General features: G+C 35.6%; 3 protein-coding genes, 1 long non-coding RNA gene and 2 pseudogenes across 5 annotated transcripts; 3 read left to right on the top strand and 3 right to left on the bottom strand.

Moving 5' to 3' along the window:
• Nucleotides 1-3562: 3562 nt before the first annotated feature.
• LOC113719413 (cytochrome P450 81C13-like) lies at nucleotides 3563-6135 on the top strand (annotated as a pseudogene).
• Nucleotides 6136-8039: 1904 nt separating this feature from the next.
• LOC140021770 (uncharacterized) lies at nucleotides 8040-10548 on the top strand. The gene is made up of 3 exons (XR_011825750.1): nucleotides 8040-8230; nucleotides 9590-9648; nucleotides 10377-10548. It is a non-coding gene; the product is annotated as an uncharacterized lncRNA (long non-coding RNA).
• A 10015-nt stretch (nucleotides 10549-20563) lies between these two features.
• Nucleotides 20564-25790, bottom strand: LOC113717907 (uncharacterized). Its single transcript, XM_027242751.2, has 2 exons — nucleotides 22300-25790; nucleotides 20564-21608 (listed from the first exon to the last, which is right to left on the bottom strand). The coding sequence occupies exons 1-2, from the start codon at nucleotides 22982-22984 to the stop codon at nucleotides 21175-21177; spliced, it is 1119 nt and encodes a 372-aa protein (XP_027098552.2). The 5' UTR covers nucleotides 22985-25790; the 3' UTR covers nucleotides 20564-21174.
• Nucleotides 25791-25927: 137 nt separating this feature from the next.
• Nucleotides 25928-28616, bottom strand: LOC113717697 (V-type proton ATPase 16 kDa proteolipid subunit-like; annotated as a pseudogene).
• A 2744-nt stretch (nucleotides 28617-31360) lies between these two features.
• On the top strand, nucleotides 31361-37604 carry LOC113719046 (putative late blight resistance protein homolog R1A-4). The gene is made up of 3 exons (XM_027244034.2): nucleotides 31361-31651; nucleotides 31899-36330; nucleotides 37168-37604. Exon 2 carries the CDS (start codon nucleotides 31908-31910, stop codon nucleotides 36282-36284), a length of 4377 nt encoding a protein of 1458 aa, XP_027099835.2. The 5' UTR covers nucleotides 31361-31651; nucleotides 31899-31907; the 3' UTR covers nucleotides 36285-36330; nucleotides 37168-37604.
• Nucleotides 37605-40505: 2901 nt separating this feature from the next.
• On the bottom strand, nucleotides 40506-47600 carry LOC113719632 (uncharacterized). Of its 2 annotated transcripts, none has more exons than XM_027244880.2 (7): nucleotides 46836-47600; nucleotides 45655-45757; nucleotides 45455-45520; nucleotides 44291-44464; nucleotides 44098-44194; nucleotides 41073-41209; nucleotides 40506-40987 (listed from the first exon to the last, which is right to left on the bottom strand). In XM_027244880.2, the coding sequence occupies exons 1-6, from the start codon at nucleotides 47425-47427 to the stop codon at nucleotides 41084-41086; spliced, it is 1158 nt and encodes a 385-aa protein (XP_027100681.1). In that variant the 5' UTR covers nucleotides 47428-47600; the 3' UTR covers nucleotides 40506-40987; nucleotides 41073-41083. The 2 variants fall into 2 exon arrangements, with proteins under 2 accessions (XP_027100681.1, XP_027100682.1); XM_027244881.2 differs by having other exon boundaries at nucleotides 41068-41209.
• Nucleotides 47601-58480: the final 10880 nt, after the last annotated feature.

Raw genomic sequence — 58480 nt, forward strand, 5'->3', positions numbered from 1 at the left:
TTAATTAAAAAGTACGAACATTTTCAAAGTATTTTTGAAATGTATGAAGTAAGAAATTTTTTTGAATAATAAATACAACATGTACCATGCGAGCATTATACAACGTGTACCATTCGAGTATTTACTATCATATGCTTCATTTTGTTTTTTTTTTTTTTGGGTTGCGTTCCTTTTTTTCTGGGCTCCAAATTGGCCTCTAAAGCCCCACAAAGTACAAACCCCAAAATGGACACCCTGCTGAACACGATATTTGACCCAAGACTATTTATCAAATTAAACTGTGGAGTCGGCATGCACTTCATCTGTAATAGGAAATGCCTTATTCATGTCTCCTGGATTATTATCATTAAGTATTAATGGGTCTGTATCTAGCTTGTAGCCGAAAAGAAATGTCTAAATTTTGGGTAGACTCAGTTTTTAAAATTCAATGATTCAGGTTGTATCACACTCTTCACTAAATAATATGGTATAATCTGAATCATTGGATCTTTAAAAACGGATCGATCCAAGTGTGAACTGAAAGAAAATAGTGCCTAGTAAAGACAGCTTGATGCATTAATTATCAAACAATACCATACCATCCTAATAGTATTATGGAATAGCATACCTTATTAAACACAATTGTAAAAACTTTTGAATTTATAAAACATAAAGTACAATCTAGTCAACAATCACTTTGCTACTGTATTTGGCTTTCTTAAATTCATATGGGTATGTAGTGCATCCGTCTGGTCCAATAGTAGTTCAATCTCTGTCGGTTCTCCAATGGATTCAATTTGACATCCTCACTAGAATAAGCTAGAATCGGAGTAGGGTAGACAGGCGATGATTGATAACAAAAAAAAGTACAATATAGTCAACAATTACATTTTTCAAGCAGATTTTTGTAATTGTGAGAAAGATACCGAAAATGGTAGCCATAAGCCAATGTACGGTAAAACAAACCAAAATCATGACTAACCAAAAGCTGCATAAAATTAGAATTTTTAGTGATACCAATAATAACTAAACTGCTTTACAAAAATTTTCATGAAGAGCAAGTAATTAAAAATTTTAGCAACTAAAAACTTGGAGGTAATTTGGTCAATTTACAAAACCATGTGCATTGCACATGCTAAATTTAGTCCGAAACTGGGCTCTCTGATGTAATTGTACCTGACTAGAAAAATTATAATAGCATAGAGGTGAATTGATTCAATTAAATATTCAGGAGGACAATGTGAGGAAGACGCGAATTTCAAAGCCAGTTTATTGTAATTAATCCCATTTATAATGCATGAAATTGTAGTGCGTAACGAAATACTTTTCTCCAAAATTTGCTAGTTACAACTTACAACTAGGGATGTAAGCGAGTCGAGTCATAATCGAGTAGCCGAGTCTCGAGCTACTCGATTGTCATTCGAGTCGAGTTTCGAGCCAATATTTTGAGGCTCGAGACTTGTCGAGCTACTCGTCGAGCCAGGGGTATTTAAATTATATATTTATAATTTAAATAATATATATGTATTATAATTATAAAATGACCATTATGGGTATAAGTTTTACGGAATTTATAATAAACTCTTCTTTATAATAAAATTTCATAATGGCAAAAAAGTAATAACATAATTGTAAAAAGACCTAAAAAGAAAAAAATGTCTAAAAAAGGGAAGATTGGTCGAGTCGAGTCAAAAAACTTGATTAGGCTCGACTTGATAAGGCTTGACTAAAGGTCGAGTCTTATCGAGTCGAGTCTCGAGTTTAAAGTGAGTTCCTCAAGTCAAGTTTCGAGTATCAATTTTTTGTACTCGGTCGAACTCGAGCCTAGATATATATGAGTTGAGTCGAACTCGAGTATAGCAATACTCGAACTTGACTTGGCTCGATTACATCCCTACTTACAACAGGTAGAAAGTGCAAAAAATTTTTGAAACTTTTATTTCCCCTTAAAAATCAACATACACAATTAAACAAACTACTAAATTCTCGCCAAGGAGGTCATGGTCTTGTGGCTAAAATTCAGACTCTGAGAATTAGATGCCGTAGTTCGAATCCTACCCCCTCCCCTGTTGGAAAAGAAAAAGAAAACTACTAAGGGGATGCTTGGTTGGAGGGTATAGGAATCAAGAATTGGATTGAACCCCAAAATTGTTGCTTGGCTAATGGGTATAGGTTTTGAAATCTTGGAATGATTCATGAAAAATCAGCCACTCTCAATACCCAAGTAGATTGGAGGGTTTTGATGAATCCCACATTTGATTCCAAAATCTTAAAAAAAATTTATTTTTGGGATTTTTTAAAAATATATACTGGCTCTGTTTCTATATATTAATATTTATTTATTTATATATATAATATTTTTTATTTTTATTTTATTTTATAATATGTATATTAACACATATTTATATTTATATTAATATATATTAATATACATATTATAAAAAAATTGAAATATATATTTATATATTTATATAAATGTATTTATAAATATATATATTTAAATATTTATTTATAAATATTTATATTTATATATATATATTTATTTCAATTGATATAATATATCTAATATGCATATTAATATTAATATACATAATTGAAATATACATATTAATATTAATATAATTTATATATAATAAAATATAAATATTAATTGAAATAAATATATTTATATAAATATATATAAACAAATATATTTATATATTTATATAAATATAAATATAAATAAATTTATAAATATATAAATATATTTTAAACAAAAATATTTATATATAAATATATATTATTTATTTCAATTGATATAATATATATAATATACATAATTGAAATATACATATTAATATTACTATAATTTATATATATAATATACATAATTGAAATATACATATTAATATACATATTATAAAACAAAATTGAAATAAATATATTTATAAATTTATATAAATAAATATATTTATAAATATATTTTAAATAGAAATTTAATATTTGTATATGAATATATATATATGGTGGATGGGTATGTGGGATAAGCATTCGAACGAGGAAGAAGAAAGATATGAAAAGAAAAAAGAAATTAAAGGTAAAAAATTGATTATTAAATTTGATACCCATTCCTTACAAATATTTACCAAGCACCTCCATTTGTAATCATACCTTTGTCCAAAACTCATACTAAGTTTTTTTGTATGATTCCAATTACAATTCCAATTCCTAAGCTTGAACCAAGCGCCCCCTAAGTTCTCCTCATTTTCCATACTAATCCATGTATCCAAACAATTGAAAGTTCTCTTGGCATGTAAGTGAAAAGCAACAAGTAATTTTGACTCTTCTTTGCTCCAAGCTTTAATTTTTTAAAGCTCCACTTTCTTCGCACCAAGCTTTTAATTTTTTAAAGCTTCCCTTTCTGCTAATGATCGATGCCGGCAATTATTCCAATGTGTAATTCTTGCCAATTGTGTTTCTCAATTAGTGAGCTTATATACATCAAAGACCAAGTTCCTCTCACTATTAAAGCCATCTTGTTTCATGAACAACTACGTATTATCCAATAACTTTGGCCTTGTCAGCTCTGAAGTTAACTAAAATGTCTCTTGTGATTTTCAGCTTTTTGGCCATGGAGAATCTCTACTGCTGCCTCGTCACCATCTTATCGTGTTCTTTGCTTCTCATCTCCAAAAACTTGCTATTCAACCATGTCAAGAACAAGAAGTTACCGCCAAGTCCACTTGCTCTGTCAATAATTGGCCATCTTTACCTTATCAAGAACTCACTCTTCCAAGACTTAACTCATTATCAGCTAAATATGGTCCAATATTCTTTCTCGAATTCGGTTGGCGTTCCTTTGTTGTTGTGTCATCTCCAGCTGCCATTGAAGAGTGCTTCACCAAGAATGATATTACGCTTGCAAACCGTCCTCGGACCATGGCTGGAGATAGATTTACCTATAACTACACAGGCCTTGGGGTGGCCCCTTATGGCGACTTGTGAAGGGTTCTTCGTCGCCTCTTTGTCGTTGAATCTCTCTCTTTCAACAGCCTCCAGAGGACTTCAGTTATCAGGGAAGAGGAATGTCAGATGATTCTCAGGTCAATCTACAGAGTTTCAAAGAATGAAAGCCAAGTAAGAGTTGATTTGAGCCATTGGATTTCTGTTTTACACTCAATGTTATCATGAGGATGCTTGTTGGAAGATGCTCCATCAGAGAGGAGGATGCTGGAGAGGAGTTGGGCATGCAAATAATTGAAGAATTCAGAGAAATGTTTGGTTCAAGCATTTCAATGAATTTGTGTGACTTCTCCCCTGTGTTAAGGTGGCTTGGCTACAAAGGGTTAGAAAAGGAAATGATCTCTTTGCAGAAGAAGAGAGATAATTTCGGTCTGGGTTTCATAGATGAATTTCGATGTTCAAATACTCTGCTGGACAGGGAGAAGAAGGCACTGATTGCAAATCTGCTTTCTCGTAAGGAAAAAGAAACTGATTTTTTATCAGATGACGCCATAAAGAGTTTTGCATTTGTAAGTGCAATATGCCTCATGTTTTCCTTACTTCATGAGCTTTTTCCGATTTCAGTACGTAGCTAAGGCAGTGAAATTTGGAATGGCAGAATATACTTTATTTTTCCCTTTTCCTCTATTTATGCATTTACACTTGTGATGAACTTATTATTCTGCAGACCTTGTTTCACTTTCTCAATTGCTCTCTTCAGCAACATAAAGTTAATATGGTTATTAGTTAAACACATCAGGCTACACTCTACAGTGAGGCATCAGTGAGAGCTCTACATGAACCTTTAGCCATTGATTCTTTGCCTGTGGGATTTAAATGCCAAAACTTGGACTCTGATACTAAGATAAGATTAGCAATCAAGGTCACAATCTGATACTTTGTCCTTAGTTTTGTTAATTGTGATGCTAGCAGGTAAGATTTGAGTATGAGGTTTTAATTAGCAAATTCCTGAAAACAACCCCCCTTAATTTCACCAAAACAATCTTCTCATATGATAAGAGCTTCGGCCTTGATGCATTTGAGCTCATTGGTTGTCATCACCCTTTCCCTTGCTTGTACTCATTAAAGCATTTTCAGAAGGATGATCTTGTTGGCGTTGGAGAAAGTATTTAAAAGCTACCTTTCTGGGATTCTTTCCTACCCTAATCTAAGCATTTTACTTTGTCTAACATATGCAATCCTTGATCCAGATAATGTTTACAGCAGGAAGAGAAACGTCCACGCTGACCATCGAATGGGCTATGCTGCTTTTGCTAAATAACCCTAAGGCACTGCAGAAACTCAGGACTGAGATTGACATCAACCTAGGACATGGAAGACTGTTGAGAGAATCCGATATCCCAAAGCTTCCTTATCTTCGTTGTGTTGTCAATGAGACAATGAGACTGTACGGTTCGAAGACTCGGCCGAGTCGTCACCGTCTCGGCCTAGTCCGAGACAAGACCGCGACGAAACGATACCGAGATACGTGACTCGTCGAGACGTCACTGTGAAGGGTTGAAACGGCCGAATCTCACCGAGTTACTCCGAGTCATCCCGAGTCAATTCGAATTTTTATTATTTTTACAAATTTTTTAATTATTTTTGTTTATCATATTTTTTTACAATTTTTAGAATATTAAATATTTCAAAAATTCGCATCTCGCCGAGACCGCAACCGATATGCCGAGACCGATGTGAAACGGTCCAGGCCGCGACCGCGACTTTGAACCATGACTGTACCCCGCAGCACCACTTCTGCTACCTCATTATGCATCTGAAGATTGCAAGGTAGGGATGTATGACATTCCGAAAGGTACAATTGTTTTAGCTAATGCCTGGGCCGTGCATCGGGATCCAAAACTCTGGGAGGAGCCTGAGAAATTCATGCCAGAAAGATTCGAAGCGAAGAAATTGATGGACAAAGAAGAGTTCAATTCCAGGTTCTTGCCATTTGGGATGGGCAGGAGAGCTTGTCCAGGAGCCAATCTAGGCATTCGGACTGTTTCATTGGCAATCGGTACAATCATCCAATGTTTTGATTGGGATAAAGTCGAAAAGGATGGTGACTTGGACATTAACTTTAGTGATAGAATCACCCTGCAGAAGGCTAAACATTTGGAGGCCGTATGCGTTCCACGCCAAGAATCAATTCTGCTTCTCTCTCAACTTTGAAAGCCAACAACTAGAAGCTGTGAGTTTTGGTGGTACAAAGCTATCAAGTTGTTATCACCGAGTGGCCTGCAAGACAATTCTTAATTATTGTACGAGTAGTTAAAACCTTTATTTGTGTTTACAATAAATCTCTATCTGTGCTTAAAATTAGTATTAGTTATGTGTTTACATTTACAATCTCCTCCTTTGTCATCCACTTCAGGCTAATGTTGCTGTCGCTTTGGCCATTGTTATTTGCCTATATCAGATAGATAAAGTGTGAAACTTATATAGCTACATCACTTGCCTTAGCTTCTCAAGCATGGCCTTGGATTCGGTGGTCCTCTGCTGCACATTAATCATGATTACTAGTTCCATACTCATCATCCGGCAATGTTCTGAGCAGAATAAAGATAAAATGCCACCTCGCCAGCCCACCGGCTGTACCAATCTTAGGCCATCCCCGCCCCTTGAAACCTCCATTTCACCGTGCCCTCCAAAATCTATGTAACGACCAAATTCGACCTTGTGAATAAGGAGTGAACTGGCCATTTGTCAGGTTTTCGCATTAGGTCTAAAACTAGAACCTTTAAACTTACACTTTGAAAATATTAAATTTTCCACTAAAATCGAAATTAGGAGTACATGCCAAAAAACAAATATACGATTGCTAGCGGATATAATTCAAAATCTCACTATAAGTACAATATGTTAATATTCCTTGTCGGTTAACTATAATTTCTAATAACACCTTTGAAGCCCTCACAGACCAAATTGTTTTAATCGAGCTCGGTCATCCTATATATCTGAAATTATTTTTCGATCAACAAAAATAAAATATGCGAGCTAATGAGCCCAGTGAGAATCGTGTATCCATATTAGTAGAAATAGTATTTTTAATTAATAAATAAGTCTTTTCTATCATACAAAATATGTACAAATACTAGAAGTCTTTTCTATTATACAAAATATGTACAAATAAGTCTTTTCTGTTATACAAAATATGTACAAATATTTAGAAGAAGCTTCAGAAAAATTTTCAAACTTAAACGAATAAGAAAGTTCGATAATATCCAAGTTTAACTAGATAAACAAAGGCAAAAAAAAAAAAAACTGTTACTATTGTTGACAAAGTATTATCTGTAACATCCCGAATATTAGGAGGTTGTTTGTGAAGAAAATATTAAAGTGTATTTCTTTGGGTTGATTTAAAACCTTATTTTGGTTTAAAAGACTAGAAACCCTAATATTGTAGCCAAAAACCCTAGTTTACTTGTGACTAACCAGTTTTCCTAAATGTCTCATATTTTAATTGAAACCCTAATTTTAATTACTGGAATTGGAAAATTCCTCACGTTTTCTTAAAAATTTCTTTTTATTTGAAGATTATCATTTATTAAAGCCCTACTATCCAATTATTCCATGATAAGTGTAAATAAACCTAGAAAATAAGGTTTTACGCTTCGGTTTCAAGTTTGGAGCAAAATTAGGGTTTTCGCGATTTTTCGCCGGATGAATTTTCGGTACAGAGTAAGGATTAAATTTGGAGATTAAAAGTGACTTTTGAGTGAGAAATAATATGTGATTAGTAGCAATGGTATAAAGTTAGTGAATGGGAAGTAAAAACCCTAGTACGTGAGTTTTAAGAAAAACGGCGCCAACCGGCGGGTCCCGCGCACTACCGTTTGAACGCACCACTTGACCACCACTTTCTTACTGTATAAGCTCATTACTAATTGAGCAAAATATCTTCCCCCTCATGATGATAGCTTGACCGAATGTGTGGCTCAAAGGCAAGGCAAGAGAAAGAAAATTTTGTGGTCAAGATTAGTCCAAGTGTTGGCCAAGATTTGTGGACACCATTAGTCCTAATTCTCTTACTCTCTTATAAGACAAGTTAAGCCCCATTTTTCCTTCATTTCTGCTGCTAAGAGCCGAGAGAGGGAGAGAGGAAGAATAAGAGAGAAACCTCTTCATTTCTTCTTGGATTCATCTATAAAGCAAGAATCAAACCAAACCAAACCGATTAATCTTCTCCTTGAGTGATTAGCTAGTGTTTGGTGGTGAAATTTTGGAAAGAGAAGGCTTGGGCTACCCTTGGAGAACTCAAATCAAGGTAAGAGGATGATATCTCTCTAACTTTCTCTTTCAATCATGGTTAAAGTAAGCTTAGTAGCTTGATTGGTGGTGGATTCATGGATGCTAGCATGTGTAGAAGTTTTTCCCCAATTTAATTGATGAACTAGGGCTGTGGAATTTCTGCCCAACTTGATGTGTGATACTTGTATGTTACCATTGAGGTTTTATAAGGTGTTTTGGGAGTGATTGGAGTGAGAAATTAGGGAAAATTTCACTAGAAACTACAAATTCCAGATTTCTGGAAAATTCTTGATCACTTCTGTCCGAATTTGTATCTATGTGTTAGAGGCCGATTTGGCCTTGGGTCAAAGAAGGAAAGTTGTAGGAAATGATGTTTTATAGGTGCCTATAAAATTTCAGCTCAATCGGAGCAACGTAGAACGTGAAAAGTCCAAAATACCCCTACTGTTTTAAGAATTTCCCAGCAGTCCGTTTCTTCAGTTCAGTCCAGTTTATCACGATTTTTGATCAGGATCCATTCTGATTTAGCTCTGGGCCAAAACATAAAAGTTGTAGTGTTCTGAAGTAGCTTTAAAATACCTCAAAGAAAACCTGATTCGGACTTGTGTACACTGAGTTAGGTCCGCTACAGCATAATGCGTTTAAACAGCCGATGAATTGGTTTCTGGTTTAGTAGTCTGAGATTTTGACTAAGTTACATTAGGAAATGGACTAAGTGACCTTCATGAATGTTGTAGCTTTGTGTCTTAGCTTCGAAACGGCATAGGTTTCGCCTTAATCCGATAAGCGTAGCCTCGGACAAGTTATTTCCGCTTGTATACGTCAAATCTGTCTTGTGCCACATTGAATTTCTGCACTTGTACTTGATGCGGTTCTTGTTGTTATGATATTGTGAGCCTATGGAACGGCTCTTGACATAAATTGCTGATATGTATGTTGTTGGGCTGTTGTTGAAGAAAAATAATGAAGCCTAAATGGCTGGAAAATTAGGTAAACACAAAGGGCATGCTGCCCAAATTTACGCTCGAGGACTATATAAATACACTTGCGACTTGGGTCGAGTTGATATGAATAGTACTTGAACCATCTAGGGTACTTGAGTCTTCTTGTTCGAGGTATATAAGTAAGGACTTGGCCAAACTTGTACCCTTGAGAAATGAAATAATGATTGCTCAAAGTACGTTTTCCCTTGTACTTTCGACTCGCATGACCATTTCAAGTATAAATGTTACAAAGTTTTATCATTTAAAAAGTGAGCGAGTATCTCACGAGTATTCTCCAAGTGAATTTCAATTTCTTGATTCTTATTGAACGAAACGTCTAAGTTTCGAACTCTAGTCATGTTTCAAAGTTTTCAAATTGAGTTTTATCGCAGATTTGGACTCCGAACTCGGAGTATAACCTGAAAGTGACCAGTAGCACTATATCTTTTGGGTGAGTGCTTTCAAATACCGAATTGAACTTGATACTTGAACTTGATACGTGACCAATCTGATTACATGTTATATACGTGAATTGTAAGGGCAAGAGTGTACTTTATCGCACTTGCCCTTACGTGATATACTTGTTTATTGTTGCAATTGACTTGATATACTTGTTTATGATGCGCGCACTTCCTGGAATTCCAGAAACCCTGTGGCGAGTTACTCTAGTCGAGCCGGCAAGGGCTTGGTCGATTGGGTAACGAACCCTGGGTCTCTTGTATTGTCGAGTGGAGTGATATCTCCTCGACTAATCGGTATACTCGAGTATTACCACCCGTGTTCTTGAGGATTTTGGGCCCAGCTGGGGGTTGAACGGTGGACGGAGAGTCGTTTAAGTGGTGTTCTACTGGATTGGTTACTTACTTGAAAGTTGACGGAGTGTCAACTACTACGGGATCAAGCTTCTAGTAATGTAATGGGAATTTGGCTCCTGAGAGTCATCCGTATCCTTATACTTTGGAGTAGTTATTGTTTATTGGATTATTGTTTCTTTTGAAAAATTTTCTACATTCGCTCATTTTAAGATTTCTACTTGACGTGTTACTGTTCACATTTATGAACACTTTATGCTCGTTACTTTGCTATATCGAAAACTCGTACTTATAAATAATGGTCAATTTGCTATTTGGAACCTCACTGGGCTTTTAGCTCATTCCACTCCATTTGTTTTCCTTTCAGGGGTACGAGCGAGGTGTGAGATATGTAAAGTCTAGCATAGACTAGCTGTTTGATTTTGACTTGTACTCACGCTATTCCTCGGATGGAACATGTTGTATTTGGATTGTATTCGTTTTGATCTAGTTTGGTGTATTGAGACTTCGTACTTCGATTTCTATTAATGTAAATTATAAGCTTGAATTGGGAATGTTATTTATGGTTCATGAATGTGTGTACGTGACTCGATTGAGATAGTGAGTGAGTCCTGGCGAGAGCTGGGCAGGCGGTCCGCCGAACCCTTTGGTACGCCTTAGGGGGAGGTGGGGTCGTCACATTATCCTTATCTCCCTTGACAAATTTTTGTGCATGACTTGTTCAACGTCAACACACCAATTGCCTCGAGCCCAAAATATAACAAAATAATTTGTATTATTAAATACCTAATATGAGCAAAAATAACCACATAACATTTCCATAAAGGTATGTATGTCAAAGAAGACATAGATCCTTGACAAGAGTCCAACCTCTCCAAATTTACTTTGCGTTCACAGCCTCCCCAACATTACTTTGGATTCACATCACGAAGAGCATAAATTCCAATTGCTAAACTTGAAGCACATACAAGCATTTTATACAAAATTACTAATTATCAGATTGCAAAACTCATGTTTGCTAGGCTAAAGGAGCTTGTCCAAACAAAATCAGACATCCGCAAATCATAATGGAAGTGTGCCAAGTTTCAAGTTTGTAAATATCCCTCAACGTGCCACATGGATGTGCAATAATGTTTATGCTAAACTGAAGACAATTGTGTAATTTTTACCACGTCTCCAGATTCCCCTAATTTGCATGAAGACCTGGCATAATTTTTAATGATCTAGGTAAATATAGCTTGAACAATCAAATTGGAATAATTAAGATATTTGTATAGTTTATTCAATATAATGGCCAAGTCAAACACTGAACTCCTTTTATTTAATATTTCAAAGCTTGAGTCAAAATCGATGTCATGTGGATGAATTTCACTACATAATACATGACTGGAATTGCAAATTTAAAAAGTAGTTTATTTAAATGAAAGGGCTTTGGTTCCTATGTCATGTTTAAAACTTTTAGAATTTTCACACGTCCGCTTTTCAGTAGTCTAAAATAAACGTGATTCAAAATTGTACAAGTTCCAAAAGATACTCAAATCAGGTTTCAGGGAAAAAACTGAGGGTTAAGAAAGTTGTAAAATTGCATGTAATTTTTGTTATCATTTATCAATACATATTCATCATGCTAAACTGACTATGGCCTAGACACATCCTAAACTTGTAGGGTAACTCTGGATCCTATCAAAAGTCATAGAAATATCTCTATAGCCTTCCCCACAACAACAATTCAGTTTGTAAGGTACTGTTGGTATACCTAAAAGGTAATTCGCAATTAAAACTACTTACCGTGGCATTCTAATACGAAACCAAATTGGCTAGGTAAAGTATTTGCTAGCACCCAATATTCAGCGGTACTAATGCTCAGTTAAATGGGTATACATCAAGCTATATAGGTCAAAAAATCATAAAATTTGCACCATTAGAAACTAGACTCGAAGGCTAAAAATCTTTAAAAGACATCATTAGGTGATTCGGGCCACAAACTGGTCCAATTCGAGTCACAATTCAATGCAATTTCCAGTTCTTAACTGTGTAGGTTATTGTTTCCAGCCAACTTTGCAAATTTTCTGGTACTTACAGACAATGAACAGAGTTGGAAATTTATACCATTGAAAATATTTTCAAATCTAGTTTCAAACACAATTGACGATACTTAATTTTGACTTTCCTACAACAAGTTATGACCAATTTCCTAAAACTGTGCAGAGGTGACTCTTAGCTACGAAATTGTTTAAAACTCAAGGTGTTCTTGGTTATTGACATTAAAATTCTTCCAATTCCTTGTGTATATCCATGTTAGATGCTTGGTTAAAAGTCAGTAGTAATATGTACAAGAAATCACTCCGATTTATGGCTGTCCACTCTCATTTCCCAACTTATAGATCAAACGCATATTTTTCAAATGCAATTGATGGTACTCAATTTTGACTTTCCTACGACAAATTATCGCCAATTCCTAAAACTGTGCAGAGGTGACGGTTAGCTGCAGAATTACTTAAAACTCAAGGTATTCTTGGTTATCAACATTAAAATTGTTCCAATTCCTTGTGTATATCCATATTAGATGCTTGGTTACAAGCCAATAGCAATATGTGCAAGAAATCACTCCGATTATGGATATCCACTCTCATTTTCCAACTAATAGTTATCAAACTCATCATTTTTTGGTTCATAAAGATCACCAAATCCTATTAAGTTCTCTATTTCCTAATTCTTCAAACAAGAATAAAAGAATCAGAAAGGAGTTTGGCGGCAGGATGAGATAGACATAGGCAAATTTTGTTTTTTCTCCCTCATATTCTTGTTACAAATATAAGTTATACCCATATTTGAAAACAATTTCTAATTCAGCCACAAATTTTAGGCTTTTAAAGTTTGGGTATTTAGCAGTGAAAGAAACTGGAAACTACAGCCGGATCCGTTTGGCTAGTGACATTCCGGTGATATGTTTGGTAAAAGTTTTAAGGGCATCCCGGTGTAGTTTCATGAATAGAGCCCTGAAACTAGAGATCTTTTAATTTTATATCCTCCATTGCAAGTATCAGAAAAGTAAAGACTTTTCCCTATTAAATGGAGCCATGAAGTTAATCATTCGTCATTCTGTGATTACTGCTATTTTTTGAATGTTACGGGTGGTTATTAGTGTATTCATCTCTTCCATAGTAGGGAAGGAGATATAAGACATGTAAGGTTCCAGGGTGCCACCTATGAATGCACTTATGCCTTTTCTTCAAGGTGACTAGAGATAGTGATTCGTATCTAATGGTATAAATTCGTTTTTAGTTGGTCCTAAGGCCCTATTTTGTTGCCTATAAATGTTGTTAGTTCACGTCTTTGAACATGTTCAATTTGGTTTTTGGATAGCAACTTGAAAATTCTGTTGCTTACACTATAATATAGCATTCGATTTTTTTCGCTTGGGTGAGCTCCTAATATTGAGCATTTGCCTGGGTCAGATTGGATCAGAAACTTTTGAAGCTTGACAGTCTAAATGTTGCTCAATGGGATGCCTCTGGTGACAGAAGTACTAGCATGTACCACTGAGGATTGGCTGGGTTTGGATTAGAATATTAGATCATGAACACTGAGAATAATGAATGGGTATTTTGTTGTGATTCTATATGTATTCACACAGCAGGACGCTTTATTATTACCAACTTATTGGATCCTCCACCTTCTTTCACCACTCAAACATGGTTATTTCACTTGCGAATCTTGAAGCTAGGCTTTTTCAGTTTAGTTCTGCTCTCTTATATGTACACTACTCTGGTAACAAAGGAATTCTACCAGATACAATATAGGCTTATTGGTACTACTTTTTCTGTCAGTGTTATTACGAAGTGGTTTTTGATTCTGGTTGCAAGGGCACCAGTTCTCCTAATTGTGATGGAAAATCTACTTGAAAGACATGAAAATAATTCCTGTAGTTCATTAAACTAGCATGCCCATATTTGCTTGAGTTGGCTCTCTTGAAAATTGAAGTGGATCTCTTTTCAAGGAGAAGAAAATCAAATTCTCAGCAGATGTTGGAGAAAAGGAATCCGGATAAAATCTTGCATCAAGGAATGCTGAGTTCTGTAGAGTGGTGGCTGCAGGTGTCTGTAAAGTCAAAAGGTTTTTTTTTTCACTTTCTTTATGGAAATGGAATTCCACCAGATTATGAACCACATGCAAAAGAATTTTTTCAGTTTCCCTTTATTAAGAGCATGACATGATTTACCGTAACGTTAAGCATCTTGGTTCTGAGAATGGATGCTTCTCTTCTTCAGTAATTATTTCGATGAGTAAGCATACAGCCGACTGAATGAAGGACTTAATTTATGGAATCGGAGGCAGGTAGTCCCTTTGAATCCTGCTATTGCATACAATCTGTACCTATGTTGGGCTGCTGGATCATGTTCTCGAGGCCAAACTAGTCATTTGCTGAGCTTATAAATTTTTCTATTTTCCAGTGCCAATTGTTTCTCTTCTCCTTTTACCATCTGATGATATAGAAGGACTTTTTAGTGTGATAAACATAGTTATTAAACCCGCCCAGAGAGAAACCCAGTGAAATAAATGGGTTAACGAGTTACTGATTCAATCAGTGGATGAGTGGTCTAACCGATGGGTCACTAAATATACTTAAATATTATGTCTTATAATTTTTTATATGATTGAAATTATAATAAACTATGCCTTAGTAAATGTTCAATTAGTCTAATTTATTATAGAATCATTAATTCTTATAAGAATAAACAAAACTTAAATTTATTTTATGGAAATTTCATTATTTTTAACAAACTTTTGGTTTTAACTTATGGAAATAAACTAGATATTGTTATTTCATTAAAATTTGCCTCATGGAATTTGGGAAATAAATAAAATTTTATTAAAAGATTCTAAATAAATTTTGTTTTGAAGAAATAAAATAAGAATAAAAGTCTAATATATAATATAAGAAGGACCAAACAACTCACAATTGGACTGTTGGTCTAGTGGTGATTGCACTACATTCTTATACTTGAGGTCCCAAGTTCAAACCATCAATGCAATATCTTCTAAAAATTTTTCGCATAGCAACCCGAGTTTCTCACAAAATCGCCGGTTCATCGGGTTAATTGATTGAATGTCGATTCGTCAAAAAGTCAACGGTTTTATCGTCCAAACGATCTAATTAACAACCCGATTCTATAGGGTAAATTACATTTTGTTAATGTCAAAATTACCCTTGTTTAACAATTAAAATGGTTGAAGTGATCAAAATATATAAACATAATATACATGGCACTCTAACCTTACATGATTCTATATATTACCATATAACCCCGTGATAGTTGAGTATTTTATCATATTACCTTCTTATGGTTATATATATATATATATAATTCCTTATGGTTAATAAATAATTTTCAACTTTTTATAAGGGTATTTTTGATATTTTAATTGAATCTGTTATGGATTACAAATTTCGTCATTTTGACACTTTAATCCAAATCATGAGGAGGTATATATAGTTTTTGAAATTATAGGGGAGTTATGTATAAAAAATACAAAACCACAGGGGATTAAAGTGTAATTTGCCCTTCCTATACTTTTCCTTAGTGATAATCGGATGCCTGCATAACTTTGGTCCTCAGAGAAGCTTATGGGAAGAGATCTTTTTTTTTTTTTTGGTCAAAGTGATCTTTTTCTTTGCTCAACTTGTTAGTGCTTTTTATCAGCTTCAAAAGTTCTGCCTCTTTTACATCTCCTCAGGGTTCTTAAGATATGTTTCCTACTTTTGGCTGAGATTACAAAGAAAATGTCATTAGACAAATATGTGGCAAATGTGAGAACCCGTAATTTTCTTAATTGCTAGGTTTTATTTTCTTTTAATTGCACGCTTTTCCACATTTTATTTGTTCGAAAAATTGTGAAAATAATTTTTATGAGTAAAGATGGTTTTGAAATCATTTTTTCTAGTATAAGTCAGTTTATAAGATTTTAAGAGTGTATACCGGATGTGGGACCCGCTAGTGCGGAAAGTTCGGTAAAATTCGGCCAATTAGGTTAAGTTGTGTATACCGGGTTTAATTTATCAGGTGTGAAGAGATAATTAGAAGTTACGTAGATGGATTATCATTGGAGAGACAAAAGGATAGAGTTGCATTAAATAAGGGTGACAAGTGTCACCTTTGTGGTTTATTCTTGAATTTGACCATCTTACTTACCTTTACCAATTAACCAAAATTGACCAACAATTCATCATTTTCTTCATCCTTATGGCCGAACATCTTCAAGAGAAAAGAAAGGAAAAAGCTCTCAAATTTCTTGCTCCAATCTTGCTCAATCTCCTAATTCAATCGATTAAACTTGGATTTCCTCCATAAAAACCTTTAGTTTAGCGGTAGTAAGGTTGGTTGTGGAGTGATTTGGAAGACCTAGGTGCTAAGTTGGTTCTTTTCTTGAGTTTGCAAGGTAAGTGACTAAGACACCTTTCCTTTGATCTTAATGATGTTCAATTGGTAGCTTGTGTGAGTAAAGAGCTAGTTTTAAGTGATATTTCATGACTCTTGGTTGAGATTGGGGAATTTTTCTATTTATTCATGATTTTCTGTTTTATATGTTTTATATTGGTTGGCCATGGATGATGGTTGGAAATAGTCTAGAATGAGGCTATAGTGCGTAAATTGTAGCTAATTGCGAAAAATTTCCACTTTGTGCGGAAAATGCCAGATTAGGGTTTCAAGTATTTCCATTCTGCCTGGTACTGTTTCTCCTAGTTAGAGGTCGAATTAGCCTTGGGTTAAAACATAAAAGTTGTAGAGAATGATGTTTTATAACTGCTTGTAAAATTTCATCCCAATCCGACCTCTGTAGCCTGTGACAAGATAGAAATACCCCTGCTGCCCTGTTTCTGTCCGAAACTGATAATCAGCTTCTGTAATTGGTTAGTTTGACCAGGAATACTATTGATTTGATTGTTGGTGTCTTCTGAATAATTATAGCCTTGTATCTTAGCTTTCAAATGGCTTTGGAATTACCTGAATCGGAGTTGTGTGTGCTAAGATATGCTTGAATGAATCGGGACTGCTAGTTGAATTTCACAGTGAGTTTCGAACTGGAAAATCTGGGGTTGTTTTGGTAAATTTGACCTAGTTAGGATGAGAACTGGACTAAGTAGTCTTCATCAAAGTTATAGCCCTCTGTCTTAGCTTCGAAACGGTATTTACACTTCAATCCAATAAGTGTAGTTTCGGTTAGGTCCGATATGCTAAGTAGCGGTGAATCTGCCTTTTTAGTTTCCTAGCTTAAAGCTCATTTCCGGTCATTTTCCTAGCTAAATCTTGTACTTGAATGACTTTGAGCCTATTAAACGGCTGTTGTGATGAATTTATATTGCGTATGACTTTGGAATTGATTGAGGAAAATAATGAAGTCATAAGTGGCTGAAAAAATAAGTAAATACAGAGGGCATGCTGCCCAAAATTTTAGGGCTACGCGATTCCTTCAATTAAGTTGATCTTAGTACAAATGAAGGGTTTTGGGGGTTGTTTGTAACCCTAGAACCAACTGTTATCTTTTTACTCAAAAGTCATATTTTATTCTTTTGTACTAGTACTTAACCTGGAAAGGCGTACGACATATAGTCGAGTCTCACTTGTGCATTCCGTTTACTTGATTTTGGATGTGAAACCTTCAATTGTTTTACTTTGATGATTTTAGGGTTTCTTGGCGATTAAAGCCAATTTGAAGTGAAAACTTTTCAAGTATCTGTACTTGAACCGCTGAGTGTACCACTCCCCTCATTTGCTGTTTAACTTGGTTTCTGCCCCTGCAAGCTGCGATTTAAATGACTGCACTATCTGTTTATTCTGTTTGAGACGAGAGTGTACTTTATCACACTCGTTCTCGTCTGTCCATATGCCTATTTACTATGTATAATCTGTTAACTGTATCTGAGTCTGTTTGGACGTTGTTTGGAGGCTGGTATCCAAAGACCTTTTTGTGACCTCTAAGCTCAACACCTGTGGCTAGTTACTCAAGTCGGGCCGGCAAGGGTCTGGTCGATTAGATAACGAACCACGGTAGTCTGTTTTGGAAATCTTTGGATATTGAGACTCTTGATTCCAGTATACTCGAGTATTACCATTACTGTTCCTGAATAGAGTTCGGGCCCGGTAGGGGTATGTTTGGTGGACGGAAATTGGTGTAAAGTGGGGTCTGCGGATATGTTGGTTTTATTTACGTTGACGAAGAGTCAACGGGTTCGGACCAGTTGCTCTCCATTTCTGTCACAAGGGATGAAACGGAGACAAATGATTATGAGAATGGGCGATTACCCCCTCCTTCACCCTCAACTTTGAGAAACTTCTATTTTTGATATAGCACTTTTGAAAATTTTTAAGTTACTTCTTTATTTGCACCCCCTAAAATATTTCAAACTCTCATTCTTATCAACTTTGCCCCTCAATATTTTTAAAATTTCCTTTTTTTTATCTATATTGACCCCTTTAAAATTTTTATTGTCTCATTCTTATTTGCATTGGCTTCCCTTAGTAAATTAAAAAAATCTTAATTGTTACACTTCACAATAGTGTTGGATCTAATTAAAGCTAATTAATGATGAAAATCCAAGAACAAACTCTTTTGACGTTCCTAAATTACCATTACATTGTAGCACAACTTAGATGTCAAAATATAATTGACACAATGAAAAAATAATATTTAACATAAGTGCCTTTTGATGTGATATCAAAAATTTGTACCCTTTGACCCAGAGCATTGGCTCCACCACTGTTTACTTGTATCACCGAGATTTAACTTTGTAGTTCAATAATGCAGTAAATTTTTCACAATATAAAATCGTTGATGAATATTGTCTACATTATGCAGCAGCACAGGAAAATGTAAATTCTTGTGAACAAGCCGTAGAAGTTATTCTTAAGCACTCGAAACTTACAAGAGTTGAAGCATCATGAAACCTGATTTGCTCTTTCTTTCTTTTCTTTTCTTTTTTTTGCCTTTTTTATTCTGTATACTGCCTTATTTGGTTGTTCATTTTCTTCCTAAATTGTGGGGATTGAAGATCTATTATTAAATTTGCGAATTTTTCTTACGATAGAGGTTTATTTTTAAAGCAAATTTCATTAACAAATTGCTAGAAATTGATCCAACACGATTTGATTTATATCACTATCCTAATGGCAGAATTCAAAGAAATTTTGGACTTGACAGATTAATTAACAATACCCATTCTAGTCTAAGATGTGATTAGCATAAAAACTCTGCAGTATGAAATTTGTCCTACTACGATAGCTTTTGTTCTGATACTATGGTTTGAGAGTATTCTCGTCTTCCTTTATTAGAGAAATTCCTGTTTTACATTACCTCCTTGTACCATGTAGAATAAATAATACATCACTTCTTATTTATATTCTTTTTCTCTAATCAAAAAACACAATTTCATTACGATAAATCTGAACTAATGCATCACTCTTACTTTTTTTCCCAAACGATAGAAAAATTTCATTACTTGAACGAAAGTATTACAAATTTGGAGCAAAGGCTCCTACATCATCTTTGGCTAGACTGATTAGCCAACTTGGAAATGAGTCCATCCAAGCTATCTCAGAAATTAAAGTTAAGGCAAACTTTGCCAAATAGTGGGACCCATTATTCCCTCCCCTCTTAACAAAAGAGAAGAGACAAGAGCTAAAGTCCTTGCTAAGTACAAGAATGTCAAATAGGACCGCACCTGCTAAATGGTCATTTAGGTTTCCCTCTCTGATTTGATCAATGATTCTCTTAGTCGGATTGGATTATAATATTCCTCCATCCATTCATCTTGGCAAACATAAGCGCTTTCCGGATTGCTCTTACCTCCTCAACAGCTGGAACACCCTTTCTGCCTTCACAACCAGCCCAAGCTCCTCTTAACTTCCCCTCCTTGCATCTAGTCACGACTCCCCAACTTATTTTTGCATCATTCTGTTTGATAGCTGCATTAGTATTAAGCACATGAAGTTTTCTGGAGGTGGCTCCCATTTCACATTTCCTCTTTCCACACCCCTGTACCTTTCTTCATCCTCTCCCTTCTCTGTGCTTACATTCTGGAATTCTAACCATACTTGTATTGCCTTATTAACTGCCATGCCTAGACATCTCCCATCCCTGTTAAATTGAATCTGGTTCCTGGATTTCCAGATCTGTCATAGCACATTTATGGTCAGTTCAATGTGTTCCCTCCGTTCCTTTCTAACCTTTGCTTCCATCAAGCTACTCCACCAATGCCAAAAGCTATATCTATATTCCTTCAACTCATCCCAGCTAATTGGGGCAGCCTTTCAAATTAGCTATACATGCTTACAGAAAAAGAACATGTGTTCAAGAGTTTCTGTCCCTTCTCCACAGCAACAGCACCTATCATTTCCTTGTCCAATCCTTCTCCTAATTGTTTCATTTACTGGCAAGATTCTTTGAAGACATTTCCATACAAAATGTTTCAGCTTATGCTTTATGTTCAGGCTCCATAAGAATCTCCACACCCCTGAATTAGCTTCATTCCTGCTACTACTCCCTTGTTGCTGATTTTCCTTTCTTCTTTTTCTCTGCTACTCTTTAGCCACCACATAGCCAGTTTTCACAGTATACTCCCCTGATTTAGAGAACATCCATATTAGTCTATCCTTATCACCACACTCACTTATTGGAATATTAGTTATTCTTTGACAGACTTCCTCATCAAAAAACTCTCTCAATAAATCCTTATCCCGATTCCCTTCAAAAAATCAACTCATGGACTCTTTGTACATGGCAATGTTGAGGTTTTCTCGATCTTATCTTACCAACTTCCTGATCTAGTAGCCACTTATCTTCCCATAGATCAATCTGCTTGTTGTCCCCCACTCTCTTCCTCACCCCTTCTTCCAATAGCTCTCTTGCACTGAGAATGCTTTTCCAAACCCAAGAATCCCCAACATTAATCTTCATTTTCCAAATGGAAGATCCTCTAAAATACCTCCCCCTAACAATCTGCTAACTAATAGATTTGGCCTTGTCAAGATCCTCCATAGTTCCTTAGCAAGCATCGCAGTATTGAATTGCTGGAGATCTCTAAAACCGAACCCTCCCTTCCCTTTAACCTCAGATAACTTCCTCCACTCCATCCAATGAATTTTCCTACTTTCCTCACTATGACTCTACCAAAACTTTGCCATTTCTCTACAAATATCCACACATAAGCCTTTTGGCAGTTTGCAGCAACTCATAGCATAAGCAGGTAGAACTAAAATCACAGATTTTAAAAGGACCACCTTACCAACATTACTCAGTAGTCTCTCCTTCGATCCACACATTCTGTTGATGACCCTCTCCCTAATGTAGTTGAAGACTTGTTTTTTTGGTCTTTCTATAACCAATGGAAGCCCAAGATATTTGCTTTGCCTAGCTTCCTTCATGCCTCCCAGGATATCCAATATTTCTGCCTTCACTTCATCCCTTGTATTCTTACTAAAAAATACATAAGACTTCTCAGCATTTATGACTTGTCCTAAGGCTTTTCCATACACCTCCAACAGCTTCATCACTTTGTCAGCTTCTTCTTTGTTAGCTCTACAGAAAATCAACGCATCATCTGCAAAAAAAGGTGAGACAATGTTGGACTATGCTGAGCAATCTTAAGACCAGAGATTTTCTAATTATACATAGCTCTCTTAAGTAAACTGAATAATCCCTCAAAGACTACTAAAAATATTTATGGAGATAAAGGATCTCCTTGTCTAATTCCCCTTGTAGGTGTAACTAGCCCTTTTTTTTCCCCATTCAAATTGAAGAAGTAAACAACAGAAGACATACGCTTTAGAATCCAATCTCTCTATTTTTGACTTTCCATAATTTTTTGCACAAAAAGCCACTCAACTCTATCATAAGTTTTAGACATATCCAGTTTCAAAGCCATAAAAGCATTAGATCCCCATCTCCTGTTATTTAAACAATGAATGAATTCATGAGTAATAACAACATTATCAATGATTTGTCTTCCTGGAACAAAAGCAGATTGGTTTTGGCTTGGCTGATGCAAAGCTTGAGTAGAGGCTTTAGTCTGTTGACCAGGATTTTAGATATGATCCTATAGACTACATTACATAAACTAATTGATCTAAACTGAGACACTAATACTGGGGAGTCTACTTTAGGGATAAGAGTAATGATAGTTTCATTGATAGCCCTCAATAACTGGCCAGAATGAAAGAAACTAGATATGGCATTTATCAAGTCATCTTTTATCACATTCCAGAATTGTTGGAAGAAAACGAGAGTCATACCATCAGGTCCCGGGGCTTTGTTTGGGTGCAGTGAAAAAACAACTTTTCTGACTTCTATTTCTGAAACAGGTCTAACCAGCATTGCATTCATTTGGTTTGTGATCACTAGGGGAATACCACCCAGTATTGAGTCAACCTGTTGAGGGTTACTAGAAGTTAAAAGCTCCTGAAAATAACCATTAATTTCATTCTCAATTTCTTGCTCTGACTCACACCAAGTTCCATCACCCTTCTGAAGACTTGAGATATTATTCCTTCTTCTTCTCTCTGCAACACTTGCATGGAAGTATTTTGTATTCTTATCACCTTCCTTCAACCACTTAATTCTTGTTTTTTGCCCCCAAAACACCTCCTCTCTCTTATAAGCCTCCTCCAGTTTCTTTTTAAGGTCTCTCATCTTTCCATTCTTATTGGCATACCTATCACCCTGAACCTCTGCAAGTTTTTGCTTCAGCTCCATAATCTCTTTTTTTGCATTAGTGTCTCTTTGCCTATTCCAGTTCAAGAGAGCAACTCTACAGCTCTTTATCTTTTGGTGTAGCTTAAGAAATCTTGAACCATTCTGTTGTTTTCTCCATTCCCTGCTAATGAGTTCACCTACTTCTTTATATTTTACCCAATTCCCGTCAAAGTAAAATCTCCTTTTCCACTTCATGCCCTTTGAATCAGTATCCAACAACAACATAGTATGGTCAGAGGCATCATTCTGGATATGCAGGCATTTAGCCTTCTCATTTTCTCTCTTTCACTGTGTACTACATAAGATTCTATCCAATCTTTCCTTAGTTTCCTTCCCCTCCTCCCAATTATTTGACCATGTCCATGGAATTCCTTCAAACCCAATGTCAACAAGTTGATTATTGTTAACAAAGTCCTTGAATATTTGAAAACTTCTTTCTGGCCTTTTACTGCCTCCCTACTTCTCATCCTTAGACAATATATCATTCATGTCCCCTGCCAATGCCCAATTCTAACTCCACAAGCTTTTTCTCTCTTCTATAATCTTCCACTATTTTTCCCTAATCTGATCCTCACTACTGACATATACACATATCAGCCACCATCTAGCTCTAGCACCATTTCTTTCCAGCAACATTTCAATATTAAAGTCAGTATATAGCACTTTACAAACTTGCAGTTCATTCCTCCACATTACTGCCAGTCCACTAGCTTTTCCCACTAGATCAATCATAAACAGCCTATCATACCTTAACTTTAGTCTCACTTTATTCATAACATCCTTTTCTGTTTTTTTGTTTCAGACAAGAAAATCAACTTAGGGGAGTGGAGTTTGACACTCTCCTCTAACTGGAGAACTGTCAAGGGGCTCCCTACACCTCGACAGTGCCACACCAGAGCTCTCATTGAGACTTGGGAGCCCATTAAGGTAGGACTCCACCACCTTAGATGTTTGTTACAGGCCTGCTTCACTTTCTCCTGTCTTGTTCTTTTTCTGGATTTCCCCGTCCCCATTCATTCTCTTTATCAGCATTCTCATTCAATTTCCTTTTTCCCCTGTCATTGTTAATTTCCATAACCTCATTCTTTTTGCTCAGAGTTACTCTTTTACTCACCTCACGAATTAGTCTCTTCCATCCTCTATTCCCCGTATACTTACTAGCTCTCATCCCTGTACTAGTAGTTTGGTCTTGTTTTTTATTTGCAGGACCTATAACCTTCCCCTCCCTCTCCCTTACCTTGTTTTCTATAGCTGATCCATCAATCCACATAGAATCAAAGTGTTCCTTATCGTTCAAATCCTCTCTCTGGCTGCCTTTCTGTATTTCCCCTTCTGCTATTAAGTTTAAGTCTTTATTAACATTGCTCCTTCCCTTCAGGTCATCCCCCTTCTTTTTACATCCAGACTTCATAGAGCTCTCCTTCTTAGAACCTTCCATCAAACACCTTGATTCATGTCCTTAGTTTCCTCCTTCACAGTCTTCTTTACTGCTGTGTCAACACTAACCTCAACAAGCTTCCAGGGTAATAAGAGTTGTTCCTGCTCCCTCTCTCCCCACTCCTTATTCAGTTGTGAACCTTCACCACCATTACATTCCAGATTACTTGAGTTATTCTGCCTTCTAGTTGGGCTCCTAGCATTACTAGCCCTTAACCAAGCTCCATAATGAGCTTCCTTGTTAATATTAACTCCCTTCACCCTACAGTTTCTCTCACTATGTCCCATAATCCCACAATAAAAGCAAAAATCAGGACATTCCTCATATCTAAATTTAATCCGTCTAGTACTACCACCTAGCTTCACTGTAGTTCCCCTCATCATTGGTTTAGATAACTCCATCTCCACCAGAATTTTTAGATGTTTCCCTTCCTCCCCCCCCTCCTAATTTGGAATTATAACTTCCTTTACAGAATTGAAACCCCCCCCAATCTTCCTGCCAATTTCCTTGGTAATCCGGTGGATAGGTAAACTCCATAGCTGAACCCAAATCCAAGTCCTATTAAAAGTTTCATCATTCTGTTCTAACCCCTTCTTCCACGGTAATACTACCAACGGCAAATTATCATATATCCATGGTCTCCCCCATAGTACCTGCTCCATATTATGAGTATTATTGAATATAAACTGAAACATATTAACCCCAATCTCAACTACTTTTCACTTCCTTGCAAAAGGCCACATATTATTCGTAAAACTTTTAATACCTGATATGTTTGCAGACTTCTCCCCCACCACTTTTCGAATAATACTCATCTGACATTCTGCTACTCCCTAAAACAAATCTATTCCATCCAATTCAACACCATCGACCTCCTCTTCAGTTAGAGCAAATTTTCTCAAAACTTCTTCTAATTCCTCAGTCATCCTAAACCAATACCAAGGGTATTCCCCAGCCAAACACAGACACAATGAAGATCAATACCAGTAACCTGTCCAAAAATAGAACCAGAAATGTGAAAGCATAAGAAACACCAATAAAATCCAAAGGAAAATAGGAAGAAACGACCGACACGGCCGAGTAACTAGATTACTGAAATGAAAATGGAATTAGAAACAAATAATTGGATCTGAAATGGAAAATCGGACCTGTAAATGGAAATTGAACCTGGAATGAAAACTCTAACAGAAAAACAAGCTCAAAAGAAGGATGATCGAAGCTTAGCTTAGAAATCTTCGATATTGCCATCTTCACACTACTACAAAAGTGTCCTTTTATGACATTCAAAAGCGTCATTATAGATCTATGTCATGACGTTTAGGCTATAATGACGCTTTACTGATAGCGTCATCCATTCTCGCATCACGATAGGTTTATGACAGTTTTAAGTGTCCCAATTTATCATTATTATGACATTATTAAATGTCATTATTTATGCCTATTATGACACTTTATAATGACAAGAAATGCTTGAGTACAATAACATATCACAACACTTTTTAAATATAAGTAGATAGAAATATTATGACACTTTTGAAGAGTAACTAGATCAGGCCTTTATGACATTTTCTACTTGTTAGTATAGCATCCAAATTAAAGTGTTCCAACTTCATGTTGCATATTATCTAACGTCAGAAATCACATTTCATCCTGCTGCACAAGCATCTCAGATCCTAAATTTTGAAGGATTGTAACGTAGCTAGTACAATAATATAAAAGAAGCAATACAATCATCCAAACTTGAGCAAAAGTACATCATCCAAAAAATCCACACCAAAAGTGTCTACAAATTACATACTAATTTAGATGATTTTAAATTAGTCGTGTACATATGAAGGACACCTTTAACAGCAACTCAACTACAAAGCAAGGAAGATGTCTTCAAAAAACTGCCACTTGACCCAAATGTTGCTTTAGTTTTCTTCAATACTCACCTACAAGTGTCGTAAACCAAACAAGACAAATTACAATTCACGCAGGCAAATGAGATGATGAATAAGAAACACAAGCAAATATAAGAGAAAAAGAATCCACTCCGTGACTAGCATAACTCCGATCCCTACACGTGGACAAGCAAAAATATTCCAGCTTATAAGTTAAACTGGAATAAAAATTCTCAATCAGCTCTGGATTGGCCTGCTCGGGAAGAAAGGATAATCCCAACAAAAAAGCTTTGGCTGTTGTGCATTTTCTCTGCAGTAGTAACATAAAAATTCTGAAGCACACTTGATAGTGGACATAAAATAAGTAACGTTAGATACAGAAAATCACTAATGGTGCATAACAGCATGATAACTGCTGAGCCCAGGAGATTCATCATAAATCATAAATGAACAAAAATCAAACTAAAAGCTTTTCTATTCTAAGTTTAAAGACTATGCTAAGAGTGGGAAACCATTTTACTAATTACAACCCAAAGGTGACTGACAGGTTGTAATAAGCAGAGCAAGAAGTTTATCAGTTGAAACAAGCAATAGAAGGACACAATCACTAAAGAGTAGTCCTTCAAAGTAACCTCACAACACTTACTTTTCTTTTTTGCATGTTTACCCGCCATAAGTATTTTATGATAAGGACTATTTTAAGTTATGTAAAGCATCAGAGATTCAAGTCTCTCTTTCTTTCTTTCTTCTTGTTCTTCTTTTTTATTTTTTAACACAACTACATTGAAAAGTAGGTTCATGAAACAAATATTAAAATACAAAGAAACTGGAAAGTATTAGGTACTTTAATATAAGGAACAACATATCTGGGCACTGACATTGACATTGAGCTTGCCAATTGGGTAGCAGAATCTGGGCATTGAGGAAGTCAGGCCTACCCAAGACCCTTGGATCCTCTAACTTAATACATGCCCTTTACAATGGCATTTGAGACAGTTTCTCGTAATTATAGTTTCATAATTTTACTTACTACCTTTATCTTTGCAACAAAATCAAGTTTCTTCACATCAGCTTACGATCTCTACATGTTTGTCTACTAATGGTACAGAGCTACTATGTTTAGAAAGTCAACATAACCACTAGTTTGTCAGCTACCGAAGTTCATTAACAATCATCTATCTAATGCAGGTTGAAATGCAAAAAGGCAACTACCATACTTCACTTCATGATCTTTAGGTTTCTAGTGAAATTCAATAGGCAACAATAAATAGCAAGCCGATTTATTACAAAACCAGAAATTCCACAAGATAAGGAGCACGAATAGTAATACAATATGGAAATGCGAATTAACCCTGAAGTAAAGTTACAATAAAACATGGAGACCAAAAAAACCTTATAACACATTCACATAGTTTTCTAGGAAGACAAGCCCCTAATTAGAGTCAAACAATCTCAGATGCAGTAGGCTTATCCCATACTAACATGTACCTTATAACATCTGTTAGAAGTACCATGTATTCTCATGAGCTCTACTATTCTACAAGGGACTCTATCCTGAAATCCCAGCAAAATGAGCAGAAGCAAGCTCCAAAAAGTGAAACCGATATATGTTTCAAACAAAAAAGGCCTAAACTAAATGTAAGTTAGTTAGTCAGACACAGATATCCAACCAATAGAAGCACAATTTACAAACATCAGCAAAAAAATAGCTGCAAGAACCAACACAAATAGACAATACATCTCTTTAATCAGGACAAAAACAAGTTAAACTACCTGACACCAGCATCACCGACAATTCTGATGGCCATTCCCGCGGAAAAGCCAGCGAGACCGCAAGCCAAGCCAGAAGAAAGATGTGCATAGCCATCAAAGAGGTAATAAGCTTTGGTCTTAGGATTAATTCCAGTACTGATGATGACAGCAATAATCAAACCGTAGATACCCAGCACACCAGCCATAACAACCGGGACAATCGACTTCATCCCAAGCTCTGGCCGCATCACCCCCATTGATTCCACTCCTACCCACTCTTCGCTGTCCCATAACCAGCTCCCATGCCTAAATTCCCATAATAAATAGGAAAAATGAAAAACATAAATCGACATGAAATTTGATAAAAAAAAAATGTAAACGTAGTTATCTATTTTAGGGTTAGGGATCGTACAGGAGAAGACAAGGACGGCAGCCGCGCCGAGGAAGCCAAAAAAAGGAACAATTTCATCGCCGCTAAAAGTTGATGACATTTTTCTTCAGATTAAGATCGCTTTTAGGTTACAAACTAGAAAATTGATCGGAAATTCGATCGAAAGAGCTTTCCGGAATTGGGGGCTCTCTCTCTCTATTGCAGCGATCCGATTGGTAATTTTGGGTGTTTTGACACTGCTGCGCTGTTCCGCTCCAGATCACACGTTTCAATTGGAATGATTGGTTTTATCCAGAGAGGAAAAATTGGGGAATGAAAGAGTAGAGCTTGAGATCAGGTAGGTTCTGGAGAAGGGCTTACAAATTTTTTGAAAAAAAGACGCCTTAGTGGAGAGTTTCAGCATTTTCTGTTTTTTTTTTCAATCTGTTTCCAATTACGACGTCGTTATGGTGTTTTTTTTTTCTTTTTAATGACCATTCCTATTGCATGTCATATTAAGATTGTATTATGACATTTTTCTAAAAGTGTCATAATAGATGTGTCATTAAAGACTATTTTTGTAGTAGTGTCAATCATCCTACCATGGAATGAATGTAAACAATGGAAAGAAGGACACCAAATGGAGAGGATAAACAAACATCATGATAAAGCGTTATTACTCCATTGAATTCACCATTGATGAAGAAGGCAATAAGGATCTAAGAAGGTATATTGTTTTGTTATTTGTTTTTTTTTTTTTTTTAAGAAAAGTGCGTGAAATTTGAAATTTGAAAAAGCAAGTTCAAGACACCCACCAAAGGTGATTTTGGCTCCCTACTTAAAGAGAGAAAGTAACCCACCTACAAGAGGGGCTTGTGAATCGATGTGGACGTTGGTTGGACCAATGCATCACTCTTTCAATAGGTTGTGTTCTTTGTAGAGCTTAAATTGGAATCCAAGGATTCAAAAAAGAAATTCAAGGATTTGAAATTTTATCAATTTCTACGAGACAAAATTTACCCATACATTATCAAGTGATAAAGAAGAAATTGAAAAGGCATTGAAAGATGATCGGAGTTCTAATGGAACATTTTCCATAGTTGACGGATTTTAGAATCCAAAGGAATTTCAGATTTTACGAATTAATTACCCAAATTGTAAGTTACAAAGTCTTGATTACATATAACAACATAAAACCTCTATGTTACCTTTTAATGACAATGAATAAATCGAACGTAGAACAAGCAGAAAAATTTGAAACTGCAAATCAATAAAATTACAAGCAATGGATTAATAAAGAAAAGTTCTCAAATTTTATAGAGGCAAAGCAACTCACCTTTGGCTACACATCTTTCATTTCTGCTCTCAAATAGAGAATTTTCAAGATGCTAGTATAACAAGGAAAACGAAGGACGAAAAGGGATAGTGTTGCCATATTGCTTTGGTACAGATTAATTTATCTTTGATTAGGTGCACTCGAAATTCATCTTTAATTTTCTTTAAACTGCCATTTGAACGTCTGTTTTGTCAGTAAAAGGATTAAGGAGAAATATTTAACCAACTATGATTTCAGCACAAATTTCTCGTCAAAAGAAATTCACAACTGGACAATAAGTAATGTTTGTCTAAAAAAAATTCAAATCTAATAAGCGATTTTAGTCAGAACGGGACAATAAGAAATTTGAATGCAAATGATGTGTAGATAAGTGCCTACATTTCTCATCAAAAGGTCTTTATAAGGCATATTTAGTATGCGCATCTGCCCTGAAATTACACTCTCTTGGCTTAGGGTTCCAAGGACTTGAAAAGGATGTGGGAAATTGTCCCCTTGTACATTAAAAAGGTTAAACATGTGGCAAGTAAAAATTTGTAATGTTGTTAATTTGTCTTGCATTGTCACCCCCTGCAATTCTTGAAAATTCCATTACCTCTTATATTGTTGCCCAACAAAATTTTTTTAAAAAAAATTATCCATTTGCTTTTATCCTATTGAAAATTTAAAACACCACCACTGAAATAGAGATAATATGAATACGTTTCAATTAAACTTCAATGGCTCTGCAAGTAGTCCGACTGGTTCCGCAACCTTGTAGTTACCAGTAGATCCCATGATCGACACCCGTGTGCTACCTCGTTGTGTATCATTGGGGCAATGTTTTACACATTCTTAGGGGATTAATCTAATCAAAAGGTTAGAAAACCCCTAAATAAAATAATATATATATATATATATATATATATATATGTAAACTTCAATGACATTATTTTGTTTGCATTCTTTATTGAAATGCATTTGTGAAAGTAATTGCAAGCACTGCCTCCGCTACGGCTTGAAAATATTATGCTTAGCAATGATATCTGTGAGATACACGGGCCACGGCTAGTAAATATTATGCTTAGTAATGATATCTGTGGAATAGATGGGTTTGTGCTTTTGATCAAATTGCTAATGAGTGATTAACGGATTTGAATCTTTTGTTACCCATTTATGCGTTACATCCCCATTGCGCTGTTTGATTAGTGTAAATCTTGTAATATTTTGTGTATCATTTCACTGAGTTGGTGTAAACGAATAATATGGTGTATAAGTTACACCAAATATTAATTTGTACCCATAAGGAAGATGCATTAAATAGTGCAAGAGTCACACCAACTTGAGAAGCACAACACCTACTTGTATAATAGAAGATTGGTTGCGATTGTTAACCCTTCCACTTGGTTTAAACATTTATTTTGCACAAAATTGTCAGTTCCCTGTCACATTTGCCTCTTTTGCGAATACTCCTCGCGTATGTTGAAACTTAGACTGTAAAGGTAATTTAGCCCCTCAGAGAAATAAAGTATTTCTGCCCTCTTCATTTTTTTTTTTTACAAAAAAATTGAGGTAATACGACTACTATTTACACCAAGTAGAATGCAAATTAACTTAAAGTTGTCACGCCTATTAAATTTATAATCAATCACACACATCAGAACAAATTATACCTTAATGGATTAGGTAGGAATGGATAGGAGTATTATTCATTTATTAATTTGTACAACTATTATTGAATTTCATCGTGCATAAATGCAATATACTGTTGAGCTCGCATTGGGGGAGGGGCAGGGGCTGCACCAATTACACCTTTTACAAGTTTTTAGCTCCGGATGCTTATAATACAGAAGAAGAAATTTAGCTAACTCCAAAAAAGACAGACGGCAAATATGACCGAAAGAAGATAGAACACAAAGATTAGGACCGAAGGAGGGGCCTGCAACGGCCTCAACCACCCAAAATTAAAGCGAAATGATAATTGGTTGACAAAAACTGTACAAGAGAAATTTCGTCACAATGATCAATTTCTTTATTTAGCCCCTTGGAGATTGCTGATTAGAGTGAACTGGGAAGAAAGAGGAATAAGCTTTAAATCTTGCTAAAATCAAGATCCATTGCCAGTTTTCTGGGAAAAGTATGTACCAATCTACTGATGTATCTAATTTTCATCAACTATAAAGTTCAATGTTGAAACTATCCATTTCTTGCGTATTGGACCAATTTTAGCTTTTGCATTAGGTGGTAATATGACTGAATATTTGCTCAAGTATGATAGCTTTTTTTTTTTTTTTTGGTTGAAGTATTATAGATTCTTTCTTTTTATTTTTCCAAATCCCTTCACCCAAACTAGATTTAATTTATTTGTCTGGTTATTCTTGCAGGATCTGCTGATGGAATTTCTAACTAAGCTTGTTAAGAAAGCTGATCGCAGTCCAACTAATGCTGTGAATTTTCTCCTGATGGAACTGGGTGACTGGTGGAACTTGTCAGAAAGTCAAGATGAAGATGAAAAAGATGCACACAAACAAATTCAGATTCTCAAAGTAGAATTAAGATTGTTGAGAACGTTTCTGATATACGTTGGAATTTGGAATGATCTTCATAAAGATGTTGGTCTGTTGCTGCAGTCTCTAGTCCAGGATCTTGAAGCTGCATTCATGGAGGCAAGTACAGATTTTAGATCTCCGCCTGCGTATGAAATTCAAAGAAGTGTCGAGTACTTGTATCCTGTAATTTCTAAGTGGCAACAAAAGTTCAAGCTTTTCAGGCCACTGATTAAAGCAGCTTACGATTATGTTTCATCCAAGCAGGAGCTCTGTTCATTTCAATGCCAGTCTCCTTTGGTTTCTTACTCTCCTCTGAGTAATTATGTTCCCTGGAATGAATTCTCTGGCTCTCTACTGGATAATCTGGTAGATCTGTCTAGAGAGGACACATTTCATGTGCATATCAAGCCGCACATCCAAGTCATGGCCAAGATGATAGGAAACCTAAGGGGCTTTATGGCGGTAGAGAATCGGAATGCTAACCAACAAGAGTATAGACACCTCTTGGCTCATTTTGGAGCAATACTTGTCCAAACAGCATATATTTCTTATGTGTGCTGGATTGATGGCTTGGATGAAAACATGAAAAATGAGATCATTCCTAAGCTTGTTGACCTACTGAAAAAGCTAAAGCCTAATGCTTCACAAGTTACAAGGATATGCTTCAAGTTACTGGAGGATCACAAATACAATTGTGAAGAGTTTGTCCGATTTCTCATTCCTCAGAAGAATCAGCTTCTGACCCTTCAAAAAGGGCTCAAATACCTAATAATGTTGGTCATCCAGCCACCATCTTTTTACACAGACAATGATGTAAAGCTGCTTTCAATGGATATTATAGAAATGGTTAGCGAGCTTGGATCTTTCAGCTACTTATTTCATGCTAAGGAAACAGTAGCAGATCTCGCTAAGGATGCTTATCCTCTACTTTTTAGGTTGCTCGAAAAGATGGAGCGTCTCAATGCAGAGCTGTTCCTCACCGAGTTGCTACAGCCCGGAATAGTGGAGAAGTCTTTCGTGAAGAACCGAATTAATTCTTTCCATGATGGATTAAGTTTTTTACAGATTTTTCTAGGAGATGATGGCAGGGAAATTCCTCAGCCCATATGGAAAAATATTGGATCTCTAGCTAGGAATGCTGGTAATGTATATCTCGCATTTCTGCGCAAGTCAGTAACCAAAGACAAGGTCACCTTTGAGCTTCTCAAGTCGCTTGAGAGGATTAAACTTTTCAAGATGGAGATACTTTTGCACGAGCTTCTAAACAGTCGTCCAAATATGACGGTCGATGTGCAGAATCAAATACAAACCCTTTACAAGGGGCTGACAGTCCTCAGAACTTTTCTTATGGGTCCACTGGAGGAGGATGGTAAATTGATCTTGGCACATGTTGAATTAGTGGTCAAGCACGTAATATCAGTTATTTACTCAGTTGCTGCCAAGAAAGTCACAGAAGACATGGCAACGAATCTTGTTCTTTTGCTTCCAGAGTTGGTAGAAAAGATTGAGCCTGTCAATGCAGGGATAAAAGAGATTTATCTGCGAGCACGAAGCTCATTTAAATCTTGTTTCCCCAAGCCTGAGGGAGTTGGCTTTATGGATTTTCTTATAGGAAATTTGATGGAGCTGCTGAACTCCAAAGCTAAATCGATTGGTTCTCTGAAATATCCAATTCATATTGTTCATAGAGAGATGGGATTCTTGAGGTCGATACTCTGCAACATTGGAGAAAAGTGGACTCAGCACTTGGATATAAAATGTCTTGTTTCACACATTATACAAGTGGCATATGAGGTGGAATACCTTGTTGATTCGTTGGTGGTTAGAGGAGGTGTTTTATGGTATCATGCGCTATGGGTTACTGATCTCATAGAAGATATCAGGCTTCTTAAGATTAAGGCTTCAGAGATCTCTATGAAGACTTGCGGTATCAATATCTCTAATGGTCCCGAGGCATTGAGAAAGGTGACATCGCCAGCAAAAATTCCCAAAATTGATGAAGAGGTCATTGATCTTGCTGATCAGAACAAAATTATGATTGATAGGCTTACAAGAGGATCACGACAGCAAGATGTTGTCTCGATTGTTGGTATGCCTGGGCTAGGTAAGACGACTCTGGCCAGGAAGGTATACAATGATCCTTCAGTTATCTTTCACTTCCATATTCGTGCATGGTGTTCTGTGTCTCAAGTATACTGCAAAAGAGATTTATTGCTCGAAATGCTGGGTGGCATTATGGATATTACTGATAGTATCCTTGAAATGAGTGATGATGATCTAGACTTAGAGTTATATCAATGTCTCAAGAGAAAAAGGTATCTCATAGTTATGGATGACATCTGGAGCACTGAACCATGGCATGATTTAGAAAGAACGTTCCCAAATGATGAAAATGGAAGCAGAATATTAGTCACAAGTCGTCTCCCTGATGTGGCTTTGGAAATTAAAGCAGATAGAATTCCTCATCGTCTTCGTCTACTCTCCCATGATGAAAGCTGGGAATTGTTGCAGAAGAAGTTATTCAAGACCAGAGATTGTCAAGTTGAACTGGTGACAGTTGGAAACCAAATTGCCAAAAGTTGTCAAGGACTACCTCTTGCAATTGTTGCAGTATCTGGTATCCTTGAAAGAACTGAAATGACTCTAGATTCATGGAAAAAAGTATCAGAAAGTTTATGCTCACGCATTGCCAGTGATCCGCAAACAAGGTGCATGGAGATCCTAGAGCTAAGCTACAAGCATTTGCCTGACTATTTGAAGCCGTGCTTTCTCTATCTTGGAGCATTTCTTGAGAACAAAGAAATTCCAGTCCGAAAGTTGACATGGTTATGGGTTGCTGAAGGATTTGTACGAAGTACGGCGTCAAAACGTGTGGAAGATCTTGCAGAGGAATACTTGAAGGACCTCATTGGCAGAAGCCTAGTAATAGCTTCGAAAAGCAGATCCAATGGTGGAGTTAAAACATGTTGTGTTCATGACCTGCTGCGTACTTTATGCTTGCTGAGATGTCACGAAGAAAATTTTCTTCATTCAGTAACTGGACATAATTTCTTTTTTGATGCTTCTTATGATGATTCAGATTATGGTGTTGATCCAGATTATCATCCTACAAATTGCACAACATATGCAAAACGGAGGTTATCCATTTGTTCTAAGAGAAATCATTTCATCATGTCAAGGCCTGGTGGACCACACGTCCGCTCTCTACTATACTCTGCCAGCAGTGATTTGTATCCAAGATGTCCCTACAACATCTCCTTCATTTTCGAGAACTTCAAACTTCTCAGAGTGCTGGATTTGGAATGCATCAATATGGGTAATTCTTTCTTCAGTGGAATAGAGTTATTGGCTCATTTGAGGTACTTGGCCCTTTGTGGTGATATAGACTATATTCCAGCTTCAATTGCCAACCTCTGGAATCTGGAAACCTTGATTGTGAAAGGACTAAAAGGTAAAGTCCTACTGCCACATACTATTTGGAGCATGGAAAAGTTGAGACATTTGCATGTATATAGTAATGCTGTCTTCAACATGCAAGACAATGAAACAGAAAAGGCCACGCAGTTAGGAAATCTGGACAGTCTTTCCACCCCATCTCTCTCTTTTGGTAAACATACAGAGAATATCATGCGAAGGTTTCTCAAACTTCGGAGACTTAGATGTCTGTTTTCAGAATCAAGGGTTGATGTTGGGAACTCAAATCAATTTCCAGTACTGAACTGTCTCACAGAACTAGAGTCGCTCAAAATTCTCTGTTCTGGTAGAATTGCTCATCCTTTTAAGTTTGACTTCCCATTGAAACTGAAGAAGTTGACTCTATCAAAATTTCGCCTGCCATGGGACTGCATTTTGGAAGTTGGTAGATTACCGAACCTGGAGGTTCTCAAATTGCTTTCTAGGGCCTTTGAGGGGAAAGTGTGGGACATGAAAGAAGGGCAGTTCCCTAAACTCAATTTCCTAAAGCTCGACACTCTGAACCTGGCCCAGTGGAATGCCACCAGTGATGACTTTCCCAATCTTCAACACTTAGTTTTGCGAAATTGCAGGCAGCTTGAGGAAGTCCCCTCTGGTTTAGGAGATGTCCCTACACTGGAGATCATTGAGGTGCAATTGTGCAGACAATCTGCTGAAGAGTCTGTCAGAAGAATAGAGGAGGAACAACACATGATGGGAAATGATGATTTGAAGGTTCTAATCAATCGTTCAGAATGGGATTTCTGATCATCACCAGAATTTTTGGTGGAGCTTTGCAGCATTATGTTCAGAGGTGAGTTAATTTAAGTTAAATTATACAGTATTTGTTTACCAGGAGACAAAGTGTATTCTTTCAGCTACTAATTTATTGGCACCTCACTTGCTAGAGACTTTTGTAACGATTCTCAAAGCTTGTTGATTCTAGACTGGTTCTGATTACGTCAAAATGCACTATTTTGGTAGATATATATTTGCTTTCTTTTCATCTTGTCCTCATGAAAGTGCACTTCTAGGAATGTCCAATTGGTTTAGCTACACCAAGATAATCAAAGGGAGCGAGTCTTTGGAATTGTTGATCTTGCTAGCTTTTCTTTTCTTTTCTTTCTTTTTTTTAATTGTCCTTGCTGGTCAGTCCAACAAAATGAAGTATCACCAGAAGCCTTCTATTAAAACCAAATAGGTAGATTGAAACAGAAAAGTTTTAGCAAAGAATGAATCCTTGAAAGCAAGGGTGGCATTAGAAGTAATAATGATATGTAAGAATAGTCATTCATGAGGGGAGTTGGCATGGAGGTATGATGAGGTCATGGTTGTTCCTTCCACTGCTGCATATGTAGCTAGCAATTTTAGTTGCAGAAAACATGGTGCTATTAACCTATTTATGCTCTATGTTCTTGATGGAAATTGCTTTGGTACTATTCTAATCCAGGAAACTGGAAAAGCAGATGCTCCAATAATGAGCCCTAAATTAGTTAAACTTCAGAAAAACATAGATGCTATAAACATCAGAGGTGGTCTACTTTCTTGGGGAATCCAGTATGCTGAAAACTCTTTGTTTTACCGAATTTGTATGCTTTAGGCCACAACTTGGTCTTTCACTAGCCGGACTAACATGCCAATATAATTTCAGATGCCTCTCCGGAAAGAAGAAAGTGGGCGTCTGTTAGAGGTGAAGGAAATGGAATCCTAGAGTTTGAAGGATGGAAGACAATCTTGTATAAGAGAGTTCTGATTTATCACCATGGTTTCTTCAAATGTCTGTAAAATATTGTTTGGCAAATTTGTTACTCATGGGAGGCAAACCAGACATCCTGTGTTTTATTTGCTTCCAACAGATTCTAAATCCCATATTTGGAGAGTTGATGAGTACGACTGGAATTTTGTATAGTGCTGAGGATGGATACAATCAAGTGCGCATTCTTGTCCTGGTGAAGTATTTACTTTGTGGAGCTGATCCCATACGTAAAGCTCCTAATATCTACATCCAGATTATTGCTTTTCTTGTGAACCAGCAGAAGATTCTTAAACACCTATAAAAGTGGAAAGCATGATTGAGTGACTTCAAAATTTCCTTGTACTTCTTCCATCCTGTTAGAAATGTTATATTGTTCATCTTGAAATGTCTCAAAATATTTTTCATGTTGAGAAAATTAAAGCACTTATTAGTTTCTCCCCCCTATATAGTCACTTCTTTTAATCATATGCACGTCACCATTTAAATTCAAATTTTGAATTTGAATAAGATTGGAAAGGAAAGCACAAATATCACAATCAAACTATTATTTTTAAAAAATTAAATTTCCAAACATGACAAAATAAGTGATAAAAAATTAAATTTCCAAACATGACAAAATAAGTGAGACAGGGGGAGTATCATTTATATATTTACATAGTTTTTGGGTCAGCCTTTTCTTTTCTCTTTGGTTTTATTTTGGAATGACCATTTGCAACATCATAATTTTCCTACTGGGATAGATCTTCATTTTGTTCATACGGTTTTAAAAGTATACTAGTCTTGTATTATTACAGAAATTCCTCTTCAAGGTACGTCCCTGTACTATGAAATCAACTAATGCATCGCTCTTGCAACGGGTTGTGCTCTTTGTAGAATCTGAAAATACCTGTAAATGACAAGAATTGGGACTTTACAATCTCAGTATTTAAACATTTTTTTTTTTGGGTAAGTTGAAAGTTTTGAATCCAAAATTTTCTACTTACAATCATGATTCAAAGACTTGGCCAAGTCATCACCAAAACGGAGCTTCCGATCCGATACCGAAACGAGATGACTCCGAAATAATGAATCGCCTAAAACTCGACCAACTCACCAAGAACTTGATCAAGATGCCTCCGAAACGGATAGAAACAGTCAATTCGCCTTGAGTCATCACGAGTTAACTCGATTTTTATTGTTTTTGCTAATTTTTTATTATCTTTGTTTATCATTTTTTTACAATTTTTAAAATATTAAATATTTCAAAAATTTGCACCTCGTCGAGGCTGCGACCGATATGCCGAAACCAATATGGAACAGTCTGACTCACGACCACAACCGCAAGTGACCGTGGCTTTGAACCATGCTTACAATCCTTCCCATCTTACCATCCAACCTAACACTTCCCCACAATCTCATTATTTGAACTTGATTTCCTTTTTTGAGGTAAAATTATAAATTTAAAGCAATGTAGAGAAATTGTAAAAATTTTGGAAGGAGATGATTTTAGAACCCAACAGAGTTTTAAAATTTACACATTAAATACAGTATCCTACTTTACAGATTCATGATTACAGAACACTGGTAATAGAGTAGAAAACTCTTTCATACCTATTAACACGACATCATAAAACAAAAAGAACATTTTAAGACTGAAAAAACAATAAAGTTGCAAATCACAATAGAAAAGAACAAGTCTCCATTCCGAAAAGGTAATGCAACTTACCTTTCCCTGCAGTTCAACCAAACTTTATTTTACCAAACAATTTTCATGCCGCTAGTATGAAGGGAGATAATGTCCCTACACTGCTTTGTACAGGTTAGTTTATCTTTAACTAGGAGCACTCTGAATTCATTTCTATTTTCTCGGCTGCCATTTGGACTCCGTATTTTGTGGGAAAAAAAAAGAAGTGAGAGAGAGAGAGAGAGAAAGAGAAATATTGTGATAGACCATGATTTCATATCAAATTTTAAAAAAATCTATTTTTAAGAATAGCATTGCTATACTACGCGAAACATCAACGCCAGATTCCAAAGCAATTAATACGGACCATAGGATTAACTTTATCTGTGAAAGAGAGGGCAAATGAGAAGCGATAATAAAGTGAAGCATCTTGCTCTTTATTTTTACCACTTAATTCGTCTAGTCGTAATTGTATTTTATAGCTTTTTGCTTTTAAGAATATTCCTCTGTAATATATGCTGATTATCAAGTTTTGTCCAGGAGACCACAAACATCCATAAAACCAAAACCTCTATCACCTTCCCCAGTTTCACTTGATTCTTGAACGAATTGACCGAGTTGAGAAAATATCAGCTAAAACCAAGTTTAATTTTCAAACTCAACTGGCTTCGCATAAAAGAGAGCACTTAACAATTTAAATGAACCAAGTGCTTTATCCATATTCTAGTTTTATTACAGATTAAAGTGCTTTGTAAGGATACAGATTGCAAGTAAATCTAGGAATGGCAATGGGGCGGGGGTGGAGTGGAGGAACCGCCTCGTTGCCCAAACATTCCCCCCACTCCCGTCCCACCCCTGTCACCCGCTCCCCACACTCCACCCCGCTTCCCCGCAGGCTAATAGAAATTTGCCTATACATGAAGTCTAATTTTACAACACTAATTTTACATGAAGTCTATACATTAGCATGCAAAACAGCAATACACAATTCCCTAAAGGAACTGAATTTCAGCAAAACAGCAATACACATGATCGCATAGCTCTGGCATTTTATGTTTGATTAAACTGGTTGCAATATAAAATTCATATACGTGCAAATGCCAAAAACACAGCATCTACACAGCTTCAACTTTTATAGACGATACAGAGGGAAGGAAGTGACAAGAAGAAAAAGCAAGAGACAATTGGACATTTAACAGAAAAAGAATTATAAGAAGGGGAAATGGTGCAATTCCTGAGAAAAAAACAATTCATAAATCTATTAGCATAACTAATCAGTAATTTGTATTAGTATAAATGTATAATTATTAGTATAACTAATAATATAATTATTATAACTACCAATATTATATATATAATTATAATATTTATTTATTTATTTTTAGGTGGATGATGGGGTAGGGGTATACTCCCCCGTCCCCTACCCATTTTTCAACCAGGGGAGAAAATAAACCCCCGCCCCGCCCCATCAACCAGCCACGGGTACCTGCCCCAACTGCCGTCCCTGCATAAATCACACCCTATAGCAATGGGGAGTAACAACAGCACTATTAAATGCAACAAGCACACACACACAAAGAAAAAAATGCCATTTATGAAATCACATTTTACAAATGCTAGGATGTCTTGTGAAGTAAATCAACATCATATTATCTTTACTTCAGCATTATATCTGTAATACAATATATTCTCAACTTCCTAAAGCATCAAATAAATTAAAACAATGGGTGCAGATTGACAAGGTAAAATAATTGTGGACAACTAAACAACAAATCCTTAGCCTGGTAAATTGTCCCTAGCCAATAACTCAACTAAAACTACCAAAAATCCATAAACCGAAATAATGCAAGAAAATTTGAGCTTGTGATCCTTGAGGTTCTCAAATATCAAGAAGGCATTCTGATGCAAATAAGAAAACGCACCAAAGCATGTAATTTTGGACATCATTCACATGACGTTTGCCAATGTCTCCACCATTGGTGATTATAATTCTATAGTAGGAGCTTTGATCAAGAGAAGTTCTAGATGTTTCATCTGTACCAAACTGAAAACCTGTCACCAAATATCGAAGGTCATAGGAAGAAACAGAATTGCTCCAATTGCTTATTCAACCACAGATAAGAGATATTCACCTTACCTAGTTATCAATCAACGGAACTCGTCGTGATATTCAAAGTCTTCATCTTCATCATCACTGAATATGGCGCTATAGAATACATATGGGCTGTCAATCATTTCTGTCAATGTCAGCCGTCCATCTTTATCTGAATCAGCCTGCAAAGGAGTTAATAAAACATGAGCATTCTGTTCCACACCAATTACCAGAAGTGCAGATAATCAGCTGTGTTCCCGGCATTTCTTTCCTATTATCATCAGCATCCATCGTTGTTTACTACAAGGTTATCAGGTTTAGTTGGATCTGATTATTATGCATTTTCATAAACTTCCTCTGGTAAATATCAAGACTATCAAAATCTACCCTCCAGAAATAAGAGACGAGGAAAAAAACAGGTTAAACAGAAAAAGGAGATAGAGAATAAAAAGCTGAGGATGACTACATGCAAAAGCTCAGTCCTGCAACAGAAGTTCGATGAAAAGGAAGTGAATCCATTCTCCTCACACATCGTATGCAAATCACAGGCATTAAAGTAATTTTATGAAAGTTCCAAAGCACCAGTAAGTTCTTTCATGACAACATTGGGTTTATTTGGATAGTGAATTATTTATAAAAATTTATTTACTTGCACCATCAACACATTTTTCAACCACCTTTTTATCTCACATATATCACATCGAAAAAGTACTACAGTATTTATTTATTTTTTTTTTAAAACATCCTAAATAGTCTACTAACCAAACACACTCATTATTTCATCCAATATTTCACTTTAGGAACCCAAACAACAGAGAAATGGCTTTGGATGCAAATGGTAAGAGTCAGTAATCATTTAGAAAGAACTAGAAAAACAGAAACAACAGCAATTATAAGGTTGAAGTAACCATTATTCTCCTCTGCCGTATACATCAATGAACAATCAGAATTTGTACCATTTAACCCCCATGATAAGCAAGCCCCACAAGGTATTAACTGTGTTACTACCAGGAGTGGAAGTTTAATTTCCACCTAACCATTCAATTAGGAAAAGGATGAGCAATTTTGACCATAACTGTCATCTACAAATTTATCAATATCCATATTATCGTGGAACACCTAGTAGATGAAAAAGTCATCTTAACATCAATAGATGTCATACGCTGCACACAAGAAAAGCTAGAAGCGGATCATCCAGAACTCTCCACCAAACACTCCCTCCCACATACAGTAAAGGAACAAAGTGGCAATGTTATAAAAGCATCTTTTGCAACCATAGTTTTCTCCAGGTGACCTTCTGGGACTCACCCAGTTTTGAGCATAGAAGATACAACAGTTGAACACAAAAGAACTCAAAGGGGAAGTAACACATACTAGGAATTACCAAGGCAAAACACGACATACAGGATGAAGACTCAACATGCAACCACAGCCAAATAACTTTTGATCATTCTTGAGCAAACTGATATACTTTCTCTATCAATAGTTATCATACCTTCTAATGAAGTAATAAGGTCTCTTTCAAGAATAAAACATGAAAAATAAAGCAGAAAAACAGAAAACGAGATAACTGAGTTAAATTATAGTAATGAAGCATACTAACTGGAGAGATAAAAAGAGAGGGATAAAGAATTCATCACCACTGTTTCTTAATAAGAACGGTCTTACATTATCACAATGCCTCTTCAAAAAATTATAAGAGATGATAAAATCGATAAATACAACCCATTACAACAGAGAAAAAAACATTTTGAATTATTCATCCACTTCTACTCAATAATCAAAGAATTTTTTCAAACAAATTGATGATGTGATTATTGTTGAATCTTGTTGGAAAGCATGCCCACAAAAGAGTGAACATGAGTTGTCAAAGTGACAACAGTTCCCGACTGAGATTTAGACCTTAACTTTGACAAGCTTTTAGGGTTGATTGCTGGTGTAACTCCAGACAATTAGAAGATGGCAAATGAAGAAAAACCTAGAATGACTACTACAACCTGCAAGACCTTGCACCTTAAGGCAGGGTTAATGGGAATCCTTTTCGTTCCTTTATACATCTTCCAATCAGCTCATACTCAAAATAAAAAAAAAAGTACTGCTTTTTTTTTTCAACTCATTATATAATCTATTTTTGGCTCGATGGGATAGCCAAGCCATTCCCCCTTCTTTTTGATTTATGATACCAGTCCGGGAAAAACAATAAAGAAACAAATCTATTCAATGAGCAAAAAAGGAGAGAGGGGGATTCAACTTGATAGTTTGTTCAAAACTATACTGGTTTTCAAGATCGGGGCTATCAACCACTCAGCTCCAAGATACAAGTTTTGTTTTATTCCTCCAAATAGAACATGACAATAGGGTAGATTCCCACTATCTGTAGAAAGACCTCCGGTGGGAATCTATCACGTGCCTCTCAATCAAAACAACTACATAATAGAACAACTCCAAACCAACTAAATAATCCCTTGTCAAATGAAGTAATAAATCGCTAAAGTCATAGTGGTTATAAAAAATTATGACCATAAAATCACATCATAAACCTACATAATAAAAAGCCCAAAAAAAACACATCAAACTCACGTTACTACTGAGTACCATTTATAACAAATACTACTAGGTGAATTATTTCAACTCTGAAACAAGCTTCATGTTATCAAACATCCCCTTGACTCTTCGTTGGCAGCTTATTCAACTCGTACTACAAGGGAACGCGGAAGGAAACGAAAGAAACAAAGAAAAAAGAAAACAAATATCTGAATCACACTTCATAACAAGCCAGGGAGAACAAACTTTTAATACCATGCATTTGACCATACTAATAGACTTCAATACACTGAAATGCCAAAAAGCTAAAATCAACAGTACTAGCTGAAGGAAAAACAACACATTAAGAAAATTAGAAAATTTTTCTAAGAAGACAACTTAACCAATCTGTGTAACAAAATTTTTCAGATAAAATCACACTGTTTGGCTACAGTTATGCTTTTAGCTCCATCTTTATCCTTTAGCAATTTCAAATCCAACTTATATAGACCAAGAAAGAAGAAACACCATCAAAACTAATTAGTACCTGTTGTATGACGTAGTCTGCCTGTTGTTTAGCATAATAATGTTCAGACGGATGAAGCTTTCCAATAATTGGTAGCAGTTCCACATCTGACAAGAACCTACAGGGCAGAGTTTTGGGTTATAGGCAACTAATCACAGCATATAACAAATGATAGATTATACAGTATATTTTTAAAGGACATCTAGTTAATTACCTGTCGCCATCCTTGTCAAGCTGGGAAAACAACTTCTTGGCTGGGGCTTCTCTTGAATCATCAGACTGGTGCTCAGAATTGTGATCCTCTTCATCATAGTTCCTTACCAGGTCAAAAAGCCCATGGAAAAACTCTTTGAAGCTGACCCTACCATCTTTATCAGAATCTCTTTCTCTGAAATATTTAATGATGGAGAGACACGGTCCACGAAATCAGAGTAGGTTTGGGATGGTAAGAAAAATAGGCAATAGTACAAAAGAGAAAAACCAAACCTTAGAAGCGAAATGTGCAAATGATCAAGTGATTAGGAATTGATGAGGTTATGGAGAACATGGTAACTTAACAAAACCATCAATCCAAAGTTGGAAACTTTCTAGTAGTTGTCTCGTTTCTTAATCCTTAAGAAGTGTCAAAAATGAAAATCTCGTGCAAATGAAGATGAGCCACTTGTAGAAAATTCAAAATATGTATGGAATTCTCATTAGTGTAAGACTACTTCCATAAAGCATCAAGTTCATAACAAATTAAAGCAAAGTCTTACCAGTCAATGGCTTTCTTGTTTCTTGATTACAAACAAAAATCGCAACATTGAAAATTTCAGTTTAACCAGTGGTGACATACTGTACAGGGAAACATGCAAAAGGACATGGTTTTTTTAAAAACAAATTTAAAGTACTCCGATAATTAGTTGATAAACAAATATCATCTGTGGAATAATTGTTTCATGATTTCCAGACAACGGTATTGCCTTCCAACACACTATGAAAATCCATCCAACCAACATTAAGAATATTATTCAAGCATATGGTTCGAAACAAGTATCAACACACAAAAAAAGAGTATAAGGATTTAAAAAAAATTTCTACTGATAAAAAATTTCCTGCTTTCCCAGTCATATACATACACACTTGAATCAGTAAACATAGATGTGTACACGTGTGTGTGTGTCTGTGTGTGCACATGTAAATGGGCAAAGAAGAAGGGCTCAGCAATTCAGCTGGCATACTCAATGCATTCACATATCACATTGCTCCTAGTAGTTGCCAAGAATGGTAGGCAGAAACGAACAAGAAGCAGAAGCAAAAGGACTGCACGATCAACAAACACTCAACAGAAATTGCACTTTCAGGTTGTGAAACAGACACTCAACAGAAATTGTCATACCTGATTTCTTCCTTGCACAACCAATTAAGTAGTTTGGGATTTTTTGTATCAGCTGGATGCAGAAAGCTACAAAATTGCAATGAAAGTACCAAATAAGTTGATGAGAACATTGAGATATTTAGGACAGATGGGCAAAGAAAAGATTTATTTTACATCTTCCTTTTGTTTTTAAGAGCAACTCCAAGCAGAACAAAACTTACTCATTAAACTCTGTAATATTCAAAAGACCATCACCATCTGCATCTGATGCATTAAAATGCTCTTCTTTCCACCAACCCATATCAATTCCCGAGGAATCACTACCTGGTGAAATTAAATTATCAAATAAAATTACAAAAAAACCCTGGGGCAAAATTGGACCACCTCATCCAAGTGCACTCCTTTTAAAACATTGAACAGAATACTGAACAGTAAGTATTAGGGTCACCCCCTGCCATCAGCTGTTCAAAATACCCAGAAATTTCTTATATCCATAAAAACATTTGAATGAGCTGTAAAGTTCAAATCATGTCATGCCTGCCCAAATCATGTCACCAAAAGGTCCATGCCAGAAAGGAGTGTAAGTTTATGTCGTGTGAATCTGTGTGAGCAGAAAGTCCACTGGCTCTGCTTGATAAAAGTAAAAGATGCTACTGTATGATTAAGGAGACCAAGCTTTAGTAGTACCCTAACAACTTGGGAGGGGAGGGTCTCACCAAACCATACTTAATTCAATTAGAAAAATAGATCATATCCTTCAATTAGCATTCTCATATCTGTGAAAGGTAGGTTCATGCTTTAATTTTCATATATGCAATTCAACAGCCAAGTCTTTCTGCACTTATATACTTCGAATATATGATGCACCCAAAGGCTTCATGGACCCAAATCTACAAGAATCCATTATTACAAGGATAACGTCTCTAATAACACAAACAGAATTTTCTTTGTTCGTTTCATGAAACTAAATAAGTACCTAAATGCAGATGGCTTTGAAATGTAGGTAGAAAAGGCAAACAGAACCACCTCACAAGACAGCAATTGCTTTTCTTTTCTTATTAAGACCACGTTGCACATCTATACAATATCATACTCTAAGGTCAATCAGAGTTACACCTACTAGACTTGCTCCATTGCTTCTCTGCGCTAATTGATTGCATCAGTAGTCCCATCAATTTTACTTTGTTAATCCAATTTTCCCTATATATGTTACCAATCGTTCAAAATCCTAACTTCATGCCCACGTAATTCAAAATCCAGTAAATTAAACTAGATTCTAATGCACTGAATCAACAATACTCTGCTGAAAAATGGACAAAAAGAAAATCACATTCAAGCCTACCTACAAACATAGACAATCACATCAATGATAAAAAAGATGAAGTCCAAATATTTCAATTACCTGAAGGTTTGACCCAGCTGGGAGGCTCATACTCAGAAAAGGACACAAGCCCATCTTTATTCTTATCATGGATCTCCAACTCCCTCTGTGTCCTATGCAAAACCTCCTTCTCAGTCTGCGCCAAGTTCCACCGAGTCAACTCAGGCTCAGTCACAAATCCATCAGCCGGGTCCACATCAATCTTCGGGAACAAAAGCACCAACCTATGAGTCACATTAAACCTCTCCTCGTCATTCAAGTAATCCTCAGCATCCATAAAATCCTCCCACTCGGGCTGCGATTCAGCAGGCATAGCTTCTCCGTGTTGACTCATCGATGACCGAGTCAACTCGGGGTGGTGACTTTCCAAGTACCTCTTCTCCCATTCTCTGTCCTCCCGCTTCCGCTCAATGTCCGCCACTAAAGGGTCGAAAGGGACGTGACGTTCATGGTGATTTAACGACGGTGGTGCGAAGGTGAAGTTGGAACGGAGCTTCAGACGGCGGTGACGGTGGCTGTGACTATCGTGGTTGGAATTTTGAGGGGATTTTGAGATGAGGAGGAGGAGAACTATGGCTACAGTAATGTAGATTATCACCGATGTTTTCCCCATTCTCTCATCGATTATCAGTAACCAATACTTGAAGCGAAAACAAAAATAGTATAAATTATACCAAGAAAATCAGTGAAAAAAAACCACACACACACGCAGTGAGAGGCAGTGAGAATTGGGTGTTTGAGGCTTTGAGGTGGGTTTTGGGAAAGGAATAAAGGGTACCTATTTACTTTTAGAATTTGTACTGCTCATGCAAATTAGGCAAAAGTGGTAAGTGATTGATTGATCGAGGAAGGAATATTATATTATAATTTACTAACATTTTACTTTTTTTTTTAAATGTCTTATTGGTTCATATATGACTGATGAATAATACTAAAATAATTATCACTTAAATTGATTGTTAATTTCTATTTTTAGTCAACAATTCATCATGTAAAAATTTTATCATATAAATATACATATAATTCATGTGTTACTATATGCATATTTTATTTATCAATTTCTTTTTTGTAAAAAAGTAAATACAGTTATTCTAAATAGTTGTATGCACAAATTTGCAGTGAATTAATGGTGTAAGAGTATAACTACTAAGAAAAATGGAGTCTGTGAATTTCATTGCATAGTATTTATTTCCTTTAGGGTCACTCCGTATGTCTATAATTCTATACAATTGAAAGAACATAGGAGAACTAAGGCCTTGCTTGGATTGCTGTTTTCCGTAGAAAAATTTCGTCATTTTCCGTGAACACATTTTCCTATTACCTTTTTTTCTCATATACATCAAATCGCTACAGTAATTTTTCCATGAAAAATGACGGAAAGTGCAATCCAATCGCTACAGTAATTGATGCAACATTGTTGTAACATTGCTGCGATCCAATGAAATACTCAATCTGAATGTCTGAAGGTGGACCTGTGTACTTATTACTTGAATCTAAAACTGAATGTCGAATACCATCAATATAATTGTCAAATTGACCGAATGAAACAATAAAATTGTCTAACTGTTTATTAAAAGCAACATCAACGTAATCTAATGAAAATAAATTAAACAGCAAATTATTCATCCGTTTAATTCCTAGCTCATGGCATTGAGCATGGACAAATCAGTCACCTGTTCCACATCTTCATCATCTGTTCCATTCTCAATACTTGAACTCATAGGTCCTTCAAAATCATAAACATGTATATTAATCAATAAAGGAATAATAATATATACACTGGCGTCTCAAATCATTTGAAGTTAGAAGCATGCTAAGGTTTGGTAAACTTCAAATTCAAAGTAAAGAACTGATTAGAGGTAAATAAAAACTGTCATGAAAGTTAAGGAAATGGAATCACTTTGGCTCTTCTATGAATATGCAAGGTTCATCAATATGCCATTACCTATATCTATGTAACAATTAGAATTGCAACAAATGCATTAGAAAAATATAGCATTATGGTAACTTTACCATGATAACTTCAACTCCAGGTACTGTGATTTTGATTCAAATTGATATTGATATGTTAAGAATATATTAATTTGCAGAAATTGTTATATACCTTTTGGCTTGATGGACATGTTCTTCAGTATCAAACTCCGACATTATGTTGGTTCCAAATTTGGCATCCATTTCTCTGCACCAATGTATATTTCATCAGATTGTTGAACAAACTCTATACTTTCTCAAGATAAAATTTGGACTTGCTTAATATATTTAAATAAATGCCTTAAAACATTGTGCAATACCTCTTTGCCGGAGTGCTTTCTAAGAAAAGTTCACTTTGAGCAAGCACATATCTCTTGATATACAGAGGTTCTACTTTTGGCATTTGGAGGAGTGCTTGTGTTGCAGTTCATGATACTATTTTCAATTGCATATTCTTCAGATGATTTTTCAACCTATAAGTGATAACTTATAAAATTATTGACTATGAAATAAAAATGGAAAACAAAATTTTTTCAAGTCACTTTTGATTGAAACTTTAAATGCAAAAAAATTAAAAAAAAAACCTGTTTCTTTAGAAATTCTTCTTCAAGCTCAAAGTTCACATCAAAAACCTTTGTTACTGTAAATTTCTTATAACCGTACAAAACATTGTAGTCGGTGATTTTTACTTGAAAAATGAAAGTTTGGCTCTTTAGTTTCTCAAATGCAAAACCTAATACATCATAGCAGTCCATTTCATCCTCTAAAATATGTAAGGTGGATTATACCTTTGAAAAAATAAAATTAAAATAATCAAACTATGATGTTACATCAGTACCGAGTATTAGTTATACTAATGCAAATTAGAAAAGTTTTGAATACTCGTGTGAACTTTCAAGCCAACCTTCTTCCTACAATAGCGGCAAGCCTTGTAATACCAAGGCTCTTCCAAATCGACTATCATTATAGTTGCTTTACACGTGTAAGTTTTGTCCTAATTTTAACATTAAGGTTATAAGTACTTAAAAACTATTTATAATCAATTGTAATATTTTACATTCTTCTTTAAAAAATTTTAAGGCATCTCACCTGATTCCCATTATTTGAAGCACAAGTCTGGAGCTCAGAAATAGATATTCTATTTTTGAATAGGAACTCTTCAAGAGGCACTTGTTGCTTTTGAGGAATGATTAATTATTCAATCCTATTCGCAACTTGTCCCACACTGAACAATTAAATTATTAAAATTCTGTAACATGAACAATAATTGATTGAAAAAAATAGATGCAAAGCACAATGATATCAGTTCTTACCACTTCAGATATTCAGCAACTTCAGGAATTTGAAGAGTCTTATACACTTTTGTAGCAGTTGTTGTTGACAAATTGAAACTTCCTGCAATTTTTTGACTAAAATTTTAAAGATGTCATAAAAAATGCAAACTAAACAGTGAATAATGCAATGATATTTTTTAATTACCTCTGCAATTGTTAACTGTGTTTGATGTAACTATGAGAATGCAAGGTTCAACAACTTCTTCATCAATGAGATGAGCAGTTTGAAACTGTAGTGTGATATTCATCTTTTAACTACTATATATTTGTAGATACATGTCAAATAACTAATTTATAAAGAAACAATAAAGAATTAAAATGGCTTTAAGTAATTCATATTTGATGTTATTCACCATTTGTCGATCAATTCAACTTCTTTTTTTTTTGAACCTTTTTCCCACTGCAATTCTAATCCATTATAGGACCTTTCTTGGTCAACCTTCCGATTACATCTATTGAAAAGAAAATGTAATACATTAAAATGACATAATCAGTTTGTGCATTATACACATACATTAAAATGTCAATGTGACCCTTTTTTTAATACCTGTAAGATGCGAGTCATCTTGAAAGCAAGAAGGAATATCATCAAATGGGACAAATTCAAGCTTGTTTAGTTTAAACTTATCCCCTTTTTCCAACAGGCGTTTGACAGAAGTTAAAGTAGTGAAATTTATCATGTAATCATGATGCACAGGTCTATGACTTCGCTTGCTTTTTGAAATCTGAAAATTACGTAGGATGTGCTTTTTGAAAGCTAAAAATTCTATATGATGTAAATTCCTCCTTCCTGCAGTAGTTTTCCAAACTTTGCAGCTTGATTTGCACTAACAAACGCAAGAATGTGGTTGTCCTACAAATAGTCATACTCGTTAGAGTTAAAAATATAATTTACTTCGAAATGGCATAATGAACTGAAATTCAATTACCAGTTCATCTAAGAGTATGATCTCCAACCTAATTAGATTTCTAGATTTTGTACTAATAGCATCCCACATTCTAGTTACCTTCACCTTAATGATCCAATCATCTTTCATTGGAGTTAGATCGTTCAGCAATTGATATGAACATGCCATGACTCGAGACTAATACCTGCATAAATATAGAGAATCTAATCAAACATATTTCACAACTAAAAATGTTTTATGGAATATAAGAATTACAAATGGTATTAATCATAAAAGTAGATATAGTATAACCACCCATGCAAAAGTATCAAAAATCTCTTTGTAAACAATGTTTTTCGTGTAACAATCTTCACAAGTGTCATCATTATTTAACAAAAATTTTAAGCCATCATGTGAAGTTACTCTAGAAACAGCAACATATAATAGACCATGGCTAAAAACAGGCTTCGGCAAACCAAGTTTTACTCTGTGAAAAGTTTGACCTTGGCTCTTGTTAATAGTCATCACGAAACAAAGTTTTACTAGGAACTACCTCCTTGAGAATTCGAATGGCCACTTTAAATCAGAAGGTGTCATTTCTATTGTGATGACCCCACCTCCCTCTAGGGCGTACCCCAGAGTTTAGCGAACCGCCTACCCAGTTCTCGGCAGGACTTACTCACTCACGTCAAGAAAATAGGGTGCAACCTCAAGAGTAAAGGAAATAACAATTTTCAAGTTTGGAACGTACAAATACATTCATTTCTATTTCAATCATCCATACAATCCCAAATATATCAAAAGATATGAGTTCCAGATAAATTCAATCCTAATCGAGCACTAGCGCGAGTACAATCGTAAAATTTCCAAAAACTAGACTATGCTAGCATGTGCCAATCTCACGCCCTCGCTCGTATCCCCTATAAGGAAAACAAATTTAACGGAATAGGGTGAGCTAAAGCTCAATGAGATTCCAAATCGCAAGTTGACCATTATTTAAAAGTGCACGTATCAAAGTAGCAAAGTAGTGAGCATAACAAGTTCACAAAAATGAGGAATAACACTTCAAGTAGCAAATCTCAAAATGAGCGAGTTTAAAATTCTTTTTCTAAAAGAAACAATAACACTACGAATAACAATCAAAATATAAGGATACAGATGGCTCTCATGAGCCAAATTCCCGTTGCTTCACCAGAACTTGATCAAGTATTAGTTGACACTCCATCAACTTTCAAGTAAAGTAACCAACCCAGTAGTGTTTTGCTTCACACCAATCCGTCCACCATTCAACCCCCTTACCGGGCCCGAACACCAACTAAACACTGGTGGTAATACTCGAGTATACCGATTAATCGAGGAGATATCACTCCACTCGACAAAACAAGAGACCCATAATTCGTTATCTAATCGACCAAACCCTTGCCGGCTGGACTCGATTAACTAATCAGTGGGGTTTGGGTTCCCAAGTAGTCACTATAATCGATGACCAATCAACTTAGTCAAGAGAAAAGTACGGAGACGGGAATGAGAGGTACCTCCCACTCGTATAGAGTGTGATACATACTGCTGCTCAGTACTTTCAAGTCAAGCACAAGTACAAATACAAGTACAGGTCAATGCAAATCAAGTCACTTGTACAAGCATGAATGAGATATCAAGTATTTAGTTGAATTAGGGCAAGTGTGTAACACACTTAGGGCAAGTGTGTAACACACTTGCCCGACCAAACCAAGCAAATCTTATCCGATCACGTTGGTAAATCAAATATCAAGTTCAATCATGTATTTGAAAGCACTCACCAGAGATTTAGTGCTTGTCAAAAATCACGTTCAGGTGTAACTCCGTGGTTGGAATCCAAATCTGCGATACAATATCATTTAAAAATTTGAAATCAACTAGGGATCGAATAGGAGTTTCGCTTCAAGAAGATCAAGTAAATGAAACTCATTTAGATAGGGTTCATGTTACGTATCAAACTCTAGAAAATTCATACTCGCTCTTTTGGTGTTGCTAAAGAAGCAACTAAAACTTTTGAATTCGCATTTGAGTCTAAAAGACGAGGAAAACATATTCCGAGTGGTCACTACTTTTATTTTTCCAAGGGTACGAGTTTCGGCCAAATTTCCGCTTATATACCTTTACGGAACAAGACTCGAATATCATAGACAATCCAAGTTCAGTTCGACCTCAAATCTTCACTCAAGTTGCGAATACACACGCCTAACCCTCAAGTGAAAATTTGGGCGACATGCCCTTTGTATTTAACTATTTTTCAGCCATTTATGGCTTCATTATTTTCTTCAACTCAGCCCCAAAGTCACACATAAGCAATGTTAACACAATAGCCCCTCAACTAGGCTCAATGTCATCCAATTACAAGACAAGTCTAGCAATACAACTATCAAAATCAAAGCTGGAACTAGTATTAAAGAAGAATAACTAAGTAACAGGTTTGTCATCTTCTGGCATTTTGGTCACAACTGAAGCTACGCTTATCGGATTGGAGTAAATTTTATAGCATTTCGAAGCTAAGACAGAGACCTACATTTCCTATGAAGACATCGATACCCAGTTCTTTCATTTTCAAGGTCAAAATGTGAAATTTCAGAGAAAATAGAAAGCTACCCGTGAAATAGGGCATTTGGGCAGTCAGGAGTATTTTAGTCATTTCACACTCTACAGTCGATTGAGCTGAAATAGTACAGGCAGATATTTAACTCCATTCCCTACAACTTTTATGTTTTGAGCAAGACCCGATTCGGCCTTTATCATGGACGAATATACAGGTCAGAAACAGGGCAGATTCATCATCAATGCTGGAAATTATACCCTAAGCTGGAAAATCCTTTAGGCAAGTTAAACTAGCCTATAAAACTTCAATTTTTCACATAGCAAAGTTATCAAAACATGGAAAACTCTCAAGCATCACATATTAGCAGAAAATTCACTATAAAAACTGAAAATTTCCATCACACCACTTCAAACCATAACATGTCTCATAAAACTACATATTTTGCAACTCTAAACCACAAGGATGCTAGTATTAGAAGTAAAGAGAGATTTCTTGCCATAAATACCTTAAACCCTATGCAAAGAGGCTACCAACACCTTTATCTTCCCAAATCACTCCATAAAAACCCTTAAGCTTCCTTAGAGATCCACTTTTATGGACTAGTTTGCAAAACTAATAGTTGAAACTCAAGATTCAAGCAAGAAAGTGAGGTGCAAGATGAAGTCTCTCCCTTGTTTTTCCTCTCTCTATTTTCTGCCAAGACAATGAAAAATGAAATGGTTTTGGTTCAATGTTTACAAGAGGAAGACTAAGAAAGGCTTGGTCAAAGGGTCTTGGTCAAGACGTTGGATGGATTTTTGACAAATAGCACAATCACAAATATTTCCACCAAAATATCTTTCTTTTCCTTAGTCAATAATGGTGGTTGACTTAAGGGTTAATTAAGAACTAATTAGTTCAATTAAAAACAAGGAGATTAAGGTAATAAAGTAGTGTTTAAGTGATGTATTCAATCGGTAGCAAACGGTGCACGTCGGTTCAAGCCGATTTTCCTTAACTCGCGCGTACTTGTGTTTTTACTTATGGTTCACTCACTTATTATTAACACTTCTAATCACACACTTTTTCTTACCTAAAACTTACTCTTAACTACCAAATTTAGTACACACACCTCACCAAGTGATCACACTACCAAAATGCACCAAAAACACACCAAAAACCCTAGTATGCACAAAAAAACCCTAACTTATGCCATTCCTTTAGAAAATCATAACTTGAGTTATAAATATAAAAAATTCATACAACTTGGCCTGTTAAAAACTAGACTTCAAATACTAATAATCTTTAGAAGACACCTCAAAGAAATTCAGGTCATAAGTTGGTCCAAATTGAGCCATAAGATATTACAACATTCCTATTGTTACTTGAGCAGGGCAGAATTTTCAGTCAATTTTGCCAATTTTCTGGAATTTATAGAGATTGAATCAAACTCTGAATTTTTCACCATAGAAAGCCCTATGAGTCTAGTTTCAAACACAACAAACGAAACTCAATTTCGACTTTCCCATACTAAGTTATAGCCAATTTCCCAAAGTTGCGCAGAGCCTCCTGCGAAAATTTCTACATTTTCTAACAACTTGAGAATATGAAACTTTTCTTAACAAATTCACTCTCTTGGCTCAAATTCAACCATTAAATCAACCAAGAATCAAAGGTAAGTGAGTTCACATAAGGGTTATAAAGACAAGTAAAATTTCGGGGTCTCACATCTATCCTATGGATGAAATACTTTTTTCTAAGATTACTACTAGTAATGATCTCAACTTCAATTACCATTTCCATCAACTATGTAACAATCATTCTGGTTCCATTGCAAAGTCCTCTATTTTGATTCAAATTATTGACTCCCCAATTTTTAGCTGAATTTCATGATTTGGCAGCCTTAAAAATTCAAACTGTTCAAGAATTTAGTTGGATATAAATTATATTGCTCTTCCGTTAGACCTGTACTGGGACAGATTTTGTCAGAACTAAGATAAGTTTTATTTTCTTTGGAATAGATTGAAGGACATATAAGTTGATTTCATCTACAACATCATTAGTCGATGCTAAAATGGCTTATCTTGAACATAGAATGGATCGCTATAGTTTGATAATAAATGAGGATACGTGCTATTAATAATTTCTTCCATTGGATTATCTCCCTTTGGAATCAAAAGATCATCAGGAATCTTAACCCAAGAAGCTTCATTATCCTCTCCCATTGAATGGCTTTCAGGTTTACCATCTCCAAGATCTAGCACCCTTTGCCCAAAATCTTTGAGCAAATTTATGGTTTCTAGATTTAATGACGTAGCCCTCTATCTCATATTCGCAGTTAAGACAAAACTTTACGGTGATCCCAAATCCTGGTAGATTTACTAATTAAGGCTCCAACTACTTCTTCTCTACCACTTTTAGGAACTAATGTATTGGTCTAAAATCACCTCCTAGAACCATAACTTTCCCTCCAAAAACCTTGCTTTCAGAATAAGAATCGTGTACATGCATTATATCTTTGAATGTAGTATCGACTGCCTCAAATGCATTTCTGTGTTCCATTGGAGCCTCATCCCATATAATTAATGATGCTTTGCATATTAGTTCTATCAATTGTGATCCTTGTTTAATATTATAACTCAGATTACTATCAAGTTTTATCGGAATCTTAAATTTCGAATGCAAAGTTCTTCCTCCAGGCAATAAAAAGAAAGCGATGCCTGAAGATGCAATAGCCAGAACAATTTTTCCTTTAGATCGTAATGTTGCAATTATAGTCTTCCATAGGTAAGTCTTTCCAGTTCCACCGCTACCATACACAAAAAAGAGGCCACCTATTCCCGTCCTTACTACATCTATAACAGCATTATAAACATTTTGTTACTTCGCATTTAAACCGCTATATTAATTTGCATGTTCACGAGCAAGAGCTTCTCTATTGTAACTCAATTCTTCTATAATTAATATGTTTGTAACATCATTTGTCAAAGAAATATCTGGATAAGGAATAGAGAAGAATTCTTTTAATGTTCTATTATTCCTATTCATCAGTTTCTCAATCTCAAAAAGGGAATAGTTCTGATTGTTGAGAGGTTAAATTTAAATCATCACCCCATATATGACGTTGGCGATATATGATATCATCTGATGGTGATTCCCAATTATGTTGCCACAATTGCAAAGGGTCAACAACTTCACAAAATAATAAAATTGTCACAAAAAACTCTCATAGTTGATGACCAGTTTACCAGGTGGATGCTTCAATTATTACTTGATGCCATTCATCATCACCACTAAATAATCCCACGGCTTGACATGCAGCCATAAATGTGGAATAAATCACACCATTAACGATTCTAGTGTTCTCAAATTTTTTTTGCACCTTTAACAATATTTAGAAGCATACACAAGTAGAATCTTTCACCATATGTTGGATGGGCATAATAAATCCTTCTTATAGATATGTTTCACTTTCTCAAATACCATTTCTTTGCTTTTACTTGCTATCGTAAGAAAGCTAGCATAGGTAAGACCTCTATCTATTGCATTAACCTTGTTAGATTCCATCCATTCTGTAAACATTGTATTTTTAACATCTTTCTTGTTAATCACATCATTCAAATCATCTTCATCATCGAAGACAACATTTTGCTCATCTGGTAGATGGAAGCTTAATCTTTGGACAATCTAAATACTTTTTTTATTTCATCAAGTTTAATGATAATTTGATTTTCAGTGGATACATTTTCTTCTACAATGAAAGTTGATCTATCTCTTCCCTTATTCGCATACTTGAATAAGTATTTGATAGACCAACCTTGATTATACCACTCAACATTAATGTGAGCTTGAAACTTGACAACAAGATTAATATTGTGTGATATAACCCATCTATTATCAATTAATATCCCCTCTTTCATTACTGATCTTCTGTTGTTTCTTCTTCTGTACACTGGATAACCATCTTTAGAAATTGTTGTCTCAACATGGAAGTTCTTTGGGAAGCATTTGGAACAGTTACTATCAGTCATGCATGGAGAATTCAAATGACCAACACCACATGGCCCATGTATCATATCCTGAACCACTGATTCAAATGCTAATGGATCCGAATCTTTGTCTGGGAGTTCAGCTAAAATGATTTTATTGATATCTGATACACTACACGGTTTAACATTAGCATGTAAAAAAAGTAATATATGTATATGTGGTAGCCCTCTTTTCTGGAACTAATTCATATATATATATATCTACAAAAGTAGATGGAAGCTTAATCTTTGGACTACTGGTGTTTGGACTACAAAAAATAGTTTAAACAAGTTTAGTTGAAGAATGCAAATGAAAATTTGTTGATGAAGAATATTTTAATTTTAGATTTACTTGCCATAACATGGCCAAAATGTTGTCCTTCCAACAAATCTCTCATTAACTGGTCGACTTTTGTTTTAAAAACACAATCAACAATACCAGGTTGGTCATCTTTTTTTTTTTTTTGCTCTGAAATCCAGTTTAAATAGTCTTGAATTTCTGACAATTTTGGATTGCAAATAAATGTGATAAAAAGGTTAGGACGATCTATCCAACAACAAATAACCATTACATCTTGATAGTTTTGGATCATATATCTTAGCCCACCTTTAAAAGTTTATAGCAAGACAAATCTTCTTCCAATAGAAAATGGTGTTATGTTTCCTCCAACCACTACATCTTGTAGTACAAATCTACTCTAAGTTTTTTCTAATCCAATTTAAATTTGATTCTTCAATTGAAGTGTATGCATCAACACCATATTGTTGATATAGACGTCCTGTAAAAGCTAAAGTGCTTGTCTTGCCAATTCTATTTCGCATCCTATAAGCATAATATTCACGCATGTTGACAAATTTTCTTTCTTTTTTTTTTTCGTGATCCTGTCTTCATGGG

This window comes from Coffea arabica, chromosome 11e, assembly GCF_036785885.1.
Source record: "Coffea arabica cultivar ET-39 chromosome 11e, Coffea Arabica ET-39 HiFi, whole genome shotgun sequence".
In the NCBI taxonomy this organism is placed as follows: domain Eukaryota; kingdom Viridiplantae; phylum Streptophyta; class Magnoliopsida; order Gentianales; family Rubiaceae; genus Coffea; species Coffea arabica.

Bases quoted from the DNA above. Each gene is read 5' to 3' on its own strand.
- LOC113717907 (XM_027242751.2), bottom strand. From the start codon at position 22,984: ATGTTGTTGTTGGATACTGATTCAAAGGGCATGAAGTGGAAAAGGAGA. The intron at 21,609-22,299 runs GTATGACTCTCG...CTTTTTTTGCAG, and splicing joins CAAAGCCCCGGGACCTGATG to ATGATGCGTTGATTTTCTGT.
- LOC113719046 (XM_027244034.2), top strand. From the start codon at position 31,908: ATGGAATTTCTAACTAAGCTTGTTAAGAAAGCTGATCGCAGTCCAACT.
- LOC113719632 (XM_027244880.2), bottom strand. From the start codon at position 47,427: ATGGGGAAAACATCGGTGATAATCTACATTACTGTAGCCATAGTTCTC. The intron at 44,465-45,454 runs GTATGACAATTT...TAAATATTTCAG, and splicing joins TTGTGCAAGGAAGAAATCAG to AGAAAGAGATTCTGATAAAG. The intron at 41,210-44,097 runs GTACTAATTAGT...ACTCCTTTGCAG, and splicing joins CAGACTACGTCATACAACAG to GCTGATTCAGATAAAGATGG.